This window comes from Drosophila santomea, chromosome 2L (genome assembly GCF_016746245.2).
Source record: "Drosophila santomea strain STO CAGO 1482 chromosome 2L, Prin_Dsan_1.1, whole genome shotgun sequence".
Lineage (NCBI taxonomy): Eukaryota > Metazoa > Arthropoda > Insecta > Diptera > Drosophilidae > Drosophila > Drosophila santomea.
In genome coordinates, this window is record NC_053016.2 from 21,310,808 (window position 1) to 21,382,896 (window position 72,089).

Below are 72,089 nucleotides of genomic sequence, written 5' to 3' on the forward strand. Positions count from 1 at the left end.
TGATAGTATTTTTTTATTTTTCTGAGGTTTTTTTTGTCTTCTTTAATTAAAACAATATCATTTTTAAAAGTGCGTTTATAATAGTTGTAGATAGTCGTGCCATATTTCAAATACTCGTAGTATGTTACAAAGACTTGAAATTAAATATTAAAAACAAGAGAGAATGTTATAGTCAAGTTGCATGACTAACTGATACCCTTTACTCAGCTAGTAGAAGTGCGAAAGATAAATTTACACACTAACAGTTTTAAGCAGCTTGTAAGCTTTAGAGTGGGCGTGGCAAGAAGATTTTTGGCAAACCGAAAATAATTTACAAAAATGTTATAAAATATCAAAATACTTTTCAAAAATTTGGGCGTTGGCGTTTTGAGCAATTTGTGGGTGTCAGTGTGGACATGTCAAACATTTCTCAAAAGTGTGGGCGTCGCAGTTTTGGGCGGTTTGTGAGCGTGACAACATGAATGGAGAGAAAATCCGTTATTCCGAAACTATGATTTCGTGTTTTCAATTAATTTTCCTTTGGCACCTACAGCATTTACAGTGGGGATCAACGATCAACGTTTTCATTTTTGAGCTCACATAAATATTAAACGAATAATGTAAATGACAAAACTTTTTTTATTGAACCCCTTGTTTATTTCTTACAATTAGCCGTAAATAGCAAAATATAAAAAGAAGAAATGAAAAAGTAATAACTCAAAAACAAAAACCAGCGGCATGTACTCAGTTTTGCACCATTTTAGAAAAAATACAAAATACATTTATTATTCATATTTTTTCCAAGACCCTTATTTTCTATGACATTTTTCTTACATTTTGGCATACTTTCAACTAGTTTTTCGAAAATTTCATTTTGGAATATTATTCCATTCCTGTTCAACACGCCCCCAAAGATTGTCCAAGTTGGATGGGGCTGACTGATACTGTCTGAGCTGTCTCTTTACGGTTGACCATAGGTTTTCAATCGGGTTGAGGTCGGGACTTTGCCCTGGCCACTCCATCATCTTAAAATTTTGGTTTTCGAGCCATTCTTTAACAATTTTCGCAGTGTGCTTCGGATCCCCATCTTGCTGAAAAGTGATTTCCTGCTCTGGGTAGGCACACTTGTCAAGAAAATTGGGAAGATGGGTTTGTAAAATGCTCAAATAGTTTTCCTTTCGCATAATCCCGTCAATTTTGTGCAACGGTGCGAATACGTGAAACACCCCCATGCCATTATATTGCCGCATCCATGTTTCACAGTTTGCTTCACATGATGCCTTTGAAGCGTGTCACCAGGTCTCCGCCAACAGTATTGCTTTCCATCCGATTGAAACTTAGAGTCGTCCGACCAAATGACGCGTTTCCAGTCTTCTATTGTCCAGTTCTTGTGTTCCTTTCCAAATTTTAGCCGAGCCCTAACATTTTTCTCGGATAAAGCTGTTTTGTTTTTTTTCACTGCTGCGACGTTCCCAATCCTATCAAGCGCTCTTCTAGCTGTCCATCAACTCAAGCCTTTATTTATTTCTGTACTTGCACAAAATTGACGGGATTATGCGAAAGGAACACTATTTGAGCATTTTACAAACCCATCTTCCCAATTTTCTTGACAAGTGTGCCTACCCAGAGCAGGAAATCACTTTTCAGCAAGATGGGGATCCGAAGCACACTGCGAAAATTGTTAAAGAATGGCTCGGAAATCAAAATTTTAAGACGATGGAGTGGCCAGCGCAATGTCCGGACCTCAATCCGATTGAAAACCTATGGTCAATCGTAAAGAGACGGCTCAGACAGTATCCGTCAGCCCCATCCAACTTGGACAATCTTTGGGGGCGTGTTGAACAGGAATGGAAAAATATTCAAAAATGAAAATTTCGAAAAACTAGTTGAAAGTATGCCAAAATGTATGAAAAATGTCATAGGAAATAGGGGTCTTGGAAAAAATATTAATAATGAATTTATTTTGTATTTTTTCTAAAATGGTGCAAAACTGAGTACATGCCGCTGATTATACCCGTTACTCGTAGAGTAAAAGGGTATACTAGATTCGTTGAAAAGTATGTAACAGGCAGAAGGAAGCGTTTGCGACCATATAAAGTATATATATTCTTGATCAGGATCAATAGCCGAGTCGATCTGGCCATGTCCGTCTGTCCGTCCGTATGAACGTCGAGATCTCAGGAACTACAAAAGCTAGAAAGTTGAGGTTAAGCATACAGACTCCAGGGACATAGACGCAGCGCAAGTTTGTCGATTCATGTTGCCACGCCCACTCTAACGCCCACAAACCGCCCAAAACTGCCACGCCCACACTTTTGAAAAATGTTTTGATATTTTGTCATTTTTTATACCCGTTACTCGTAGAGTAAAAGGGTATACTAGATTCGTTGAAAAGTATGTAACAGGTAGAAGGAAGCGTTTCCGACCATATAAAGTATATATATTCTTGATCAGGATCAATAGCCGAGTCGATTTGACCATGTCCGTCTGTCCGTCCGTCTGTCCGTCTGTCCGTCTGTCTGTCCGTATGAACGTCGAGATCTCAGGAACTACAAAATCTAGAAAGTTGAGATTAGGCATACAGACTCCAGGGACATAGACGCAGCGCAAGTTTGTCGAATCATGCTGCCACGCCCACTCTAACGCCCACAAACCGCACAAAACTGCCACGCCCACACTTTTGAAAAATGTTATAATATTTTTTAATTTTTGTATTGGTCTTCTAAATTTCTATCGATTTGCCAAAAAACTTTTTGCCACGCCCACTCTAACGCCCACAAACCGTCCAAAGCTGCCACGCCCACACTTTTGAAAAATGTTTTGATATTTTTTTATTTTTGTATTAGTCTTGTAAATTTTTATCAATTTGCCAAAAAACTTTTTGCCACGCCCACTCTAACGCCCTCAAACCGCCCAAAGCTGCTACGCCCACACTTTTGAAAAATGTTTTAATATTTTGTCATTTTTATATTGGTATTGTAAATTTCTATCGATTTGCCAAAAAACTTTCTGCCACGCCCACTATAACGCCTACAACCCGCCAAAAACTGCGTTTAAGACTCTCCTTCTCTCTTCCACTAGCTGAGTAACGGGTATCACATAGTCGGGGAACTCGACTATAGCGTTCTCTCTTGTTTTTGTATTAGACTTGTAAATTTCTATCGATTTGACAAAAAACTTTTTCCACGCCCACTCTAACGCCCAAAAACCGCCAAAAACTGTCAGTGTTGAAGACTCTCCTTTGCATTTTCACTAGCTGAGCAACTGGCATCAGATATTCGGGGAACTCGACTGTAGCGTTCTCTCTTGTTATACCCGTTACTCGTAGAGTAAAAGGGTATACTAGATTCGTTGAAAAGTATGTAACAGGCAGAAGGAAGCGTTTCCGAAAATATAAAGTATATATATTCTTGATAACGGGTATCGGGTAACGGGTATCAGATAGTCGAGAAACTCGACTACATCGAAAAGGTTTGATCTATACTTCGGCTATATATGCGGAAAACCCACAAACTTTGGAAAAGTATTTATGTTTTTTTTCTATTTTATTACTTGCCTTGCAAATTCCTATCGATATGATCACATGCACTATACTATAAAGTTCTTTCTTGTTTTTGTTATACCCGTTACTCGTAGAGTAAAAGGGTATACTAGATTCGTTGAAAAGTATGTAACAGGCAGAAGGAAGCGTTTCCGACCATATAAAGTATATATATTCTTGATCAGGATCAATAGCCGAGTCGATCTGGCGATGTCCGTCTGTCCGTCTGTCTGTCCATCCGTCTGTCCGTCCGTCTGTCCGTCCGTATGAACGTCGAGATCTCAGGAACTACAAAAGCTAGAAAGTTGAGATTAAGCGTACAGACTCCAGGGACATAGAAGCAGCGCAAGTTTGTCGATTCATGTTGCCACGCCCACTCTAACGCCCACAAACCGCCCAAAACTGCCACGCCCACACTTTTGAAAAATGTTTTGAAATTTTTTCATTTTTGTATTGGTCTTCTAATTTTCTATCGATTTACCAAAAAACTTTTTGCCACGCCCACTCTAACGCCCTCAAACCGCCCAAAGCTGCTACGCCCACACTTTTGAAAAATGTTTTGATATTTTGTCATTATACCCGTTACTCGTAGAGTAAAAGGGTATACTAGATTCGTTGAAAAGTATGTAACAGGCAGAAGGAAGCGTTTCCGACCATATAAAGTATATATATTTTTGATCAGGATCAATAGCCGAGTCGATCTGGCCATGTCCGTCTGTCCGTCCGTCTGTCCGTCCGTCTGTCCGACTGTCCGTCTGTCCGTCCGTATGAACGTCGAGATCTCAGGAACTACAAAAGCTAGAAAGTTAAGATTAAGCATACAGACTCCAGAGACATAGAAGCAGCGCAAGTTTGTCGATCCATGTTGCCACGCCCACTCTAACGCCCACAAACCGCCCAAAACTGCCACGCCCACACTTTTGAAAAATAATTTCATATTTGTTCATTTTTGTATTGGTCTTGTAAATTTCTATCCAAAAATTCCTTGCCAAAAAACTTTTTGCCACGTCCACTCTAACGCCCACAAACCGCCCAAAGTGCGCACGGGTATCAGATAGTCGGGGAACTCGACTATAGCGTTCTCTCTTGTTTTTATTGTCTTTATTAATAGGTATATGTTTCGAGAATATAATTCCGAAGTTTAAAAATGATGTTTTCAAAATTCTGGAAGTTTTGCCACTTTAAAGCGGCGCGCTCGAACGGTGCGAGAGCAAACCGCTAACTTTGAACGTCGTTTTCTCAGAACCATGTTTTTCAAATTTGCGTGGGTGAAAAACAAAAAAAAAACTACTTAATCCATTTTGTTCATCCTTGCTTTATTTTGAAGATTATAAAAAACTGCATTGTCTAAGCTAAAATAATGAAAAAAAAACCTTTTTTTTTTAAATAAAAGAATCGAACATTTTTGCTTCAAAACCGGAAAATGCTCAATTTTTAAAGTTAACGGTCGTCAATACCGAATATTTTAGTTCAACCGACAGAAAAAACATTCTGGAGTAAAAAAATGTTTGATTTTATTATTTCAGATAAGAATTGCGGTCAGGTTTGGCCACCTAGATTTCCACGTCAGGGACGAGGTGTTTCCCCCGGGCCCGGACTTCTGAGGGGGCCCGGATTTTTGACGGAAACATAACTTATATCATATAGGGCCGGGCCCGGTTAAGGGGGAAGGGGGAGGGGGGGGGATGACGGGGTGTTTCCCCCCGGGCCCGTATTCCCTGTCGCCGGGTCTGATGAGCACACATGAGAAATTATTAATACCACCTTAACTAAAGAAATTCGCAGTCTCTTCCTATTAAAGAATGTTAGTTTATACGCCGAGTTCAATGGAATCATAATTCAATCCCATGAAAGAATTTTACACCCAAATATACAGAAAATGACAAAACTATTTCCAAATAGCCCACTACTAATGCAACATATGCACTTTGGGTAAAACAGAACATAGAAACATCACACCGAATCCTGAACATTTCCGACACAAATTTGTGGTAGATATTTATTCATCTAAGGGAAAACAAATTAAAAAATTGAAAGTCATAACATTGGCTAGAATTAGGTCAACCCTAACTCGGAATTGATCAAGCTACTAAAATCTATGATTGGTCCAGATCGACACGACTATTGATCCTGATCAAGAATATACATATATACTTTATATGGTCGGAAACGCTTCCTTCTGCTTTCTCCTTTTCAACGAATCTAGTGTAGCCTTTTACTCTACTTGTAACGGGTATAAAAAGGAAAAAAACCGTATACAAAATTCATCCTGGGCAACACCTCCTTATGAACGTCGAGATCTCAGGGACTACAACAGGTAGAATGTTCAGATTAAGCATACAGACTCCAAAGATAAACAAGGACATATCAACTTTACGACAGGAGCTGTTACGCCTACCCTACCATGACCAGCAACAACCAGTTAACATAAATGGTGATCCCTACAAGTATGTTACACTTTACAACATAATAATTTTATTATTTATTACAGAAATTTTTTATGATTTGCACAACATTATAAATTTAATTTAATAATAAAAATAACTTAACAACTGACAAAAATGTGTTCTGAACAGGTTCATAGAGTTTATAAAAACTTTTTTTAAACAATAATAATTTTCCTACTTGAAGGGCATTACAATTTTAAGGGACTTGAGTTCGGGTAAAGCAGCGTATGGATTTTATATTTTGTTTTTTTTCGGTTTTCCATTCATCTGTACTTTTCCCAAAAAAAAATTGGGGCCTTAAACTATTATAGGTAAGGCATTAATTATATTGCTTTGGGTATTTCTTTCAAATCAAAAAAAAAAATTTTCCAAATATTTACGAAAAGTAACCAGATTGTCTCTAAAATGTCCAAATATGTGTATGGTACAACCTTTTTGTCTTAACTCTAACGGGACATTCTAAAAATATAGTGTAAGGAGAGAACAACTGTTCATTTTTGCAGCCCAGCGGAGTTTTGATTGCTTTTCGTCACAACAAAAGTGAATTTCAAAGTGGTCAAACGTGCGAATGATAGGTCCAATTTTAATTATTTAAAATGAATTTTAAAGTTTCAGGTATTTACTTTAATAAATTCTAATTGTAAAATTCATTGAATTAATTTATCATTTTTGGTGAATTTTTGATGGATTATACCTTTTTTGTGTATTATGTGAACGTCATTTTCCTAGTTTAGGTAAACTTTTAGATATATTGCCCCCCGATCCCCCCTTAATGAGTGCTATCACTGGATTTGTCAATGTTTTAAGAAAATAAAAATAAAAAGTCTAGCTGCAAATATTTGCAAACATACGAGTAAACAATAATAAACTGAAGCTGTCTTGCAGTCTTCAAGTTCAAGTTTTCGCCGTATTTTGCTGCTTGTCCTATGCTTTTGTGATGTTTCTTTTGTAATCATCATTTGTGTTTGTCAATTATGTTTGTGTGAACAATTTTGCTTATTATTTTTTTCCCCATATTTTTCTTACCGTTTTCTACAGACGATTCTTGTAATTGCAATTTTTTGCGTATGCACATCCTAGAGCTTTGGTGCGCAGAACAGGGTGCGAATGCGGAAAGAACACGTAGTGTGATACGTTTGGTATCAGAAACCATAAAAAACAAGGGCTATGTAGTTGAGTTAACGATTCTTGAAAACTGTTTGAATTACATTTGCAAAAAATTATTGCTTATTGGGCTAAATACAAACGCAATAAAGGTTTAATTGTTAAATTTCAATACAAATGGCTGAACACTTGTGAAACCATGTTAATTGAGCCTCTTCAAGCAAAGGTTTCAAGTGCGGAACGTGGACGTCCCAAAATTGACTTTGCTGAGTCCTCAAAAAGGACGAAACGTCGTCGGATAGCGCTGCTGGAAAAACACGATGAGTCTGCAGCTTCTGTGTTACGCTTATCCGACACTCCACCGATCCTTAAGTCTTCCGAACCAGATATTGAAAAGGTTTTATCGCTTTTAATGGAGACTGGTATAACCAAACACCAATACTTGGTAATTCGAGAGTTTGTGAATAATGAAGCTTCGTGCAATATATTGCCTAGCTATGAGAAAATTCTCAAACTCAAGAAGTCAAGATACCCAAATGACATAACAGTAGGTGAAACATATGCAGAAGTGGAGCTGCAGAGTCTTCTAGACAACACAGCTACAAGTATTTTACAGCTTCAAAATACTGTTATTGAAAATTGTCTGGATGGTGTGGAGGATAATTTAACATTAATTGGAAAATGGGGCTTTGATGGCAGTACTGGTCACAGTGAATACAAGCAAAAGTTTTCCAACTGTAATGACGATGATAGGTGTATTTTTGCAACGTCGTACGTCCCACTTCAGCTTATAGCTGAAAGTAGCGCCAAAATAATATGGAAAAATCCGAGACCATCTTCTACTCGCTATTGTAGGCCAATCAGGATTCAATTGAAAAAGGAAACTGCCTCACTATCCGTTGAAGAAGAACTATACTTCAAAAAGAAAATTGAGAAGCTAGTGCCAACTGAATTTCAAGTTCTCAATAAAAAATTATTCATCAACCATACCCTGCAACTTATTATTGTAGATGGTAAAGTGTGCAACGCGTTAAGCAATACGCCCTCAATGAAATGTTTTATATGCGGTGCAAAACCAACGGAAATGAATCAATTAGAAAAATGTCTAGCAAAAAACGTTGATGAAAAGTATTTTTAATTCGGCTTATCGCCACTTCATTCGTACATACGCTTTTTTGAGTACATAATGCACCTTTCATACAAGTTGGAAATAAAAATGGCAGGCGAGATCAGCAGAACATAAGCTCAATGTACTGCAAAGAAAAGAACGAATCCAAGCGGAATTTCGTGACAAAATGGGAATCATTGTTGATAAACCAAGAGACGGAGGCAAAGGATCTTCCAACGATGGAAATACAGCTAGAAAATTTTTTGGAAACCCCAGCTTGGCATCTAAGATTACAGGCATTGATGAAGAAGTCATAACCCGATGCGCAACAATATTGCAAGCTTTAGCATCAGGATATTCTATTAATATTCAAAATTCGAAAGCTATGCTTTGAATACTGCTGAACGGCTAGTAACAAAATATTCATGGTATTATCTTCCAGCAACAGTACATAAAATTTTAATTCACGGTGCGAAGGTGATAGATCATGCGTTGCTGTCGATTGGAGAGCTTTCAGAAGAAGCTGCGGAGTCCAACAATAAGGAAATAAAGAAGTACCGGCTTCAGCATACTCGAAAAATGTCTCGCATATTAACAAATACCGATTTGATGAACAACCTTCTTTTGCGTTCTGACCCCTTTATAACAGGTCAAAGAAAACTACCAAAAAAATATAAATCTCAATTCTTTTCGTCGACATTTGATTTGTTAGATGGTATTTGTAAAGTTTTTGAATTCAAATTAAAATTCGTTTCAATTTTACTTTTATTATTAACTGAAAGAACTGGAGATTTTTAATTTGTTTATATTTACGGGACCTGCAACTCTACTGGAAGTGTTTTTGCACACCATCGGCATATTAGCAATACTATGGGAGCTATAAGATAACGTCGTCCGATTTGGCTAATTTTTTTAATACATGTTCAAATATTTTTTTTAGATTTTTGGGAAAATTTTCATAACGATATCTCAACGGGAACTATTTATGGCCGCGGTCCCCTACAAGTGCAACCACTGTGAGCTGGTTTCTGTTAACTTACTCTGTTGCACCCCGCGATAAAGTGCTTTATGAGTTCTGCCTGAGAAAGAGAACAGCTTGATCTGCCTTAACGATTAAAGAGAGCTCATTTTTGCTTCTCTTTCGAGCCGCTCTCTACACTACTGTTGCAGTAAATTTATTTCTCTATTTTGAATTTTTGTACTCACACCAAGCATCGCCGGGCTCTCGCTTTAAAGCGTGAAGAGGAAAGAAGAATCGGTTGAAATGGAATGAAAGGGAAAGGGGATTTCCCTATATTTCTCTATTCGGTGGCGCTTCTTCAGGATTTTCTGATCTTTGCTTCTTGCACGGGGTTTTTACCCCGAGTTTTCAGTCTCCTATTATCCCGGGGCTGGCCTTCTGGTCTTCTGATCCTTAAATATATTTCCTGTAATTTTACGGCCTTAAACAAACATTTTTGGGCCACAGCACAAGCAACATACTTACCCTCTAGGGGTTGTCATTAAGGTAAGGATAAATTAAATTAAAATATATAAACAAGAGACAACGCTATAGTCGAGATCCTTGACTATCTAATACCCGTTACTGAGCTAGGGGAAGTGCATTAAAACATTTTTATACCAGTTACTCGTACAGTAAAAGGGTATACTGCGTTTCCGACCATATAAAGTATATATTGTTGCGTACACCCTTTTTGTACAATCATAAGACTTTGCAGATTCACATACTATAACACCAACCACAATCTGATGTAGGGGTACCCCTTCAACCATCCCGTTGAGTCAGACGGAACAATAAAGAAAATTCAGTTTGACGATAAACGAGTGTCCGATGACCAGTTCAGCGGGCGCAACCGGTGACAGGGAAATTCTACTCCAGTAACAGTATTGACTCCCAAAATAGGGGAAATGTCCAAATATAATTTCTAGGTTGGAGCACTTGGCCTAGAAGACCGATGACCGGAGTAGCCCAGAAAAAGCTCTAAGCCGGTATAAAAAGACCTCAGCCCACCGAAAAAGATTTCAATTCTCAGAAGGTCTATTTTTGGGAATTTAATTCTCCGGAGGTTTATATAATCGGGAGTTCAATTCGTGGGATGTGTATTCTCGGGTATCATACACAAGTGAAGACGGTTTTAAGAGACAAGGACTTCGGCCCAATATAAAAAGTCGAAAGGAGCGAAGATCCAATCCTGCAGAAATTCCTGGATACCAGGACATAGACTGGAAGGATCAAGGGCCGGCAAAAGGAATACTCCTGAAAGAAACACTACAATCCTATCGTCTGCGCCAAAAGATATAAATGAAGTCTCGAAATCGGCGGTAAGGAGTCCAAGGCATCCGACAATACCGCCAACCATGGAAATCATTGTGTTACCGCCGTAATTTAAATTCAACCGCCAACTAGGCGGAAAAGGCGTAACCCTGAAAACCTTTGGTAAAAGTGTTACCCATGATCTGCGGTTATTGGATAAAGCAACACTTGAGGATACACTGGCGAAGGAGAAAAAACAAAGTTTTTTAAAGCTGCTCGCTTTGCTAAAATAAATTAAATAAAAATAAAGTGACTGCTACAAAAGGTTCTTTATTATTGCTCTCCCTAGGCCCAAATCTATTAGTGCCTCAACACATTGACCACAAAGACTAGATCCTGGGCGTACAACCTACAATTGATTTCATCGCAGTGTTGTTAGTATTGCTGGCAATAATGAAATAAGTAAAGATCTACAAGCGATCAGTGCAAAGGCGTCGGGACCATCACCATACCCTAGAAATTATCGGACCGAGAATTCCACAGCCCCAATAATGCATAGCGCGGGAAACGGACTCCGCTTATCAGATATGAGCAGTGTAGCGAACATAACAAACCGTCACTTAAAACTCACTTGACTTCAGCCGAACATAAAATAAAAGCCGGCAAAAAAATAAAAAAAGAATAAGTAAAGCGGCGCTTTTTTTTTTTTAGCACGCCCATCCTAACGCACACAAGCCGCACAAAGCTGCAGCGCCCACACTTTTAAAAATATATCGATATTTTTTATTTTTTAGTTTTGTAATTTTCTATCGATTTGTCAAAAAAAAATGTTGTGTGACAAATCACTCAATACTGCCACGCCCACACTTTTGAAAAATGTTTTGATACTTTTTTTTTTAGACCTGTAAATTTCTCTCGCTTTGCCAAAGTAAAGTAAAGCGAGAATAGTAAAGCGGTGCATTTCTTTTTTAGCCACGCCCACTCTAACGCACACACATCGCCAAAGACTCAGTGTACAAATTTCTCCTACGCACTTCCACTAGCTGAGTAACAGATATCAGATAATCGGGGAACTCGACTATAGCGTTATCTCTTGTTTTTTCGCCTAATTTTGAGGTTCATAATAGTAATTAAAATAAAATTTCAGATCCTTTTAAACCTTAAAATGTAGTTAGAAAACTTATTCAAAACATTATTGGGCAAGTGTTGCTATTTATATGCTGTATATATATGGGATTTATAAATATCCATTGGAACGATTTATATCTAACTACAGTGTACTCGTAGAGTAACAGGAAAAAGCGTTTCCGAACATATAAAGTATGTATGTACATATATGTATATATTTTGATCAGGATCAAAATCGATCTGGCCATGTGCGTTCGTCTGTTTATTGACCCATGCTGCCACGATTTCAAAAAAATTTGCCATGCCCACTCTAGCGCCCACAACCCGCCCAAAACTGCCACGCCCACACTTTTTAAAAATGTTTTTTTTATTAGTCTTGTAAATTTCTATCGATTTGCCAAAAAACTTTTTGCCACGTCTACCCTCGCCCGGGGAACTGGATTATTGCGTTCTCTCTTGTTTTTAAGAGTATAAGGCGTTTATTGAATATACATTTCAAGAGTGTTTGATAAAACTGCTTCACTATGGCTATGGATTCACTTGATAGAGACCGAACGGCTGATAAGAAAATAGGCACAAATTTAGCCTCACCTGTGTGTTGAATTTATAGTTCTCCGATATTGAAGCTCGAAAAGCTCTAGTGAAAAAATGTATTTTTTTTATAGCGCCGAAAACGTTATCTTGAACCCTATTTTTAAAGATTAACTTTTACTCTTTGAGTTGCGACTATAATCTCGTATGTCTCGTATATGCTATCTACTTGTTTTACGGTTACACTAACGTACACTTCTATTATAGATTAATTAAAAAAAACACTTTAAAAGATTTGATCTAATGAATTCATAATAACAAAAGTATAATAGTATTTATATGTATTGTATATTAGTAGGGTCGAGTCGTCCCATTATGCGGTCGGGAGTTCCTAGGGAATACCTCAGAAATTCATAGGAAAATGTATTCGTATTCCGATCAATAAAATAATCATTCTCTACCAGAATCAATAAAAGAGTCGATCGCTTAAAGGCTGAAGACCAAAAGACATGAAGACCACCACAAAAACCACCACGCGCACTATAACTTGAAGTTTAGAAGTTTTAATATATTACAATTTTAGAGCGTATGATGTAACGGCAGCTAAGTGGCACTCGAGGCTAATCAGGAAAGCAGTCCCTTTCCTACTTATGGATGTACATATCTTAATCTTACTCCCTTTAACTTACTGTTACTCTGATATTTCTGATAGTAGAGGAACTCGAACTTTTCCCTTTTATTCTTATTAACGAACAACAGCCGCAATGGGGATCCTTTGAGAACCACTCAAGCGTCGCCACTCAAGAGAGAAATGCCCCAGTAATTCCATCCAATTCCTCGCTCTCACACTCGCACTGCCCACAAGCCAACTGAGAAGGCGACGCCGTCACCGCTGTTAGTTGAACTTCACGCGTCGCCGGGAGTGCCGGGAAGCGAACAGTCGCTGACGATCAGAAATCTAAAACATTAACAGCGAGTAGGGCAGTGTAGAGTAAACGGCAATGTAAATTCCCCATCAATAACAAGAGAACGCCAGCTGATAGCAACTGAGTATTTCGTACGTCTAATATTCTGTTTACATAGTCCATGAAAAGCGCATAAGGCTGGAAACTGAAAATTTACAAAATGCGACTCAATACGAGGAGCTCATTATGTTTTAAAAAGTTTAAAATAAAATTGCTACTTAACGCCATTAACCTCAGCAGAGCCCACGGCCAGTTGTTCTGTAATACATGAGTGAGAATGGGCCCTTCGTTTTGATCTCTCTTTTCAACCGAGCGTACAACCATACACAATCATGTATCCATAGCTTTTGTTAATGATAATTTTGTTTGAAATATAATCAATGATTCATTAATTTTGTTTAACACATAAACATCGCTCTTTCATCGCTTTACATTTTTAAGAGAGAGATCGCGCGTGAGAGAGTCGGGAGGGAATCGGCTGTGCGCCCGAAGCAATTGGCTCTGCTGGCGTAGCGATGGTTTTGTGATGTTTATTAGTAGCGATGAAATGTGGAACTGCAGAATTATGTGCAGCATCAGCTGCAGAGTAGAAACATATGTACATATGTGAGAAAGAGAGCCGCGTTCAAAACCATTAGGCATTGCCAATGGTAATTGCTGATAAGGTCAGTGCACGTTCTCTGCCGGTATTTGTTTTCTTTACTTTGCTTTTGACGTTGCGGTTAAGTGGTTAGTGGAATATCTACTTCTAATTGAAAGGTTTCTCCTTTGCTAAATTACATAGCTACTTACTTAAAAGTAAAAAAAAGAGCCGCGGTCGAAACCATTACGCATTGACAAAGTCAAAACTGCTGATAATGTCAGTACACGTTTTCCGCCGGCATTTGTTTTCTTTACTTTGTGGTGAGGCTTTGTGAAAATGTTAAACTCCCTGGTTAGTGAAAGATCTAATTCTAATTAAAAGTTTTTTCCAAAATGCTACATTACATACCTACTACCCAGAGAACAATATGCTTAGCCTTTAAATATATATAAATCTTCCGACTTATATATCTATATGTTGCTATCTAGGAACAGGTAATTTTGTATAAATAATAAAATATCAAAATTTTGTATGTACTACATATATATACTCTAATGGGGTTGAATACGCACTTGTTACATTCTATAAATATAGAAATCTGCCAAAAAGGGTGCCCCACCTAACCAAGAAAATGGTAAGCAAACAATGAAACAAACTCAAGTCTGATAAGGACAAAACAAAACAAAAGAGAGTGCTGTGGTCGAGTTCAGCGACTATAAGATACCAGTAACTCAGAAAATGGAAGTGCGAACGAGAAATTTCAATAATTTCTGGGAATATCGGTAGAAAACAAAAATAAAACAAAAATTAAAAATATTGGCGGAAGTTTTTTGGCAAATCTATAGAAATTTACAAGATATGTGATACCCGTTACTCAGCTAGTGGAAGTGCGAAGGAGAGTCTTTAACACTGACAGTTTTTGGCGGTTTGTGGGCGTGGCAAAAAGTTTTTTGGCAAATTGATAGAAATTTTCAAGAGACAGAAAAATTTCAAAAGGTTTTCCAAAAGTGTGGGCAAAGCAGTTTTGTGCGGTTTGTGGGCGTTCGAGTGGGCGTGGCAAAATGATTTTTCAAGACTAATATAGCGTGGCATTTTTTGGCGGCTTGTGGGCGGTAGAGTGGGAGTGATCACATTTGGAAGCGAACCTGCACTTGAACTGAGTCTGTCTCTGGAGTCTGCATGCCGAATCTCAACATTGATCTAATGAATTCATAATAACAAAAGTATAATAGTATTTATATGTATTGTATATTAGTAGGGTCGAGTCGTCCCATTATGCGGTCGGGAGTTCCTAGGGAATACCTCAGAAATTCATAGGAAAATGTATTCGTATTCCGATCAATAAAATAATCATTCTCTACCAGAATCAATAAAAGAGTCGATCGCTTAAAGGCTGAAGACCAAAAGACATGAAGACCACCACAAAAACCACCACGCGCACACTGTGGGCGTTCGAGTGGGCGTGGCAAAATGATTTTTCAAGACTAATATAGCGTGGCATTTTTTGGCGGCTTGTGGGCGGTAGAGTGGGAGTGATCACATTTGGAAGCGAACCTGCACTTGAACTGAGTCTGTCTCTGGAGTCTGCATGCCGAATCTCAACATTGTAGTTCTTATGGTTCCTAAGATCGAAGCGCTTATACGGACAGACAGTCAGACGGACGCACTATGGGGCGAACGACCACTTTTTGTGGAATTAATTAATAACTCGAGAACGAAGCAACATATTTAAGTTCTGTTTTTATACCCGTTACTCGTAGAGTAAAAGGGTATACTAGATTCGTTGAAAAGTATGTAACAGGCAGAAGGAAGCGTTTCCGACCATATAAAGTATATATATTCTTGATCAGGATCAATAGCCGAGTCGATCTGGCCATGTCCGTCTGTCCGTCCGTCTGTCCGTCCGTATGAACGTCGAGATCTCAGGAACTACAAAAGCTAGAAAGTTGAGATTAAGCATACAGACGCCAGAGACATAGAAGCAGCGCAAGTTTGTCGATTCATGTTGCCACGCCCACTCTAACGCCCACAAACCGCCCAAAACTGCCACGCCCACACTTTTGAAAAATGTTTTGAAATTTTTTCATTTTTGTATTAGTCTTGTAATTTTCTATCGATTTACCAAAAAACTTTTTGCCACGCCCACTCTAACGCCCTCAAACCGCCCAAAGCTGCTACGCCCACACTTTTGAAAAATGTTTTGATATTTTTTCATTTTTATATTGGTCTTGTAAATTTCAATCGATTTGCCAAAAAACTTTCTGCCACGCCCACTATAACGCCTACAAACCGCCAAAAACTGTGTTTAAGACTCTCCTTCTCCCTTCCACTAGCTGAGTAACGGGTATCAGATAGTCGGGGAACTCGACTATAGCGTTCTCTCTTGTTTTTATATTGGTCTTGTAAATTTCTATCGTTTTGCCAAAAAACTTTCTGCCACGCCCACTATAACGCCTACAAACCGCCAAAAACTGCGTTTAAGACTCTCCTTCTCTTTTCCACTAGCTGAGTAACGGGTATCACATAGTCGGGGAACTCGACTATAGCGTTCTCTCTTGTTTTTTATTTATATGATCAATTTTCTTTTAGAAAACAATTAATACAGAACGATATATTGACATAAAAATTTAGACTTAATGACAAAACAAGAGAGAGCGCTATAGTCGAGTTCCCCGACTATTTGATACCCGTTACTCAGCTATTCGAAGTGCGAAGGAGAGTCTTCAGCACATACAGTTTTTGGCGGTTTTGTGGGCGTTGGATTGGGCGTGGCAAAAAGTTTTTTGGCAAATCGATAGAAATTTACAAGACTAATACAAAAATGAAAAAATATCAAAACATTTTTCAAAAGTGTGGGCGTGGCAGTTTTGGGCGGTTTGTGGGCGTTAGAGCGGGCGTGGCAACATGAATCGACAAACTTGCGCTGCTTCTATGTCTCTGGAGTCTGTATGCTTAATCTCAACTTTCTAGCTTTTGTAGTTCCTGAGATCTCGACGTTCATACGGACGGACAGACGGACAGACGGATGGACAGACGGACATGGCCAGATCGACTCGGCTATTGATCCTGATCAAAAATATATATACTTTATATGGTCGGAAACACTTCCTTCTGCCTGTTACATACTTTTCAACGAATCTAGTATACCCTTTTACTCTACGAGTAACGGGTATAAAAACGAATTCTGAATCATAGTGCAGTTTAACCTTAACGGTTACCTTAATAATTATCATGAACCCTTACTATTAATAAAGTCAGAAAATCCAGATGTGATCTGTTTGTAAGAATCCCATCCTCCCAACGCCTATATATCAAAAAACCAAAGCCGTATATTGGCTAATTTCGCAACTCTAACAACATTCGCACAGAAAAGCAAGGAATTGGTTTTCTTGTTAAACATGACTTACCACAAAGGTACATGCAGACAAACTCCTAGCTGGCTTACTTTTAATTGATTCGCTGTTAGGTCTACCTTCATGTCAGAGAAGGTACTTTTTGACGAGTTCCGTAACTTAGAATTCTTATGCGTAAATCTGTCACTTTCTAATATTACGTTTATATTACGTGCTCTTACATTCCGTCGTCTTCGGAATTTCCTGAATATATAAACCATTTGTCCGCTATCCAATCCGTTTCAAATAGACTGTAGGGACCAACTTGTGGTTCTAGGTGACTTTAATATACCAGGCACTACGTGGTCCACAGAAGAACAGTCAAATATTCTTATGCCTACTTATAGCACTTTAGCATGACTTTATTGACGGCTTGCTCGACTTATCGTTGTCGCAATTTAATTATATTTGAAATTCTCTTGGTCGATTATTGTTACAAGTCCTGAAAGTGTCTTTCTGACTAGAGTAGCACCTCTTAGTCAACCAGAATATCCATATCATCCAACTTTCGAGGTGACAATCGACACAGGCACAGATAAGTCAACTAAATGAATTCATTGTGTTCGTAAGGCAAACTTTCGGAGGATAAATCATTTTATATCTGTCTTTAATTGGTCCGTTCTTTATTCTTGCCGATGCCATAAATATTTTGTATACTGCAATTAAATAATTTTTTAACTTTTGTGTTCCGACGTACTATCCGTCCATCTCTAACAAACCTCCTGGGTTTAATAAAGAGTTGACACATCTAAGAAATGTTAGGTCCAGATTTATGTAAAATGTAAAAATACCTGTTCTCAGTCTATATTTTCTAAATGATCTAAGTGATCGGTTAAATTATTCCGAATTATATCCTTAATGCCTAGTGTTATAAGAGTTATTTAAACCGTTGTAAGTTCCAGTTCGCACAGGATCCCAAACAGTTTTAAAATTTCGTTAAAACTAAGCGCAAATCTGCTATCCCTAAGCCTTTTGAAAACGTTATCACTCCTTATTCGCAGCACCTTTGTAGGTTATTTATTATTTTCCGCAGATCAACAACTACTAACCTTCTGGAGCTAACCTCCTTCGTAGTACAGGGCTTCAAAAATTATCTTCAAACAGATGTCATCTATACGGATTTTAGTAAAGCATTCTGTTATGCATTCACTTTAACTGCAGTATAAGGACATTTCTCGCCATTTAGATTTACAATCCGATCTAGATAGTTTTGAAACCTGATGCCGTGATAACGTATTAAACTAAAATGGCTCCAAGTGTAAAGTTATGACCTTTTGTCGTGCCAACTTAATACACGCGACTTACACTCTAAGTGAGTGGATAGAATAACACATGGACCCTAAACGTAAATTTTCAGACCATATTTCGTCTATTCTTAATAAGGCCAGGGGTGTGCCCCGCTATCCGTAGTCTTATTTACCATCGCTTTCAAAAATTGAACTCCATTATATTAGCACACAAAAAGGTCAACTTATCCGTTTACGCAGACGACGCCATAATATACACAAAAATAAAAGATCCGAAAATAGTAGGGAAAACATTCTTTAAAATATAAACTGATATAAAAAACTTTGGATCACTTTCGGGCGCAACACTATCATTAGAAAAAAGTTTCAATTTTGCACATATGTACCATGCCACAATTAGGCCTAGATAATAAAACTATCAATTACGTTGAAATTTGAATGATCCTAGGAGTGACCTTCGACCAAAAATTTAACTTTAAAAAACATTGTATGGTCTAAGTCAAAACCTAAACATAAGTCTTAATGTAATTAAATTTCTCTCATCAAAATTCTTATATATACACACAAAACATCACTCGGGCTCTGATGATATCCAAGATCGACTACGCATTGCCCATATACGGATAGTCCGCAAACGCCAACATAAAGACTCTCCAATCGCCATATCACACATCTATTCGCAGATGCCTAATGCGTTTCCAACTTCACCAATCTAATGTATCTTAACAGAGGCAGGGCTTGCATCTATTCCTGACAGGCTGCTGGAAAAAACTTACCTACTTTTACCTAAACTAAAACACACCAAACAGGATCCTTCGCAAACTTTACATCAACGCTCTTAAATCCAAAAGAACCTACAGAATAAATTCAAAAATCCGTCAAGTCGCAGCCTTTGCAAAAGAAATAAATTCCATCGGTACTCCACCGATCACACGAGCAATTGCTTCACAGTTCTTTTTTTAACGCAACGTTGCACAGTCATAACAAAACTGATACTAGTAAAGAAACTGTCCAAAAGCTATTCCTTACGCAAAGTCATGCCTACCATGATAGAAAGTTGCTTTTCACAGACGGGACCTTAAGGGTAGTTGACACAAGCATCCTGCCCACACAATCAACGGTATTCACAGCCGAGGCCCATGCCATCTTGAATGCTTGCAAAATAGCGGAATCGAGCAAGGAACGTCATGTGATATTCACAGACAGCCTGCCAACAATCATGGCCATCCAAAATCTCAACTCCAAAAACCGGATAATTTCCCAAATCCGGGGCTTACTCACCAAAAAACACCGACACATAACCATATTCTGGGTACCTAGCCACGTGGGTATAGTGGGGAATGAATATGCAGATGGAGCGGCCCTATATGGTTTTATGGCACCTATTTTAGTTAGCATTAGAAAGACTCAAGCCTAAAACGTGAAATTCGTAATCACATAAAACAATTAAAATGTATCAGCTGGACACCCTTCACCCATTGGTATAAGCAATTCAACAACGATCCTTGTGGCATAACGATACCTCCCAAAATAATCAAACCCAAATGGCTAATATACATTCGTCTACGAATAGGGCACACCTCGCTTACACATGAACATCTATTAACAAGATCCAACCCGCCTTTATGCTCCTGCGGCCGTATTCTCTCAGTTCAACACATAATTGGGAAATGCCAACAACTTGATAGCATCAGAACCCGAATTTTTGTTACATCACCCATATCAGCTCTTTCTATCCCTACAACCGAAAATATTAATAAAATTAAAAATTTGAAAAATTAAGTAATCTAGCATATAAAATCTAAACTATAAGAAATAGAGTCGAAGGTCCTGTAACTAGCACTCAAATACACCTACAACTACCATTAGACTTCATATTGTATAAACAATGTCTATCCTTATAAAATAAAAAAAAAAATAGTGAATATTAACATAGTTACATAAGTTATAAAATAATAATAATAAAAGGACAGCACGCAATAGTCTAGTTCCCCGACAATATGATACCCGTTAGTCAGCTAGTGAAAGTTCAAAGAGATATTTCAACACTGACCGTTTCGCAGTTTGTGGGCGTTCAAGTTGGCGTGGCAAATAAATTTTTGACAAATCGAGGAAAATTTACAAGACCAACGAAAATGTGAAAGAATATCAAAACATTTTTCAAAAGTGTGGGCTTGGCAGCTTTGGGCGGTTTGTGCGCGTTAGAGTGGGCGTTGCAAAAAGTTTTTTGGCAAGTCGACAGAAATTTAAAAGACTTATAAAAAATTGTAAAAATCTAGTATAATCTAGTATACCCTTTTACTTTACAAGTAACGTATAAATAATATATAAAATATAAATAATATTAACATAACATACATATGTACATATGTACAGAAGCTACAGAAAAGTATAGTTATATTAATGATATCGACTTCCTTTATTAATGTTAAAAACACAAATATTATTAAGCACTATTATTAGCACTTAACTTAACGTAATGGGCAGAAAGGAAATAGAAATTGACCCCGATTTAAGGAAAACTATTGCCAAACTTCCTCATTAAGGAAAATCATTGCAGGAAATTGGCAAAGTCGTAAGCAGAAATCACTCTTCCGTACAAAGACTGATTGATAACTTTAATTCCACAGGGTCGGTTATATCAAAACCACGTTCTGGAAGGCCCAATAGAGCATCCAAGAGTATGTTAAAGGAAGTAATTTTGAAGGAATGGCAAAATATCACCCCGGACGACACGGAAAAATTGGTCCAATCAATGCCAAAACGCTTGGACGAAACAATTAAAAGAAAATGGGTATCCAACGTCATTATCATTTTTAATATTTTGTTAGTGTAAGCGCCGATTTTAAAGAATTTTTTGTTTGTACGCATACTTTTTCTTGTGCCATATGCTATAAATTTGTGCCTTTTTATTTTTTATAAAATAAGTAAAATACTTAGAGCTAAAAAAAACCTACGGAAAAATATGTATGTTTGTTATCGATATATTGCAGATGATTGCCTTTCCTCTACCAGGATAAATCAACAAGGCTACTGATACTGAAATTTATATACTTATTTTATTTTAACAAAATAAAAATAAGGGATTTATTAAGCCTGGACTATGTTATATTCTTTGGAAACACTTCCTCTACTTCCTCTAATTAGATTACACTCAAAAGAAATATTTCTAATAATTAATTTGGAAAAATACCCAGAAACACACCTGAGCAATAGTAGTAAGTAGTAAAAATAGTAACTTACCTACTTGTGAAACCCCTTTTACTTGAAAAGGAGTTTTGAAAGAACGTGTTCCGGAATAATTCCACTTCCGACTGATCCACTTTACGCGAGCGGCGCGAGACCAATTATTGCCGCCACCAAAAAAGTGGCTGCATACGCATCTTGTTATTTTAATGTCTTTGGTCGTGCCCAAGTCGGGGCAAACATCGGATTCCCTTCCCCTGGCCCAAGTTCCTTTTTCAGAACAAGGCACTAGTATGCCTACGTAACAAATATATAGTTTGAAATACTTTTTGTTCCATATACAAATTTTAGTTCTTTGGCACTATTCTCATTGCGACCCACTCCTCGTTCCTCATTGACCCTACATAGAGTGCCATCCACAATGATATTCACGTTTGAACGGATTTTGTTATATGTATTTATTCCTTTTAAATAATTTTTATTTAAGAACCAGCAGTGTGTTTTGCGGATACATAGAACAAAAATTAAGTTATCTGTTTGATAATATTTGGCCACTTACTTTCGTTGCAATCTCACTCTATATTTTAATCTTTTCTAAGCCATAACTAATAATGACTTATCCTATAAACTTATTTCTGACGTCTGAATGAAAAGAACTTACTTTAAGATACATAAGACACATACAAGTATTACAAAAGCCTGAGTTTATCTTATATTTTACATAAAACCCGAGTCGGATTGCTGACAGTCTTTAATTTAGGTATCCAACTAACTAAATCGAGTCGAGCTTCCTGATTTGTTTGGAGAATTCAGTCGAGGGTGTCCATAAATATACGCCTCCGACGAAGCATCCGATTGCTGACTTCGTCGATCCGAAGAAAAGTTTCTCACGTTAAAGGAATCTAACAAAATAAAAGAAATTGAGAAAGAGGTAAATTTTACAGTACTACAGCTGGCCCAGTTAAACTCACCTCCAAGTGTATCGCCTTGATGCAACAATCTGGGAGAAGCAGTTAGCGATGTCACCGACTTTTTTTTTGGGAATGCTGTAATTAGAAGAATATAGTTTAGTGTTAGGTCTAATTTTTTGGCCGGAAAAATTAAAATTTTAAAACAAATCACCAAATTGTAATTAAATGAATATTATTTATTAATTAATAAGTTAAATTAATTGATATCAAGAGCTTCATCTACACAATTCTTTAAAATTCAGTCCTGACATCAAGGAACTGAACTAAACTAATATGTGAATTTACGCACTTAGTCCGCCATAACACAGTCCCTGTAAAAAAAAGCAGGCAGCACGACTCCCTTCAGGCAAAAAAAATTGGGAACAGAACAAAGATCGTATGTTCTTAGATTTGGGAATTTGTAGGTCCACAGCATTAAATACAAGTCTTCCTGATGCAGACACAGAACTTTTCTCGATACTGTGTTTTAGTAAAAAGTAAAAAAAAACAAGAGAGAAGGCTATAGTCGAGTTCCCCGACTATGTGATACCCGTTACTCAGCTAGTCAAAGAGCGTCGGCTCTGCTGGAGTTTGGGCGGACATAGCAGTCCGCAAGCAATGCAACTGCAATGAATTTGGTTGAAATATTTCCACTTATTTCTCGCTTCGACTAATCAAATATTTATCACGTTTTGTGCAGGCGTAGACGTCGATTTTTATTATGTTTTTGGGTAACTGAATTGTGGAAGTGCATCATTGCAGTTCATTGTTATTTTCTAACACAAGCAAGGGCATTATATTTTTAGATTTTTCTAATCTTAAATTTCCCTCCCCAAAATAAAATAGATGTATAGTCAAAACCAATGTATGTTCATTGAGCGTCTAAGAGATTATATTTGTCGTTGCCTGGATCGACTCGGATAATGATCCTGATGAAGAGTATCAGTAAATACATACATACTTCACATTGTTGGAAACGCTTCCTACATAATATTTAATAAATCTAGTATACCCCTTTAATTTATAAGTAGAGGATATAATAATTTCGTTGATAACTATTTGGTTATCATGAACAATTTTAGTAATACTTACCATCGAAGTTAACTTGCGTGCCGCCCTGAGTTTGAAAGCAAGACATGTATACTGCAATAGACGTAACAAAAACATTATAAGATTTGTGTAATTAAAATGGTTCTGATAATTCTAAACCAATTTTTCTGCTTACAAAAACCAAATGAGAATGTTTAACAAAACGCTTTGTCGAGCATGACAGGAAAAAAGACATGTGGCAGATTAAAAATGATCGGAGATTGCAAAAGCAGTGGTAAAAACAGTTTCAGTAGCTTTTTTCAGTTTTCGCAATATGTACAAAAAACAAACGAAGGGGAACCTTGTGTTGCAACTTACCCCATATGGAAACGATTATAATAACCGTGGTAGTCAGCACAAAGCCCAAATTCTCCAGCATCCGATACACCAGAGGACCGCCATATGGGCGGTCTGTGCATTTGTGGACCAGCATGGTATTGCCGACAATAGGCACCTGTAATACCAAAAAATATAATCAATCAATTAGTTATTTGAGAAGTTAATATTAATTCAACATTGCTCAAAGAAGGCTTAACCTTCTTGCAATAAAGTTAACTCTTACAGTCCGCTGCAGGCTTACGTTCTAGCAAAAGTCTTATTTTTACGTTTCTGTGCTTTTTGTTTAGATCATCTAAAACACAGCAAGCTAAAAACGTTGGATTTATAAGAATCCGCGCACTCTTGTGGATTGAAACTGGTGTAACTTTCCGATAGTTTACGACATAACAAGTCATACATCCTAATTTTTATTATTTAAGAAATCTAAATAAATCTTATATAAAACAATTTTCATAAATTAATTTACTTTTTTCGGTTTGTGGGCGTGGCATTGGCTTGTAACAAACCTAATAACGCCCACTCTAACGCCAACCAGCCGCCAAAAACTGTCAGTGCTGAAATTTCTCCTTCGCACTTCCACTAGCTGAGTAAAGGGCATCAGATAGTCGACTATAGCGTTCTCTCTTGTTATATATCAAAAAAGGCGGATTGTGGGCGTTAGAGTGGGCGTCACAACATGAATCGACAAACTTACGCTGCGTCTATGTTTTTGGAGTCTGTATGCTAAATCTCAACTTTCTAGCTTATGTAGTTCCCGAGACCACAGCGTTCATACGGACGGACAGACAGACGGACGGACAGACGGACAAGGTCATATCGACTCGGCTATTGATCCTGATCAAGAATATATATACTTTATATGGTCGGAAACGCTTCCTTCTGTCTGTTACATACTTTTCAACGAATCTAGTATACCCTTTTACTCTACGAGTAACGGGTATAAAAAGTAGTTGAACAAGTATAACGAAAAGTGTGTTTAATTATTTTAAAAAGTATAATTATTTTGTATTCAAAAATATAAGTCATTTGGTATCAGTACTAATAAAAACAAAACCAATACAAAAATGAAAAAATATCAAAACATTTTTTAAAAGTGTGTGCGTGCCAGTTTTGGGAGGTTTGTGGGTGCTATAGTGGGCGTGGCAACATATGAAAACTTGCGCTGAGTCTGGATCTCTGTAATATGAATGCTTAATCTGAACTCTCTAAACAAGAGAGAACGTTATAGTCGAGTTCCCCCTCTCGAGTCGTTCCCTCTATCTGGACTACAGGGTCCTATTATACGATTCCGTATTAAAACCAATTTGCACGTATGGCTACCATATATGGGAAAGTGCCAGCAGTAGTAACATTGTCTTTATGAAAAAGGCTCAATCATAGATACTGAGAACAATCACTGGAGCATCCTGGAATATCCAAAACGAGACCTGAACATCAGATCCGTCAGAGAAGAGATAATTCAACAAAATTAAAAGTGCATGAAAAAATGAGCTGATCATAAGGTCAATTTTTTTTCAAAATACCGTTCAAAAGACCTAACTATTAAATATAATTAAGATTTGTAAACTCATAATTTTGTTAGTCTCATAATGTCAAATTGTCATAATAAATAAAGTAAAATTATTTTAAAAAAATTGCCTATACGACTAATGAAAACAAAGACTCACCTCGATACTCTGTTTTGTCTCCGGTGACATTACTAAAATGTAGAAGTGTTCATCCAGCGGAAAGTCCTCAAACAGTTGTAAACGGTATTTGCTTAGACCATGTCCATGCTCGATGAAATCAACAGCAAAATATTTTGAATCCGATGGCTTCACCTTGTGGAATATCGCAAACAAAAATAATAACAAAAACGATATTTTATATTTTATTCTCTCTGTGAGAGACATGTTTCTGAGAGAGAATGTTATGAGTAAACATTTCTGTTGGCTTCAAAAGATTAAAGCTGGTTGTGAACGCATGTGGCAAACAAAAAGGATTGGTTGTGATCAAATGTTTTGGTTTGAATGTGTTCGTACAGCACTTTTGTCTGCGATAGGATTGATTGTCTTTTGTAAAACCCTTTTTAATAGTGTGGGCGGGACAGTTTTTCGCTCTTTACGGGCGTGGCAATCTTTTGAAACCATTTTGCACAAATAAGGTGTAAATTCACATGCACAATATCATATATCACTTATAGTCTTAGAGACCTCGAAGTTCATACGGACAGCCAGGTGGACGGACATTACGTATATGTTACATACTTTTAAGCGACTCTTATATACAGGGTGCGTTATGAAAGTAATGCGCATGGTTTCATTGTCACGTAACTACCTGTCGTAGCACGCTCGGACCTGTCTGAAAATTTGGGGCGGAGTCTCTCCTTTCCAACGCGCTCGGTCTCAGTTCGCTCTGAGCAGTAGAAGTGGTAGGACGTGTCGTAGAGCGAAGTCATTTTTTCTGTTGTGTCACGGTGCGATGGAGCGTTCGCTGGAACAGCGGTACGCCATAAAGTTTTGTGTGCGACTTGGCAAAAATGCATCGGAAACTTATCAAATGCTTCGAGAGGCCTTTAAGGAGGAGTGCATTTCGAGATCTCAGTGTGGAAGGTGGCACAAGGCCTTCAAGGAGGGTCGAGAGGAGGTCACCGACGATCCACGTTCCGGACGTCCAACAACAGCACGAATTGATGAAAACGTTCGCCGTGTGCGAGAAACTTTGAGTTCAGACCGTCGGTTAAGCATCCGGGCAATCGCTGACATCCTAAACTTGTCAACATTTTTGCCAAGTCGCACACAAAACTTTATGGCGTACCGCTGTTCCAGCGAACGCTCCATCGCACCGTGACACAACAGAAAAAATGACTTCGCTCTACGACACGTCCTACCACTTCTACTGCTCAGAGCGAACTGAGACCGAGCGCGTTGGAAAGGAGAGACTCCGCCCCAAATTTTCAGACAGGTCCGAGCGTGCTACGACAGGTAGTTACGTGACAATGAAACCATGCGCATTACTTTCATAACGCACCCTGTATACCCCTTACCAAAGACATTAGAATATGCAGATGCAGAACGCCATACGGGTTATTTGCACACGATTTTATTGTTGTGACTCTCTTGAAATTTTATTTGAAAGCTAGAGGAACAGAGCTCTCTAGAGGCTCTTGCTCTGTTATACTTTTAACTATTCCTTACGGGTAATGGTTTTAAATATGACCACCAGAAACTTACCTGAACCTTGAGCAACGCCTTGTCTAGTCCACTAATGTGAATCTCGTGTGGCTTTAAATCGGTGACATGCACAGATTCAGGAAAAACTTTGATACCGGGTATTAATTTCAATGACATTTTATCGGACACTCCCTTGGTCACCACTGCCTGTTCAAAGAAGAAAGAGTGTGTTTAAATTAATTAATGAATCCACCTGTAAACGGGGTAATTACAGGTGGAAAAGAAATTAAAGCGAATGAGACTGACCTCCAGCTCCAGGTAGACATCGTTTGTCTTGACAATAGCCAACAACTCAATAAAACTGGTGAGCAACTCTAGTCGACAAGAGTACTGCCCGCTGCCAGCATCGAACAATGCATCAACTTTGTACATTTCTAGTAATTGGCGACCTAGTGAGTCCTTGGCCGCCAGTCGACAGGTAAAGACATTCACTGGCAAGCTTCCCAATTCACTGGCACACTTTGAAACATTTTGTGCAATCTAACAAAGAGGACCATGTATCAGGACAAGACAAGATTATTTTCGAAAGGCCTTACAAGATTACTATACTTTTCGGTCTGCAAGTGGTTGCGAATAACTAGCTGTCCCCGATACTCCGGTCCGCTGAATGTGTCCAATGATTTCACAAACAAAATCTGTAGGAAAAGTTGGTTAAAATGGTTGTTAAAAAGGTAAGTATAAAGGCAATACCGTATCAGATTCACGAACTTCCAAGTCATACTTTATAAATCCTCCGCGTTTTATCTCGTCGCCATTGGTGATCTCAATCTTTTCTCCCGGCTTTAGCCGATGACTTAACACCTGGGCAATACCTGTAATAAATGGTATACGCGATGTTACGTTATAGATCACGCTATTTCAAACAACTATAAAACAAAATATCACTTATATGTTTACATGCGGCAAATATAAATTTAATGCCTTTGTATAATATAATTGAAACAAAAGAGAACGCAATAGTCGAGTTTCACGACAATTAGATGCCCGTTAATCAGTAAATTAGTAAATGTGCGAACGAGAAATTTTAACATTTATCTTGGACAAAGTTGTTCTTAATATGTCGATAAAAGTTGGCATATTTTTGGCAAATCGATATAAATTTACAAGACAAACAAAAAAATGAAAACATATTTAAACATTTTTTAAGTGTGTGCGTGGCAATTTTGGGCGGTTTGTGTGCGTAAAAAATGGGCCAACAAACGTGCGCTTTCTCTATGTCTCTGGAATCCGCATACTTAATCTTTCTGACTAGTATAGTTTTGGAGATCTCGACGTTTATACGGACGGACATGGCAAGATAGATTTCCCTATTGACCCTGTGCATGAACACGTTCTGAAACAAATTTACAGCAGGCATCAATAGAATCTGTATTTCTAATCCCAACTTTTCTAGCTTATATAGTTCCCGAAATATTCGTTATAAGGTCGAAAACACTTCCTTTCACTTCTTAACGAATATAGTCTACTCATAAACTAACCGAGTAATATGTTTAACAAGAAAGAATATTCAGGCATGCTCTGGTAATCGTAAGTTTTTGATTTCGCTTTGGGCCAAATCGTACGATTTCGTTTTTAGGTGCTCTGGTTTTCGCAAAATTTTCGCTATCGTTTTGCTATCAGAATGTTTCTTTTACCATCGCTTCTTGCTGCTCAAAGGCATTTATTTTTTGTTTGTCAAAATCAAACAACGCGTTCGCAATTACTTTTTTACTGCTTTTTGACCATTTGAGTAATTACAAAGAACACGTGTGGTCGTTCTTTTAATTAATTTGTGAATTCTTTTATATTTTATAAGTATTTTTATCTGCCTGTTTCGTTTCACCAACAGTATGGCAACCTTTGCGATAGCTTTTGGCGACGTACTTATCGACCCCTTACCAAATCGTAGATTGTTGTTGCCGACGGCAACATTTCGTTTGTCAAATCTGAGGTGGGGTCAGATATATATTTTTTATAAAATAACCAAGAGAGAACGCTATAGTCGCTATATTCTTGATCAGGATCAATAGCCGAGTCGATCTGGCCATGTCCGTCTGTCTGACCGTCCGTATGAACGCTGAGATCTCAGGAACTACAAAAGCTAGAAAGTTGAGACTAACCAGACAGACTCCAGGGACATAGACGCAGCGCAAGTTTGTCGATTCATGTTGCCACGCCCACTCTAACGCCCACAAACCGCCTAAAACTGCCACGCCCACACTTTTGAAAAAAAATTTGATATTTTTTTCAGTTTTGTATTGGTCTTGTAAATTTGTATTGATTTTCCAAAAAACTTTTTGCCACGCCCATTCAAACGCCCACAAACCGCCAAAAACTGTCAGTGTTGAAGACTCTCCTTCGCACTTTCACTTTCTGAGTAACGGGTATCAGATAGTCGGGGAAGTCGACTATAGCGTTCTATTTTGTTTTTTTTTGTAGTTGACGGCTTTGCACACTGTCCTGAAGATATATTTGCAGGTGTAGAAAAGATTTTGATATAAACAAACGAGGTTAGACACCCTCTTTTTAAAAAATTGTAAACCTTTAAACTCGACTACAGGAATAAGAATATATATCTTATGAAGTCGAAAACGTCACTATAGCTGCGTCCCAAACTTGTGATTATAATGCAAGGGTATACTAATGCCAGGAACTTTAAAAACCTATTTGCGAAATAATATACAATTCTAATCAAGACTTTTATTGATCTGAACAAAGCTTAAAGCTTTTAAAATTAAAAAGTTAAAAGCGTTTAAATTAAAAAAAAAAATGAATAAATCTCAGTTAGTGTATATTAAATGTAAATAAATAATAATGTAAATAGTGTAAATAAACACAACAAAGTTGGGATTTAAGTAAAGAGTAAGCAGTGAATTATTTACCTGTCTGTTTATTAATAAAAACAATCTGCTGATTCGAGCTTCTCCAAGTCGATGATAACGTTAAAGGTGAATCGAAACAAATGATGTCGCCTACAGAGAAAGTTGTCTGCCGGAAGGATAGAGTTTTGTAAAAGCGAAAGATTGTACAGACCACGGTTGTTCCAAAGAGGGTTTCTTATAATTACCTTGGTAGGAAATAAATTGTCCGGCTCGACAACAGATAGCTTTATGAAGTCCATGGAGTGCTTGACACCCGTTGAGTCCCTTAGACTAATAGCAATGAAATTGTTGGTCTCCCGCATCAAGTTCAACTATATGAAAGTGTGTAACAGAAAAATAGGCATTTAATTTGAATTTGAAGAACAGAAAAGTATTCGCGTAAAAAAAATGTCTTTCCACTTTATGGCTGGGATGGGATTTCTTTAGCTACTTGGAGAAAGGCAAATTTAGAATTTGACAAGACAATAATGGAGCGTTACCCTCATATGATTTAATGAAACTTACCGCAAACGTCAGATTATTATCTATCTGAACATCAACATCATCTTTGTTCCCGAGTTCATATCGTAGTCCGTTGGCATCCTCGGTGTTGTGTGAAAACTCGTTGCCTAAATTGTCGTGAAGCGACACTTTAAACACAAAGTTCATTCCACGCGGAATCTTGTGTTCAAGCCTTCTAAATTTAAGAATTGGCATCAGCGTTACTAAAATGTATTGCACATTTTTAACTTCAATTCCTATGGATAGTGATTGGTCCGTTGTCGTCGCCTAGATCATAAATACAAAATTCGAGTCTACCCGTGTACGTTCAATATGCAAGTTCTCACAATTATTAGATCACGGCCAAGCAAGTCCTTTGTGTGTACAAGGCCATCTGGTGTTACATTAACAATGCCATTACTTCCATCGTCCAGTTTATAGACCACATCATCCATATTACATTTAAGCTGAAGAGTGCTTCGCGGAGAAGCCAAAATGGAATCCATTTTAATGGCATTTGGTGTTAACAATTCCAGAGTCTTAAAAACTGCAATTCATTTTGAATTCTTATTGTACAGACATACATAAGTGGCCGTGTGAGCTTGTACGTACCTAGTAGCTCCACTGTAGCTGGTGGCAGCAATGTCCCGTCTGCCAAAATAACCGATGCTGTTATTGTAACCTTTCCGGGATTAAGGGCTTTTACTCTAACCGATATCAAATCCTCACTCTGGTACTCTATTCCTGCAATGTTAAAGCATGTTGAGTTATTAATTGGGCAAGAGCTCGTTTTGCAGATTGCAAGAAAGCTGGCGTCATGCACTTTTATTTGTTATGCAAGTTTGTACAAGTGTTTGTACCACATTGCAGAAAGTCCGTACGACGGTCTGCTAGTCCTTATGAATGTAGGGATCTCCTAAATCGATCTGACCATGTCCGTATGTCTGTCCACCTGAGTATCTTAATCTCTCTTGTTGTATCTAGTTGTGTCAAATTTAACAGTGATTTCAAGGCTTGTATATTCCGTATCTGTGCATGCTTTGACACTCAATCAGGCAGGCTCATCGAAGAACATTTTAAATTTTTTATCCGTGCACTTGGTGGCCATAGAGCTTTAGTCTCTTATCTCTACAGCGGTATCCGAACACGTTTATGTTAACTAAGCAATAGGTAAATTACACTCACCTGCAGCCGTAAATACGTTAAAAATCTCTAACACCTGCGGTTGGCTTACTTTCCAGGAAATTTTAGTGTTTTGCATGGTAGCCAGTACTATGGGCGACAAATCAGAAAGACCCCACAAGGTGGCTGGCATTATGGCTCCGATATGAATGCGGACCAAAGGCGTTCGAATCTGAACTCCCCTGAGGGCCACTACGTGTACCTCCACCGAGTCCTGGGAGACCACCTCGTCCTTTCCGGTGACAGGGTTTTTTAAAAGACACTTGCCAACGATTTTGGTAGTCCCAAGCTTATGGGCCGTAACAACAGTAGAGCTTATAGCTGCAAATAAAAATCAAAAATGATTAACTAATGTTAAGTTGATACACAAAAAAAACTGACTTGCTACTTGCTCCTTCTCCACTGAGAATATCATGTTGGTATTTGGGACCGGTCCTCCTTGGTAGTAGACATGTATACTGCTCCCCACTACTAGTGTTGAGTCCCGCGGAAAGAGACGAATTGGAGCGAAAACTTGAATGTTTACAGGGTCGCTTTTCACCTTATGAATGCCTTTGCCAGACTCAAATAATATTTTGGTTTCGCCGACTTGGTTGCCCATAATGGTGTAGCGGATCTCTCCGGGTCCTAGATTATCCTGCTCGCCTAAGCGCACGCTCAATACACTTTGATCTAAGACGACCTCGGATAAATCGTACGCACTAAGTTTGCTCCGGTCCACGAGCAAGAGGTTTTCGTTGGTATCAAAAAGCCTGACGATAGCTTCGATTTTAGTAGTTCGTTCTAGCCGGTCCATGCTAGCTACTGCAATAGACCCGATTCCAACAACAGAGATGGATAAATGGCTGGGTTCGTTTATTAAACAACGGTCGGTTAACTCAAGACGAACATGGCCAAAGCGCAGTGGCGTCAGCACTAGGATACGTGTCTTTTCATTGTATTCAACCTCAACAATGCCCACTTCGGAGAGTTCCAGCTGCAAGTAACCGCTGCCCTGCGCGATTGGAATACGCTCGCTATAGCCCGAAGCTAGGAAAATGCTCACGTAATCTTTTGGCAACAACGTGCTGTTTACCGTGTGGAACCTAATTTCATTTTCAATCAAAGGAGTGTATACTAACCCCGTCTGAGGCTGCAAATAAGTATCAAAACGAATTATTTAAGGATAATTAACGTTGAAGAGGATAACTCACATTTTTGATTCCAAATGGAGGACGCTCCGCGTAAATACCCTGTTGGGCAAGTAGTTTGTCGTTATACCGGGATACCGTTCCCTTGATGCGGAACTTAGTCGTCACTTCACTCAACGTCAAGACAAGAAGATCGCGACTCGGCAGGGTAACTCCATGATTAAATTCCAATTCAGAAATCTGACGGTGCGGGATAATGTTCTTCTGGTATCGCTCTTCACCAGCGGCAAACTCCCAGTCAAGACCCAGCGAGCTGATATTCATAAGCCTACGATTATTCGAATCTTGTACATCGATTTCAATTTCAATCTTGTTCTCTGGGTCTTTCAGGAATAATAACGAAGTGCGCTTCTCCAGGGGACAGGAGTCACGCAGGTTATGGCGAGCATACAGCTTTAAGAAGCGAGGGCTGACGCAATGCACCTTTGTGGTCACCTCTGATCGATATACCACAAAGCTAGAGGTGGAAAGATTATTATGCACCCGGTAAGTGAACTGCGTTTCGCCCAGCTCACGACACAAGACAGTGAACGCGGTTATCAAATTTTGTGTGTCGAACTCTAGCTCAGACACTTGTAATATTTTTTCGTCAAATGTAGTAGATTTTGTGATTTCGGCTGCCACAGTAAAACTACGCTGCGGTCCATTAGTATAAATTATATTACGGGATGACCCGACGGGAAGAACCACTTCGTTTTCTAGGGGATTAAACACGACTAAGGGCTCAAAAACGTACAGATCAATAATGTCGTAAAGCACTTTGTCCAGATACATATAGGAGACTCGCAGCGAGGTGGTGCCCACAGCGGTGGCCCGCAACCGCAGCACATGACACGCCTCATGAGCAGCTTCCTCCCCTTCATTACTCTCCAATTGCAGAATGGGATGGCTGAAGTCTAGTTGGAAGTGAAGACTGCCGCAACTTGTGTAGGGAACCTCTGTATTGTTAATTCGAGCGTATACGCTCACATGCACATGTACGAAGTCTTTCAGGGCAGTCTCAAAGTTGCTGCGCGTGATCTGAAGGCGCTCAGGGGGAAGAAAGTATATATGTGCAAGACGGGAAATTTTTTGGTTCTTGAATAGAGCCACTTTAACGGTAGTGTGGGCGGTCAGTTTACTACCATCTTTTAGAACCTCCTGGTTTACGTTAGCCGATTTCACGTCGCGAATTTCAGTTGTGGCTAGGCCCTGGGGGTCAATCTGAAGCACTTGTGGATTTCCTGAGAACCAAACGTAGTTGTTATCTCCGCCAGCTGCATGAAACTGCAGCTTTAAAGGTTTTACACTGTTCGGATCGTAGGGCAACACCACCTTGGTTGGCACTAACTGAAGCTCCTCGAAGATCTGAAGTTCAGCTTGTACCGACAGCTGCAATAAAAAGGAAATTAATACATTTACTAGGTGTTCGTGGGAGTTCAGGGGGTTTCCAAAAAATTTACTAAATGTCAAAGAGGAGTATTTCGCTCTGCTCATATACTTAAGCCACCTTGAGCTAGAATCGTCAAACTTGTGCTTTTTCCAGGAAAGTTGTGGTAGTTATTTTCAAAACTAAAGAACTGATTACTAAAACAATTTGACCGCAATGACTACAAATAAAAATACAAATACGGCCGAAAGAAAGCTAATATGGAAATAATACGAAAAAAAAACAAGTATTCTACTTATTTGTAAGACTTTACATTTTTCGCGTAGCAAAGTCAGAAATGGCATTGCATTTTATAAGAATCATGGAACCTGGGAAAATATTCAAAGAGAAAAGCTCAGAAAAACCACTTTAAAGGACGATAGCCGGACAGCATTAATAGACCAATGAGTAAACTATTTTTTTCCCTTAGTAAATAAGATCTTTTTTGATAAATAACAAGAGAGAACGCTATAGTCGAGTTCCCCGACTATCTGATACCCGTTACTCAGCTAGTGGAAGTGCGAAGGAGAGTCTTCCACACTGACAGTTTTTGGCGGTTTGTGGGCGTAAGAGTGGGCGTGGCAAAAAGTTTTTTGGCAAATAGATAGAAATTTACAAGACATACAAAAATGAAATAATATCAAAACAATTTTTAAAAGGTTGGGCGTGGCATCTTTGGGCGGCTTGTGGGCGTTAGAGTGGGCGTGGCAACATGAATCGACAAACTTGCGCTGCGTCTATGTCTCTGGAGTCTGTGGGCTTAATCTCAACTTTCCAGCTGTAGTTGGTCCTGAGATCTCAGCGTTCATACAAACGGACAGACGGATGGACAGACGGAAATTGCCAGATCGACTCGGCTATTGATCCTGATCAATAGTATATATACTTTATATGGTCGGAAACGCTTCCTTCTGCTTGTTACATACTTTTTAACGAATCTAGTACACCCTTTTACTCTACAAGTAACGGGTATAACAAGTATTTCCTAGTATCCTAGTAGCATGAAAGAACTCAGTAGACAAAAATAACTGGCATTAAAATCATTATCAAGGTTCGACATTATTACTAAGTGCTTAAGTCACTCGCTTATCTATGTTTATCTGTTACCCGTTTTTAGAAATGTATATACTATGTTTACGGTAGAACTTGGTGGGGCTCTAAATAAAACCTTATTATTTGTATGGAATGAGTCTTATATATAGTTAGGTTATTAGCTTATATATACATAGGTACATATATATATTAAAACTTCCTAATCCTTAACAAACAGTTTAGTTATAAACTTACGTCTTTATATGAGCCATACACCTGTGTGATGCCCTCTTTTTTTGCCAGACCGAAAAGGCGGCTTCCGTTGCGAGTACGGTCAACAATGGCGAACAAGGACTCATCTACCTCTGAGTTGATCGAATATTTGGTGCCCATTGTTATCTTCTGACCGTCGGCAGCAAAAAGATCCAACGCAATAACGTGATGCTCGCCTTGCACTGTTACCCAATTGAGATGGGGCAAAAGGCTGATGGACAACCTATTTGGATATGCAACAGTCAATAAAGCGCTGGGACCCTTTTGAACCTTATCAGAGTCCGCCATGTTGCGATCTCGAAGAAAAACCTGGGTGCGACCGAGAGCCGCTCCGGTGGCAGTGTTGCCCCGAAGGTTTGCAATGCTGGAGTCCTCCATCTCCAGATAATACTGATTGTTGTCTATTACGTGTAGTCGGTCCATTTTCAGCTGGAGAATGCGGAATGAGACAGAGTCTCCGGCCATAATGATTACCTCCGAGGGCTCTATTATAATGTTGGCGAGAACGCTGATGTACACCACGACTGGCCGCACATGCTTGTACTCGGCTTGAGGCATGCCGATGGTCACCTTGGCGGTGCCAGTGTTAATGCCCTCAAGGAGGATCATGTGCCCCTTTTTGCCGTCAGCTTCAAATTTTTCCAGGGTGGACGGCACCGTGTGGTAGGGACTGTCCGTAAACGCGAGGTAGCGCATTGCGGTGGGTTTATTGCTATCAGGTTCCGAAATCTCCCAGTCAAACTCAATTCCCTCCAAGGTAAAAAACTCGTTACCTTGCTCATCAAAGGCGTGCAGTTCGAAAATGGCAGGCGCCTCCTCCAGATAAAGTTGCCGGGTGGCGGTGCGCACATTTAGACTGGCAATGGCATCCACAATCACGTCGGATCGCAGAGTGTCGCCCGTGTGCACTTCCTCGGCAAAGACGATTGCAGTGTTTCTCCGACGATCGTGAGTGCGGACTGTCACCACCGCCTGATATGCACACTCGCTGAACCCCTTGTAAATTGGCATGACAGATATCAAATCCTGGCGCGAAGACGACCTGCAGAGTTTAGCATATTAGTAGTAGTTCAATTAGTTTAAAAGGCGGCAGGTCGGTATGAAGTCGATTTACCATTTGTAGCAGTTTGGCTCGTCGACTTCCAGGGTAAAGTTAATAGCCTTCTCTTCAAATATAGGCAGTAACACACGCGGGTGATTCAACCTAGCTGCCTCAGTAACGTGTTTTCTTGCCAAAATCAGCAAAACAATACAAAGTATAGATTCCATCGAGCCGGCAAAGGGACCACGCGCGGTAAGAAATGCTAATAACTGATAGGGATGAACAATAATGACTATATCGGAAGTGTGAACTATCGATAACTTGAATAGTACTGAAAAACATAATTAGTGTTATAATTTGGGAATAATTGAAGACTAAGTGTTTATATATTTTATACAAAAAAGTGTATATGCCTGGAATTTTTTTTTTTTTTGGAATTCTCTGCAAACGATACTATTTTATACTATTTTATTGAAGTAGCATATAAAATATAATAACGCGACCCATGACATGGCTACCTCCAAACTTTTATTACATAATGTAATAAGACAATAATCATGGAAAGAATTCTAACAGAATACAATTTTTAGTGTTCAGAAAAAGAATTCGGGCTATACGACGCATATATATTTTATAAGTAATTAAAAGAAGAGAAAACGCTATGTGGAGGTCCCCGACTATCAGATACCCGTTACTAAGCATGTGGAAGTGCAAAATTTTTCTGGCATTTCGACTTGTGGGCAAAATTCTTGGTATAACAATAGAATTTGGCAAGACAAATAATTAGGAGAGTAAAAATCAAAAGATTTTTCAAAAGTGTGGGCGAGGCAAATTTTGGCATGCTTAATCTCCCAGATCTACTTGGCTATTGGTCCTGATCAAGAGTCTATATACGTTATATACGCTATATACGCTTTCTTCTATATATTTTATTCGCTATATTTTGGTTGAATGACCGTGGGAAGGGGTTTATTGGCCCTGGTACAGTGAAAAATCTTGTTTTTTTTCAGGTTATTATATTCCTTTCAATTTTTAATAGAACTGTAAGCACATTTTGAATGGGAGCTTTACATCTCTTAGACCTATGTAACATTTACTTTTCTGTAATTTTAAAACTTAACGTAGGGTAAACGTATTTTTTGGAATGGTTACAATTCAGTTAATACTGCAGACAACTCTTGAAAAATAGTATTAACACCACTCTTCTTAATAGGGCTGCACACGCAGCGATGTGTGTTTGTTTGCCTGTCAATAAAATAGAAGCAAACCGTCTGGCAACCATATAACTTCGCCGACAGCTGACTTCACATGTAACCATTTCGTTATAAACAAGCAATTTAAGTAACACGACATTGGGGAAGAGCCATGCTAGAATTTAGTCGAAGCTTGCTGCGCTGGCGAACCCGGAGCTGTAGCCGCAGAGTCTCTACGTGGACGCCGCTGGCTATGGCGTTTAATGCGCCTCCGGCGAGGCGGATTAACTTTACCCACGACGATGTTGTAAGTGTCAAAGCCTGTAAAATTTAGGACCTCTGACTGATGCATGACCCTTTTTCCCATAGGGCCTTTTTGGCATGCCCGAGCTGCGAAGTTTTGAGGGTTTCTATCTTCTGCGAGACAATGTGGAAAGCCGGACGCAGGAGCTTATTTCAGAGGCCATCTCCGATCAACGACGTCGAAAGATGGTCGACATTTTTGACGAGCTTTCTGACTCATTGTGCAAGGTGGCGGACCTCGCAGAGTTTGTACGAATTGCGCATCCTCAGAGCAGGTACACACAAGCAGCAGAGCAGGCGTGCATAAGCATTTGCGGAATGGTCGAGAGCCTTAACACGCATAAGCCCATCTATAAGGCCTTAAGCCAAGTGGTGGATCATGGGGACAAGCTGCCCACCAGCGAAGTGGACAGGCATGTGGCACGTTTGTTCCTTTTCGACTTCGAGCAGTGTGGGATCCACTTGCCCGAGGAGGAACGTATGCGTGTTGTACGGCTAAACGATTATATTCTTCAGCTAGGCCAGAAGTTCATGAGTGGAGCCGTCCAACCTAGTGTTCTTCCGAGTAGCCAAGTCCCTGAATCCTTTCGTAACTAGTAAGTTCATATATAATCCTTTCTAGGCTATACTAAAATATATATTATACTATACTATACTAATATTTATTTAGCTTCCCTTCCTCCGGAGGAAATGTAGTGATCACTGGACTGTGCACAAACGCAGAGAACGTCGGGATGCGGGAGGCTGCCTACCGGTTGTACCTGCAACCGTCGAAGAGCCAGGAGGATCTTCTCCGAGACCTGCTTCTTTGTCGGCATGAACTGGCGCGTAGCTGTGGCTTCGATACATATGGCCACCGGGCCCTGAAAGGTAGCACGATGGAGAAACCCGAGGTGGTCCGAGAGTTTATCAACGAGTTGTCAGAAAAGCTGCGACCGCGCGCTAATTCCGATTTTGCCCGGATGTCACAAATGAAACGCAGCGAAGGCGGAAAGGCGGATGCAAGAACAGAAGTTTGGGATACACCGTATTATACCAACCAGCTGAGGCGGCAATTATTTGAGGAGCATGCCAACGAGTTCCTGCCATATTTCTCCCTTGGCGGTTGCATGGAAGGTCTGGACAACTTGCTGCATGCGCTTTACGGCATCCGTTTGCAAAACATAGATTTGATGCCAGGCGAGGCCTGGCACAACGACATCTACAAGCTTGCCGTAGTCCACGAGAGGGAAGGACTGCTGGGCTACATTTACTGCGACTTCTATGAGAGAATGGGCAAGCCAAATCAGGACTGCCACTTTACCATTCAGGGCGGCAAGCGTATGCCGGATGGCTCCTACCAGCTTCCCGTGGTAGTTGTAATGCTGGGTCTAGCGCAACCGCGTTGGAAGGGACCAACGCTGCTGTCACCAGCGCGATTGGACAACCTATTTCACGAAATGGGCCATGCAATGCACTCGATGCTAGCTCGCACCGAGCACCAGCATGTGACAGGAACGCGCTGTTCCACGGACTTCGCTGAGGTTCCCAGTGTGCTCATGGAGTACTTTGCGGGCGATCCCCGTGTGCTGCGAACCTTTGCCCGTCACTTTCAGACCCACGAACCAATTTCCGAGGATATGCTAAGACGCCTGTGCGCTTCCAAGAACCTGTTCGCAGCAAGCGAGACCCAACTTCAGGTGTTCTACTCAGCGCTGGACCAGGAATATCACGGAGCATCGGCTAGTCATGGCAGAAGTAGCACAGAAACCCTGCGCTCAGTACAGGATCATTACTACGGCCTTCCTTACGTAGAGAACACTGCGTGGCAGCTACGATTTTCCCACCTTGTGGGCTACGGAGCCAAGTATTATGCCTACCTTGTTTCGAAAACAATCGCTTCGTGGATCTGGCAGACGTACTTTGAAGCCAACCCATTCAACCGGCAGGCTGGTGAGAAATATCGCGCCGAAATTCTTGCTCATGGAGGAGCAGTTCCCAGCCGTAAGCTGGTGGCCAACTTTCTGCAGCGCGAGATGACACCCAGCGTTTTGGCCGAAAGTCTTATCAAAGAGATTGACGCCGACGAGTCAAAAATCAAAGACCTTATGATCAGCAGAAGTTAATACAAAAAATCATAAAGCTGAATCTACCTCTTTTTGTATTATACTTAGTTAACTTTAATGCCGTTTTGGAATTTTTAATATTGGCAGTATTTTCAGGCTTGCCCCAGCGCCGGCATCAGCTCAACACCCACGAACTCCTTGGCCAAACGCACTCCCAAGAAGAACAGTCCGTAGCTCTTGACCAGCATCCTGCATAGGAAATAACAAAGGTACCGATTACATAAATTCGTATTGATTGCAATTACGAGAAATGTGTGCACGCTCACCATTGAAACTCGTTGTTGTAGATGCTTCGCACGATGTTCAGGGGATTTGAAGACTTCACCATTTTGATTAAATTTCTTCGGATTTTGTAATTTTCAGCTCGATTTCGTTATACTGTATTTAGCACGAGGAAATGCTGACAGCTGTGAACGAATGATTCAGCCCTGATGTTATGCTTTCCATTCGGTATTTTTTGTTAATTTTTTTATTCAACAGAGTGGTAGCACTTGTAAATAGCGCAAAACATTTGAAATGACTGAAAATCCTAAAATCGAAATTTTGGAGTTACATTTTTTCATGTCGCGGTCTTGTTTTACAAAGCGGTAAACTGAAAACAAGAAATTTTTGTTTTAATATTAAATCATTCTGTTTTTATTTACCTGACTTACTGTCCCATGCGACAATTAGTACGCGATATTTTTTCACGTATTAAAATTTTTGTTTTGGGTTGTTTTCTTGATACATTTTTCAACGAATTACTTATTTTCAAGAAAAATTGCAAGCAATAAAAATTAATTACATTAGAATAAATCAAAAGGAATTATACTTTGTCTATATGATTTAATATAACTCAACTAATTTATTGAAACTATCTAATTTTTGAGACTTTTTGTACCTTTGGCATAGACAAGGAACACTTCAAATCTCCTTCTATTTTTCGCCCAAGGTATGTACATACATTTTATTGTAACGCATTCGTTGAAAACCTTTCAGTTTTCGCTAATAAAATAATTCTAACGCTTTGATAAAAAACAAGGCAAAATGCTGTATGATGAGTTCGTTCGATGACGTGTGAAGACATGTTTTTATCGAGCTGCGTATAACATTGGTCGATATGAGTGAAGTGAGTAGTTATAAATATAAAATAAATAAATAAATGCACCATCGCTTGAATACATACATATATTGAGTGTTTTCTACTGCGCTGTCACCAATCTGAAACATAAACAAGAACATCGTGCCGACCGCACAGACTGGAATGGATCGCTAAATAACAATAAAAAGAAAACAGCCATCAAAATAACAAAAAATCAACAATCAGAATACAAAAATAAGAGATCGCTATAGTCGAGTTCCCCGACTATCTAATACCCGTGGTTCAGCTAGTGGAAGTGCGAAGGAGACATTTTAACACTGACAGTTTTTGGCGGTTTGTGGGCTTCAGAGTAGGCGTGGCAAAAAGTTTTTTGGCAAATCGATAGAAATTTACAAGACTTAAACAAAAATGAAAAAATATCAAAACGTTTTTCAAAATTGTGGGCGTGGCAGTTTTGGGTGGTTTGTGGGCGTAGCAACATGAGTCAACAAACTTGTGCTGCGTCTATGTTTTTGGAGTTTGCATGTTTAATCTCAACTTTCAAGCTTTTGTAGTTCCTGAGATCTCGACGTTCATACGAACGGACAGACAGACGAACAGACGTACATGGCCACATCGACTCGGCTATTGAACCTGATCAAGAATATATGTACAGTAGAATCCGGTTATAACGACTCCGGTTATATCGTCAGTCCGGTTATTGCGACAGAAACTCGATGGGTTGGTTGGTCCCCATACAAAGTTATATGAAAGGACCTCCGGTTAGTACGTCTCCGCTGTAAGCGACAAACCGCTTATACCGATGAGATTTTTTCATAATTCAACCGGATATTGCGATGTCCCATATAAAAAATACATCAAAATAATGCCAAAGAATTTAACCATCAGACGACTCTGGTAGAATTGTATGTAAATATCAGTGACCGACGTCACAAAAATGTTTACAGCTAGTGTGTGCAGACCTTATGCCTATATTCCATGAGATGTCCCATTATTTTTCTAGTTTTTTCTGCTTTTTTTTATGAAAAACCATGTTATTTAATTACATTTATTACATTTTTTGTTTGATTAAAAAATTAATTTGTTTTACGTTAAAACATATTATGGACATGGCAATCATAAAATAACCAAAAAAAACATTTTTTTTCCACCTTTCTTTAGTGCGTCTTCCGGGTATAACGACGGATTCTACTGTATACACTTTATATGGTCGGAAACGCTTCCTTCTGCCTGTTACATACTTTTCTACGAATCTAGTAAACCCTTTTACTCTACGAGTAACGGGTTAGCTATGAAGACAATGTTTGCGCTGCGAGTTGTTAAATTTATTCCGCCAATTCAGAATTCGAACGACTTCTGAATCAGCTGTCTTCGAAAGCAAAAATAAACGATAACTCGCAAAAATGTTCTAAAATTTTTTTTATGCTATCTTGTTACTTAGAAATCAAAAAATGAAAGCAGCATTAAATTATCAAAATTAAAAAATTATCAAAACAAATTACAGTAATACCAAAATTTCCGGCGTTTTACCCATAGTGCAGTGGAAAGAGGATTTTCGGACTGGCGCATTAAAATAAACGAGACCAAAAGCAGACATGTAACATTAAAATAAACCTACCTATCCTGTACATCCTGTACATTTATCACATTCAGAAGTAGTAACATATCTCGACGTTAACCAAGCTGTTCGCCTCACCTGTCGGCGTCTTATAGAATCTAGAAGGACTCGTATGAAGAATAAAGCAGCCAATCTTCACTGGCTTATTTATTGCATTACAAAGTACTGCTCTACAATACCATGCTGATACCCATCTAAACTATGGAGAAACGCACAAAAGTTTGACAAAAAAAAGCTATAGTCAAGTTTCCCGACTATCTGATACCCGTTACTCAGCTATAGAAAGTGTGAAGGATGAATTTCCACACTAAAATTTTTTTCGCTGTTTGTGGGAGGTATAGTAGACGTGGCAAAATTATTTTTGTTAAATCGATAGAAATTTAATATTTGTTTTTCCTATTTTTATTAATATGTCAAAAAAATTTTGAAATTTCTCCGTCGCACTTTCACTAGCTGAGTAACGGGTATCAGATAGTCGGGGAACGCGACTATAGCGTTCTTTATTTCCCCGTTTCTATCAATATGACAGAAATACGTTAAAATGTCTTGTTCGCATTTCCAAAGGCTGAGTAACGGAAATGTGATAGTCTGGGAACTTTGGGGAATTTGAGCAAAAGAAATTTTGTATTAAATTTTTGCTATAAGAAAAAAGGTTTATTTTCTCAAACAAAATTCGTGCTCAGCCAACTTGTTGGCTGCATACTGAATCTCAACTTTCTAGCTTTTATAGATCCGGAGATCTCGACGGATTTTTATAACGACAGACGGGCATGACCAGATCGAGTCGGCTATTGATCCTGATTAAGAATATATATACGTTATACGAATCTAGTATACCACTTTTACTATACAAGTAACGGTTATAAAAATAAACAAGAGAGAACGCTATAGTCAAGTTCCCCGACTATTTGATACCCGTTACTCAGCTACTGGAAGTGCGAAGGAGAGTCTTTAGTACTGAAAGTTTTTGGTGGTTTGTGGGCGTTAGAGTGGGCGTGGCAAAAAGACCAATACAAAAATGAAAAAATATCAAAACATTTTTCAAAAGTGTGGGCGTGGCAGTTTTGGGCGGTTTGTGGGCGTGGCAACATGAATCGACAAACTTGCGCTGCTTCTATGTCTGTGGAGTCTGTATGCTTAATCTCAACTTTCTAGCTTTTGCAGTTCCTGAGATCTCGACGTTCATACGGACGGACAGACGGACATGGCCAAATCGACTCGGCTATTGATCCTGATCAAGAATATATATACTTTATATGGTCGGAAACGCTTCCTTCTGCCTGTTACATACTTTTCAACGAATCTAGTATACCCTTTTACTCTACGAGTAACGGGTATGAAAATGCCCAGAAGATGTACCGTGTCAATATCGGGAATTTTTTTCTAGGAATATTTTGTTGGAAGAACAGTAAAAATTCTTAAAAAACCATAGATATGATCGTTTTAATTTTGTAGCATTTAGTAACAGTATAGTAGAACTCAGTGCGTAGTCAGACACTGATAGTGCGAAAGATATTAAAACCACTGTGGGCTGTAGAAAGCAGGACGCCCGGCAATTGAGGGTGCCAGTGCAGCTCTTTTATCTCCTTTTGCCCCTGGTGTATAAAAAGCAGTTGTGGTGGCAACTTGCTTAGGACGTCTTCGTCTAGCGTCGTGTCTACCGCCTGGTCGTTATCCTTCTCTACAGCCAAGTCCCACAAAGCAATTTGATCGTCGTCGCCACCAGACGCCAGTATGGTAGCCTCGCCGGGACTCCATTCAACAGTAGTGATGTGGTCCGTGTGGTGCTTAAAAGTGGCAATAGGCTTCTTGTTTTGAAACTGACGTAGGTCCCAAATGTGGAGATAGCCGTCGTCACCGCCACTGGCGATAAATGGCTCTGTTCGATTCCAGGAAATCACGTTTACGTCGCTCTGGTGAGCATCCTGGCATGTCAGCATACATGCTTTCTGAGGCGCCGCGCGGCAGTCCCAAATGCGGATGGACTTGTCCACCGAACAGGACGCCAGCACGCTACGTTCGTTTGGACTCCATTGCAGATCTTCAACTGACTGCGAGTGGCCCGCAAGTGGACGTTGATCCACTTTCCATGTGCCGCCTTCCACCGGAGTCCACACGTGTATGTCTCGCCGGCAGTCGCCTGTTGCTAGCACACCATCTGAACTGGGACTCCAGTCGATGGCGAAGCCCTCCTGCTGGTGGCCACCGAAAGTAAACACCGGACTCGCCTCGCTTTGTTCATACTGCTTGGCTATCTGAGCGTCCTCCACGGCCTGCAAGGGCCGGGTTAGGTCCCAGATGTTGACGCGACCAAGCTCGCTCCAGGTCGCGGCGTAAACCGAGTTGCCCAAGCGGCGGGCACGTACGCGATTAACGCACCCTTGGTGCTTAATCAACGCACATGTCATCTGCGGCTTCTTAAGCTCCTCCCTGTCAGCCACGTCGTCTTGGTAGTCTTCCAACTCATCGTCTTCGTCGCCGTCATCGTCCTGCGTCTTGTGCAGGTTGCTCATTTTCATCACAATAAGGTTGTTGACATGGGCGCGGGAAGCTTGAGTGCCGGCCACAATGTAAGCCGTCATCGGAAACGACTGCCGTCCCATGCCCAGCTCGTCAGGTATAACATCGAAGCTCAGGCAGGGAGCTCCCGTAGAAGCTTGGTGCAGCATCACGTATGAGCTCTCATCGCAAACCAATTCCTCATCGTCGGCCAATTTGTTTCCGGGCAAGTAAACCTGTTTGGGGATTTTCGGCTCAGCGTTATCCCCTTCTGCGTCACTTTCACTGTCTGAACTTATGTCGCTCTCCGCGTCCTCGGGTTCCACCACTTCCATACTAACGTTTTCATTTTCATCGTCCATAGCTGACAACTGTGCTTTGGATTCACAAAACTATCTTGCTTAATCTAGCACGTGTGGCTTTAAAGTAAAGAGTGACTGAAGGTTAGGGATGTGAAAAATATAATAATATATCGATATATTTTTTTTAACAAAAATAAATATTTGTATCGTGATATATTTTACACGATATATCGCTTTTTCTATAAAGTATATTTATATATCTCTTTTTGGCCACACTAATAACTAGACGTTAAAAAACGGAAATTAAATAAGCATAGCCAAAAGTTTTTATTTTGAATCGACAACAGAGTCCCCTGCAATATATGCAACAAACCCACCAAAACGAGCGGCAATTCGTCAAATCTTTTGTCGGACTTCAAAAAAAAACATCAAGATGCGTATTTTAATAATGTAATAGTAAGTGCGAATATTCAAAATAAATGTAGTATTTCTGTATTTCCCTCAACATTTTTAGATTAAAAGCGCCGATGTATACTGCTGTAAGAATGAAACAGGTAAGCTTTTGAAAACTTAGGAACGCGTACCATTCAGACGATTTTGTGAAAGACATAGTTAACAACATTTTAACGCACTTTAAACACAGCCCAGCAGCTGTGGACATGCTACGTAAGTTGCAGGAAGATGATGGCATATCAGATGGTCGGATTAAGACACTGGTGCAAAGTGATGAGAAATGATGAAATTCTTGTCTAGATATGATAACATGATTTCTAAGTCTATCAAATAAAATGCCAATCGCCCTAATAAATCTATCATCTTCTGTAAAAGGCTTGCCAATAAAAGGTATATTTGCCAACACTCTTGTCATTTGCTAGAGCTTTTTAACCCTTTTAACCCTTAAATGCACAAAATTGAGTAACTAAACAGATTTTTTGAATGGCGACAAAAACTTACTGTAAAAAGTTGTGATTTTTAATTTTATAAACAATTGATGTTGGTTTTTTAAAAAAAATTTATAAACGTGTATTTAGTTTAATTAATATTATTTTAGATGAGGGAAAACAATAAAAGCAATTGCAAGCGATGGAGGGAAAATTTGAAGAAGGATAAAGATAAATTAAATAATCACAGAACTAACAAGAGAGAACGCTATAGTCGAGTTCCCCGACTATCTGATACCCGTTACTCAGCTAGTGGAAGGGAGAAGGAGAGTCTTAAACACAATTTTTGGCGGTTTGTAGGCGTTATAGTGGGCGTGGCAGAAAGTTTTTTACAAAGTAAATTTACAAGACTAATACAAAAATGAAAAAATATCAAAACATTTTTCAAAAGTGTGGGCGTGGCAGCTTTGGGCGGTTTGTGGGCGTTAGAGTGGGCGTGGCAAAAAATTGATAGAAATTTACAAGACTAATACAAAAAAGAAAAAATATCAAAACATTTTTCAAAAGTGTGGGCGTGGCAGTTTTGGGCGGTTTGTGGGCGTTAGAGTGGGCGTGGCAACATGAATCGACAAACTTGCACTGCTTCTATGTCTCTGGAGTCTGTGTGCTTAATCTCAACTTCCTAGCTTTTGTAGTTCCTGAGATCTCAGCGTTCAGACGGACGGACAGACGGACGGACAGACGGACATGGCCAAATCGACTCGGCTATTGATCCTGATCAAGAATATATATACTTTATATGGTCGGAAGCGCTTCCTTCTACCTGTTACATACTTTTCAACGAATCTAGTATACCCTTTTACTCTACGAGTAACGGGTATAATTACAAGACTAATACAAAAATGAAAAAATTTCAAAACATTTTTCAAAAGTGTGGGCGTGGCAGTTTTGGGCGGTTTGTGGGCGTTAGAGTGGGCGTGGCAACATGAATCGACAAACTTGCACTGCTTCTATGTCTCTGGAGTCTGTGTGCTTAATCTCAACTTCCTAGCTTTTGTAGTTCCTGAGATCTCAGCGTTCAGACGGACGGACAGACGGACGGACAGACGGACGGACAGACGGACATGGCCAGATCGACTCGGCTATTGATCCTGATCAAAAATATACATATATACTTTATATAGTCGGAAACGCTTCCTTCTGCCTGTTACATACTTTTCAACGAATCTAGTATACCCTTTTACTCTACGAGTAACGGGTATAAAAATAATATAAGAATGCAGGAGATGAGAAATAAGGCAAAAATTATAGAAGAAAATAACCCAAAAGTTATGGAAGAGAGAAGGAACATTGAGCGGATGCAAAAACAGAACCAAAGAAAACAAGAGAGAACGCTATAGTCGAGTTCCCCGACTATCTGATACCCGTTACTCAGCTAGTGGAAGGGAGAAGGAGAGTCTTAAACACAGTTTTTGGCGGTTTGTAGGCGTTATAGTGGGCGTGGCAGAACGTTTTTTGGCAAATCGATAGAAATTTACAAGACCAATATAAAAATGAAAAAATATCAAAACATTTTTTAAAAGTGTGGGCGTATCAGCTTTGGGCGGTTTGAGGGCGTTAGAGTGGGCGTGGCAAAAAGTTTTTTGGTAAATCGATAAAAAATTACAAGACTAATACAAAAATGAAAAAATTTCAAAACATTTTTCAAAAGTGTGGGCGTGGCAGTTTTGGGCGGTTTGTGGGCGTTAGAGTGGGCGTGGCAAAAAGTTTTTTAGTACATAGATAGAAAATTACAAGACTAATACAAAAATGAAAAAATTTCAAAACATTTTTCAAAAGTGTGGGCGTGGCAGTTTTGAGCGGTTTGTGGGCGTTAGAGTGGGCGTGGCAACATGAATCGACAAACTTGCGCTGCGTCTATGTCCCTGGAGTCTGTATACTTAATCTCAACTTTCTAGCTTTTGTAGTTCCTGAGATCTCGACGTTCATACGGACAGACGGACAGACAGACGGACGGACAGACGGACATGGCCAGATCGACTCGGCTATTGGTCCTGATCAAGAATATATATACTTTATATGGTCGGAAACGCTTCCTTCTGCCTGTTACATACTTTTCAACGAATCTAGTATACCCTTTTACTCTACGAGTAACGGGTATAAAAATTAGCAGAATTAAAAGAGGCGAAACAATTAGAATCCGAGCCTTATAGTTGCAAGCAATCGTTGGCAAAAGCTATTATGTGGAGAAGAAGCTTTCAAAAGACTTAAACAGAAAGATAAAAGTTATTGAGTCAGAAAATGTTGTTTCGACCGTTAAACAGTTTTATGTTAACAATTCAATAAGTGTGCAATCTTCGGGAAAGAAGGACACAATTTTGGTTGAAGGGTTAAAGTTCATGGCTAAAAGGTTTTTATTAATGACATAAGCCGAAACATGCTCTTCATCTCAGCAGATGAAATAGAGAAGCAATGCCTTTTGCATAAGTTAAATAAAAAATAGGAAAATATAAAAAGTTGTCGGGGCATTTCAAAAGAAAGAAAAGAAACAATTTATTTAATTGTTTTGCACATATTAGTTTAAGTATATATAATGTAAGTTAGTCATTTTGAACACAACAACAAATGTCCACATATTTACACATTACATTGTTGACTTAATATAAAAACATAAACTTGTTTTGATTTTATTTCATAACTATGAATTACAAAAAAAATCAAAAAAATGATTATATATTAAAAAAAAAAATATAAGATCTATTTGCTTGAAGACAAAAACATTATTAAGATAAATAATGGCATAAAATATTCCAATAGGTTTCGCTGAATTTTGACTTTGAACGGTAGGCCGACAAAACTACTCCAATTTTTTGTCCCGTGCGACAGCGGTAGTTTTTTGCAATTATCTTGAAAATAAAAAGTTGGCCGAACTAAACTTTTTCACCAATAATAGAGCTATGGAAGAGTAATAATTTAAACCTACTCGCCAAATTTAAAATGCTTTAATTGTGTATTTTTTCCTTTAAAAGCGTACAAATGTCCCGTGCGACATCATGGAATTGCCCATATGCCGATTAAATGAATCTGTAATTTGTATGGGTAAAATGACAGAAGTTACAAACAAAAATTGATAACTTCTTATAGGGCGGCTATATGTATATCGCAGAGCTATGGCTTTTATTTCAAAGCCTAGTGCTTATATGTTTATTGCTGTTTTGTCAGCGTGTTTTCCAGGAGATAAGCTAGGGCTTCTGGTGAAGGAGGTGTTGGTTTCTGCCACTAAATTTGCATCCTCGATTTGCTTGGAAATTCTGGTGTTTTTAAAGTTTCTGTAAGAACAAAGTCAAACGCCTCTCTTGCAATATTTTTTAGCAGAAACAGTTGCTGCATGAATCAAATCGTGCATGAATCGTGCTCACCTTCACTTGCCAGATGGGATGTCAGTTTCCTTTTTAATCCTAAGTTTCAGCGTCCAATTTGCTGTGGTGTCTTGGAGTTTTCAAAGTTTGACGCCATCCACTTAGTATATTAGAGATAAATCGACCTAGTAATACCCGTAAGTCGTAGAGGAAAACGGTATACTGAATTCGTTTAAAAGTACGTAACGGTCAGAAGGAAGCGTTTCCGTCCATATAAAGTATATATATTCTTGATCAGGATCAATAGCCGAGCCGATCTGGCCATGTCCGTCTTTCCATCCGTATGAACGCTGAGATCTCAGGAACTACAAAAGCTAGAGAGATAAAGCTTACAGACTTTAGAGACATAGACGCAGCGCAAGTTTGTCGATTCATGTTGCCATGCCTACTCTAACGCCCACAAACCGCCCAAAACTGCCACGCCCACACTTTTGAAAAATGTTTTGATATTTTTTCATTTTTGTATTAGTCTTGTAAATTTCTATCGATTTGCCAAATACTTTTGCCACGCCCACTTTAACGCCCTCAAACCGCAAAAACTGTCAGTGTTCGAGAACCTCCTTCGCACTTCCACTACATAGCTGAGTAACGGGTATCAGATAGTCCGGGAACTCGACTACAGCGTTCTCTATTGTTGTCTCTTACACTCGGGCAGTTTTCTCTTAATGAATAATTCAAAATTAACTAATTTTTTGTCAATCTCTTCTTTCTTTTTCAATTTCAGATGGTTTTTGTTAATGTTTTAATTGCGGAATAAACGTAATCTAAAATAGTATAACTTATTTCCCGATTGTTACGCCTCCATATGTCAATGAAGTCCCTAATATCCTATCCCTATATCCCTATACCGTAACACGAACTTACCTATATAATATCAAATTGTTTGAAAACGAGCAAAAAATAGCCAAATTACTTCGCCGTCGAAAACAATAGTTAAAGGTACAAAGTGACGTTTTTAACTTTTGTCAGAAAATTAGTTATACTCCACGAAACACAGGGTACACGTTAGAATTTCCTGTTTAAATACACATAAATTGGATTTTTATAAACACAAAAACAGTACAACTACACATGTATTAACTACATACGTTAAGAACTACATACTTTGACCTTTATTTTCCATAATTTACTATAATTAATTGATGTGTATTAAAATCGTATCACGTGCAAAAGTAAGCAAATAATTTTTCGCGAATTGCCTTCTCGCAATCAGCTGTTCCACACTGCACTTTTAAAAGTTCATAAAAGGCTTTAGTGAGGGTTTCGGTCAATATTGTTTTTGTTTTTTATTTATATGATCAATTTACTTTCAACAAACTATTGCTAAAGGACATACAAATTTAGACTTTATGCCAAAAAAAAAAATGAATTCTGGACCATTGTGCAATGAAGAAATTTAAAGGATCGTAAACTTTGAACGGGATGCTTCAACTGATGAAGAACGTAAAAATGAGATGGAAGATGTTAGAAAACAATTTGGATGGGATAATAGATAAAGAAGAAAGATTAGAGATTGCAATCTTTAAAAAAATATAACCAAGGATGAACGTGAGAATGAATCTTGTAATGTAGCAGATTTGTGCTTTGAAAAAGTTGACCTCAAGACACTTAAGTCGAGATCAAGGTCATTTTAATCTTCAGAGAGTTCTTGGGAAGAAGACAAAGCTTGGAGAAACGAAAAATTAATGACGACGATAGAATATTATTGCACCTTTTTTAATAACGGAGTAATTGACTTCATTAATGTAAACTGAATTGTATGGGCTGCAAGAACACGAGTTGAGCTATGTATAATGTACTAGACGGGATATCAAATGTTACATTGGTATTGTGTTGTGTTAGGTGTTCTAAAATTACCACATCTCAAAATGGCATGGTCAAAAGTCTTAAAGCTTAAAGCTATAACAGATTCAATGCCACGCAAAAGGTTTGCAAAAATCAAGAGATACTTACATTTTAAGGACAATTCTTAACAACCAAAAAAAATAGATTGTAACTATGATAAGCTGTACAAGATACGCTTTTTACTACAGATTCTCAAAGAAAATTTTAATAAACTACCCCAGGCCGAACATCAAAGCTTTAATGAACAAATTATTGCGTTCAAAGGTATATCTTCTGTAATGTCATAAGAAATGTACACTTAAGCATAATATATTTATACAGGACGATTGACATATGTATAAACAATAAAACACAGTTGACCCTACAAATGGGGCCAAAAAAAGTTAACGCGTGCTGGGTTAGTATACGGCTTTTCGCTATATGTACATATGTAGGAGAAGGCACCTGTGCTGATTATGGATAGGGAATATCTTCGGATGTAGTGTTATTTTTAATATTTGGGGTTCCGAAGCAAAAGAATTTTAAACTTTTTTTGATAATGGGTTTACATTAGTAAGCCTTCTGATTTCGTTAAAGAAAATGGCCATTTTTGCAACTGCTTCTGTAAGTAAGACGTGCGACGTCCTTTCAGATGGTGAATTAAAAAAGCGTGGAAGAGGATCGTATGTTGTAAAATGTGAGATCAACAAAAATATTGTAAGTGTGAAAGCCCTGAACCCGATATGCAAACTTCGGAATCCAAAAGAACAAAAAACTTAGAACAATAGTATGAGAGAAGTTGATTTGGGCGCATTCCTCATGGATATTTACAAAGTTAATCACCGTAGAAAGAAGAGGTAGATAAAATCTTTTTTCGGTGCCACGGAACATCGGTTAAAAATGTATAGAAAATATTTTTATTTGACACAGCCAACGAGCAAACGGATGCCACTTATTAATAATTTCAAATAGAAGTTGCAAACAAATATAAAAGGCCATTGCTTAAAAATGTTTAATTATTGGCGAAGTGCTTTAAATAGATTAAAGGGCAGACATATAAAAAAGAGTAATTGCCAGTCCATCATCTTTACAAAAGTGGAATAGCATTAAAGAATTACAGCCGGGGAAAAACTACTGATTGAACTACTGATTGAAATGTATGAATCTGATATAGGATACGCTATAGTCGAGTTCCCCGACTATCTGATACCCGTTACTCAGCTAGTGGAAGGGAGAAGGAGAGTCTTAAACACAGTTTTTGGCGGTTTGTAAGCGTTATAGTGGGCGTGGCAGAAAGTTTTTTGGCAAATCGATAGAAATTTACAAGACTAATACAAAAATGAAAAAACATTTTTCAAAAGTGTGGGCGTGGCAGTTTTTGGCGGTTTGTGGGCGTTAGAGTGGGCGTGGCATTATGAATCGACAAACTTGCGCTGCGTCTATGTCTCTGGAGTCTGTATGCTTAATCTCAACTTTCTAGCTTTTGTAGTTCCTGAGATCTCAGCGTTCATACGGACGGACAGACGGAAATGGTCAGATCGACTCGGCTATTGATCCTGATCAAGAATATATATACTTCATATGGTCGGAAACGCTTCCTTCTGCCTGTTACATACTTTTCAACGAATCTCTTATACCCTTCTACTCTACGAGTATAAAAATGTGTGATAATTCCTACATATTTAAATAATTGACGACTGAAAATATCATATATATATACATATGTATATGTATAAATACATATACAAAATATAATGAAAAGAAAATTAGTTTAGTTGGGGAACATAAAAACGTTTTATTGTTTAATTATTAATTATATATATACATACATAGATATGTAAACGGAATGTTATGCGAGCGGCAATTTTAACAAACGAATATTTAAAAACATCTTTAAAGTTTTAAATAATATATATAATATATTCATATATTTAAATTGACCAAAACTCTAAATATGTAAATTTGTTTTATAGATTTAACATTCAACATTGATTTCGATCGGAAAATCGTCTTCTAACAAAAGCGCACACACTTACACACTATCTCGTTATTGTTTTTACATAAACAACCAAGTAAATTATATTTTTAGATTTTTACGCTATCAACTTGACGTGAACGGCTGGCCATTACGCATCCTGTTATCCTAATGTGAAATGAAATTTCTATTGTTTCATAAAATTCGGAATATAAAAGATGAATCAACATCACCAAATCAAGTCAACTAAGAGTATTTCAAGAGCGTTTTAAATCATTGCTAAACAACACAACACTTGTCCAATCATCTATGTTAGATCCACGATTCAAAAAGGTATACCTTTCCATCACAGTTAGTGAAGCGTTCAGGGACATTGCTTTCTCTTTCAAAGCAGCACTAAAGAATTACGTAAAGTTATTAAATGTTGTAAACGTTATAAACATCAACCTTTAAGTGTTTACGTAATTAATAAAATAAAATATTAATACAAAGAATCTAAATTTGTTAATGGCAGTTCATTGGATGAAGACCATACGGACTTTAACGAAGGACTTCTTGAGGCTCATAAGCGATCAATGACAACGGGGCGTATGAAGGAAGAAGAACTTCAGTATAATTCGGAACTTAAACGTTTTTTGAGCCTACCATTCGCGTCTTGGGAAAGTGATTCTTTACTGTTGTGGATCTCCCGCATGACAGACACGTGACAGAGAGAGCTTTTTTAAGATCGCTAAAAGAAATAATGTAGTAAAATATGAGAACAAATAAAACAATGAACAATCTCAATATTAAATGTTAGAGATAATATTATATATATTTTCATAATTATTTTTAAAAATTATATACCATCGATACGATATTTTTTATATAATTTCATATATACCGTTTTTTTTGACATTACTTGCTCATCCGTCCTAGAGTTACAGAAAAAGCTCTTGAATTATGCCTACTGAAAGACACCACGTAAAAATTGCGCGCCAATCACTCTACCTCAATGGTGGTGCGGAGATGTGAATTTTATTTTAATTTAATTCGAGCGGCGATTTTAACAAAAAAAAAATTAAGAATTATATTTTGCATGTTATTTTAATTATCACTATTTAATTAATAACAATTACTTTTCTATAGTTTGTCTCTACGAAGATGCCTTGTTTTAAGATGGCGCCTACTTTGTTTGAACGAGTTTAAAGGAGGGCAGCAGACCGTATTTAAGAAATGGGCGCTTAACCGCAATTTTTATGCGTTGCCCACGGCAAGGGGTTCTTATCGAATAATCGATATATAATGGTATTTTAAAAATGGCAAAATGTAAAATGGCAAAGTGTAAAATATCAATATCTAGTCAACGACGGATTTCAATAGGCTACATATTATAAAGCTGTTCGCTTAGAAAAATATGAATTTAAAAATGTAAAAGTTTGCCAAGTGCTGTAAAGCGTCAACTATCGAGTTGACATTTGATATATCATATTGGAATATTTCCGCTCTTGTTTATTATTTTAATTAAATATTTATTTTTCGTAATAATAATAACAAATCAAATAATAGACAAATATTAATACTAAAAAAATATAAAATAATAACAATAATCTAGCCCAGTTTCGAACACGATGAATGTAAAAACACGTGTAGTAATAGAAAGCAACAAAAACCGTGTATCAAATTTTAATTATTAACTTTAGTTACGCATATTTAATAATATTACAAAACTTTCAATTAATTTTAATAAATCGGCTTATGACATGGGTTTGCTGTGGTACATGGAGAAGGCGGCATTTTTAAATACCTTTAAACATCTCACACTGTTAGGCGATTTTCTGCAAAACTATGTAAATTTTTTTGATGCAAGTTTTTAGAATTCACCTCCAAATAAAAAAAAGATAAATAAACAAATTAAAATCTTCATGTTCCAAATTCCACCGCTAACTCATCGACGCTAAGTCCATAGTTTGGAAGTTACTATTTCTGTTGATGTAATAATATGCAGAGATAAGATTATGAAATGAAAATATGTAATATATGTAAAAATAGTTTTTAATTGTTCAAGTTCGTATAAGCTTTACAACGGAAACAAATCTTGGCTTCATAATGATAATAGATTACTATCGAATGCTAATCCATTCAATCGGGTCGTTCACACTGGTGTTTTGCATCTGAGTTTTAAACAAGACTTTTGCGATTTTATTTTATATCGATATCTGATAGTGGCTGGGCTATCGCACGTGTTGCGCGAAACAGTTATCGCGATAGCGACTACGACGTTATTTGGTTATATTAGCAAATATTGTAAATTAAATATTAGTAATTAACCACAATACAAATAAAAAGTTTGTCGTTAGTAAATTTTCTGTTTATTTGGAAAAGTGTTTTTTTTTGTCTAATTGTTCTTCGTTATGGTGAGCCATGTTTAGCCACCATGTACATATATTTAAGCACAAACATGTTGACGCTAGCTATCGACTTATCTAACCAAGACCTAAAGGGGGCATTTTAGATTATATTGCATTTACAAATCAAATAAAAAAATTAGCTTCCTTCCGCGTAGGGATGAAAAAATATTTCGAAATAGCAATATATCGATATTAAAAAAATCAAAAACATGATTAAATATCATTTTTTCTGTAAATATATATTTTTAATAATTCCTGTTAGCCCCACGAATAAAATTAAGTGAAAAGTAAAAGACGAAAGGAAAACACAGGGAAAATGAGCGCAGCCAAGTCCAGCAAGTCTACTAAAATGAGCGGTAACACATCAAACCTCTTGTCGCACTTGAAAAATAAGTCTAGTAGTGCAAGTTCGAAATTTATACCATAACAAGAATTATTTTTTAAACGCATAAAATTGTTATGATTGCATTTATTATTTTTGTACTAGAAAAGTATAGTTCGTTAAAAATATTTTGTGTACCTGAATTGGTTCCTATTTAAAAATCCATTCTTAGTTTTTTTTATGTTAAAATAAGCTAAAGACACTGTACATTTAAAAATACATGTTAAAAATTTGTTTCAGTAGAAACTTATATTAATTATACTGTCAGAGAAACTAGGCGTTTGATAATTTATCTAATAAAACATAAGAAATGATTTCAATTAAATTTTTCAAAATCTAAAAAACTTTGTTTTTGATAATATAGACGTTATAAATATAAGAATTTCGAATTTTCTATTCTTACAATTACAATATTATTTTATTTGCTTAAAGATACAATAAAAATAATTCTAATGCTTTAAACAAAAGAAGTTATTAAGAAAGTAAAACAACAAAATTATTATATTAAACAAATATTTTATTTATCTTTTTTTTCGGGTGATATATATGTTATAATTTTGATCATTTTAGAAGCGGTATATCGTCGATACGATATTTTTTACATATCTTCATAGCCTTGCTTTTGATTTTAGACTCACAGCTAAAATTAAGAAAACGTTCATCTTTGCTATAACAATAAAAAATGTTGTCTCATTATTTTTAATTTCCGGTAGCGCTCTGACCAATGAACGTGTCCGCCAATATACTGACATTGCCATATAACTTTTCGAAAAAAAAGTGTTGAATTTATGTTGTAAAGATAACCTATGTTCTGATTTGAGTTATTTATTTAAATAACGAATCACAGTATAGTTTTGAATTAATTAAAGTTGGTCACAATACTGTTTATGTTTAATTAATTAATTTCTTAGCGTTGCCAAATCGCTTAATTGAATTTGGTGCAGGAAATTTGTAATTTACCTTATTATCATTCTAAATATATTTTATTATATTACATTATTATACTTTACTTTATCGTATTAATAACTAATTTGAGAAACCCTACTGCAAAGGACTAAGAGATTTAGGCTGCAAGAAATGTATGAAATAGTGAAAATAGTTTACCTTTTCAAAGTTACATTATTTAGGAAAAGTTTGCGAGAAAAATTACACTTTTTCGGTGGGCTTGCATTATAGGTGGGCATTTTACATAGTCGTTCTTGTCATGGTATCCTGTGGTTCTGGCGTGAACGGGGCACCTCTTTAAAACACAATCCCCTGTTAACAATTTTCTTCAATTTAAAAATATTATGAAAGTCTATATGAAGTACAGTATATATAAGTATACAAGTATATATAAGTACATTTTAGGTTAAGTTCACTAGACGAGTTGATTTGGCCTGGTCCCGATACCCGATACTTAGTTAAATGGAGTTCGATGAAGATAGAGAAGATCGCCCTTGGCGTCGGTTACATTTATTAATTACACACGGTACTCGTAGAGTAAAAGGGTATACTAGATTCGTTGAAAATCATGTATGTAACAGGCAGAAGGAAGCGTTTCCGACCATATAAGTTGATTCAAGTTTGTTTATACATGTTGCCACGCCCACAAACCGCCCAAAACTGCCACGCCCACAATTTTGAAAATTTTTTTGATATTTTTTTTATTTTTGTATTAGTCTTGTAAATTTCTATCGATTTGCCAAAAAACGCCCACAAACCACCAAAAATTGTCAGTGTGGAAGACTCTCCTTCGCACTTCCACTAGCTGAGTAACGGGTATCAGATAGTAGGGGAACTCGACTAGCGTTCTCTTTTGTTTTTACTTTACTTTTTAAGTCCGTAGAAAATGGAAGGTGAAAAAATAAAAGAAGTTTAATTTTACTAATCGTCGCAATCTTATGAAGCAGATTTGAGCTCCGCCTATTTTGATAGAACCTGAAAGCTTAATGTCAATTTTTAAGCTTATATAGTTCAGAGGTAGACTGTGATCATGATCAAGAATATATATGTAAATGGTGTAGGATCAAAACCTTTCTACTATTAGATAATTTTCAACTAATCTAGTGTACCAGTTCTTTATATTTTATACAATGCAATTCCGTATACAGCAAATCAAAAGTGGCATACTACATGGGCGGCACCTTTAGGATCTTAAAAATAGAGATTTATAAATGCAGGCTATAGTGGATTTTCTGGCTTTATTGGCTTCGGCATCGGTCTGAACACCTAAAAAAATAATCGCCATCGCTGCCGCATCTCTAAATCTGCCCAAGACCGAATACCCAAGCCTGTTCCCGCAGCAACGGCGAAAAAATGTTTTTTCTTCTTATAGTTTTAAGCAGAAATATGGCCTACTATAGGCAGACGAGGTCGAGCACTATTGTCATTGTCAATTAGTTTTTTTATCGCAGACAAACCAGTGTATTTTATGTATGTTTGGCTGCCAAAGCAGTTGTACTAAAAGTCTTTTCCGCCGAATGGTTCGAATACTTCAGCGGAAAGAGTCATAGCAGTCAATATTTGTTGCCGCTCATTGAAGAATTTCCTAATTGGGTCGAAATTCCAATTTAACACGCGATTTCACTTCTGTTGGTTCCTTGTGTCGCCGAAAGGCTCGTACTTTGTATCTAAACCCTTCGGTAAGCTTGCACACTTCGCGGATCCCTTTGCCAACTACAAAAAGCTAAAATTGATAAGCCCCTTACTGCAGCAGGTGAAAACACACCTCTGTTTCGTCGTTGATGATTGTTTTTAATAATTTTATTGTTTCTGCAGTGTGAAATGTGGTTTCCCCTAAAACATTCTGTGGCAATGGTAATGGTAATTGCCGTATCTACATATTTGTTGTTTTATTTTCGCTCGAGAACTCTGCAAATATAAATGTGGTTGGCGGAAGCGATCCCTTTGTGTAATGAGCAAACACAACTAAGCAGTCCTATGAAAAGGCCTTGAAATCATGTAGTTTTAAGAGTTGACAGGTGTAGGACGGATTTATCAGATGGAATAAATGCGGCCCATGAATTTTGTATTTTTTTTTTTGAGAATTTTTCCAAAACCGATTGCATCCTTTGACCAGACGATACGGTCAGCGAAGGTAATAATTGCAGGACTCCAGTCGCAAATGCCATTTCGGGTTTGTCCGTCCCTCGCAGAGGGCGTGGACCATGAGTGATGCTGCTGTGGCAGTTGCGGTTTTTGTTCGTAAACCAGAATATGAACGGATTGAACTGGCGGCTGCCTCCGTTGATCGCAGGGCGTTGAAAACGCTGGATAAGCCGCAGCAACACAAGCAATACAAAGTGCCCCAAAAGTGCAGGCCTCTAGAAAGTTTAACCGAATGTGCGGCTCAACATGTCGACGGCTCACTGAGGGACAGCGCAGACAGCACACAATGGTACAATTCAGGCCCCAGAGTCTACCCCAGCTCTAGATCCGCGGAATTGTAGACGTTTTGGTTGTATTAAGAATTTATCTACCTGAGCAACAACCATCGTCATTCGTCCATTGACGTTGCTGATGCTGAGGTTCCCTGTGTTTTTATGTTGCTGTTTTCGCCGCATCCCTAAGAAGCTGCAACATAATGGCCACCGAACGAAGAAACAGCTACCACTACAGAGCCCCCACTTTTCCACATGCGCCGATGTTTTGCACTTTTCAGGGGAATTGAAGACCGAGCTGAGGTCGAATGATTATGCCTGTGCCACGTCCCAAGGTTCCTTCTGACTTATCAATGCATTTGATATCTTTTCTGTAAGCACTGCGGACGAGGCGACTTTTGCGGCGTTCAATTGGTAAGCTGCTTCATGTCTCCGCCGCGACCGGCCTACAGGTATTTTGCTCGGCCTGGTCGATTGGTTTCTTTTGCGTAGGATTCGTTTGCTGCTTCCATGTGGATGGTGCAAGTCAACGCCATTGTTGTCGTTTGTGCTTCTGAAAGAGCAGCTTGGATGCTAACATTTCCAGGGCCGCACAAACAGAGTAGTTGACACCGGCAATGAGAAGCATTTCTGCATTCTTGTGCCGCCTTGGCAACGGCAGGGCATGTTTGTATTTCTGCTCATGCATGGTATTAAATTATAATTACTGATTTCACTCGGATTTTAATACAAGTTTCTAGCTCTTTGGCACAAATGTGTCAAAGTGTTTGATGGAATATGTACATAAAACTAACTGAATGAAGGGTATAAAAAGGAAAAACGGTATAGTTAATTTTTTCTAAGCAAAACTGCTGAGAAATCGCGAACTTATGCTTGTTCCGTTACTCGGAAAAAAAAAGTCTTTTAGCACAGCATCTGGTACAGATGCACTTGTATACTTCTTAGTCATACATAGAGCGTAATACGAGTAAGGGGTATAAAAGCCATTTCGGTATTGTTTCAATAAAAAAAAAAGTTGGAAAGTGAAAATAGGGGAAAATAATGAAATTGTTTATAACTAAATATTTGTTACCGTTTTAGTTTATATAGTTTGGCTCTAGAAATAGCAATTATTTGTAAAAATTATATGTACTCAAAAAAAGCTCAACAGAATCTGTGCATATATATTATTCAGGATGCAGAATTGTATCCTATCGTGTTAACGAAACTAATGTAATTTCAGACGATTTGTGTTTTTTGGTGAACTTTGGGGAAATAGGAATGCATAAGCGTTTGGCCGCCACATACATTTCGGTGCGTGGAGCCGACAGAATGGTGTATACAATAGAGCTGCCGCTGGTGAACATAGTAGTCACCGAGCCTCCATTTCAACCGAGCAGGTACGTGGCAGGGGATTACATTGGCTACACGTCCGTGTCGCGGTCAAGAATTTTATTCATTTATGCAATTTTTTACGTGCTGGCAGCATCTCAGATTTTTCTGCGTTTGGCAGCATCTCCCTTTGCTTTTCCCTCAAATGTCATGAATTGTATGTTCTCGCAGGTAGATACACTCAAAGCCAAAAAATGTATCCAGGACTCGGTCCTGAGTCCGCCATTTCTTTCCCAGTGCGCCTGTGCGCACAAACGCAAGAGGGGGTTCCTGGGGAGGTAAAGATGAAGGGGTGATTGAGAACGAAGGCTTCACCAGGGAGGCACAGGAGTTAGCCATATATTGTCTGTCGTTACTGCCGCCGGCCCAACCAAAGTCATCTGCAGTGGCATCAGCGGCAACCATTGTTTGCCGCATTGTTTGCCCCACCACGCAATCCACGGCGAGTGGTACGTATACGAAACATATACCAGTTCAATCTTTGGTCCACTGCGAGCCCCACTCTCCTTTATAAGGAATGAAACGATTGCGCAGCCCATATTCGATTTGCGATTGCGTTCGGGCTGAGTGTACATTGTTGCAGTTGCACTGGAAGTACAGTGGCAGTTGAGGCTTTGCAATTGTTGTGCTGATTTTCATTAACAATTCCTTTGTGTTTGTAGGTTGTATTTGTCGATTGTCAGACTGTCGGACGGGTTTTCAACCATTTACAAATGATTTATTCATAACCTGAAATATTTATCGTTATCAAGTTTGCAGTTTTTTTTTTCTCCCAGCAAAAGAGTCACTGTCGAATGGAATATGCCATAAACATGGGATGTACTTTAACCACAGCCATTTTAAATTTACCATGTTTTATTAAACGCTGTATCGATCCCCAAGTTCGTTGAACCATAAAATGTTTGGGAGCTTCTGGCTGGGCGGGCTCTCCAATTCACTTCCGAAAGTACATCCCCTTAGAGGAGAACGAAAAAGAGAGGTATACGTTGATTACTGCTCTTGAAAATTTCAAGTGTTAATTACCAGCATTTGAAACATAAACTCTCGCACACAACAGTGATAGGGACCCCGACATGTAGGTATATAGCACATCCATTGGCTACGGACTTACCAGACAGGACCAGCGGGCCCAATCACTCAAGGTCACAGGCATGCGCATTTCTTTGTTAGACGTTTTAAGAGTTAATTAAAGAAGCACCAATTAATGAAATAGCACCAGTCGTCGTGCTATGATAACAACGTATGAAATGAAGAAGTGCGGTGCATCTGAAACTGGACCAAAATCTGTAGCCCCGGGAGACGCCAAAGCTAGCCAAGCCGGGCAGCCTCTTAAGTGGGGGAGTTCAGCAAATCTCCGGAAAATTTTACTTCCGACGCAGTTGTGGGGCCAGCCCTAGCGGCGCAAGCGTCACACTTGATCCGAATGTGGTGCAACTCCTTCTCGAGGCCACGTTCAAGATACTGGTCAGTGAGAAGGGTTATTGGCCTAGTCAGGGCCAATTTGTAATTAAGTACCATACTTTGAAACTGCGGCAGCCCCGGCAGAGGTATGCGTGCACCCGACTCGCTGTAATTTGTCGCAATTTAATTTCGTTTAGTTATCATGCCGCGCTGACAACTGTGTAAAACGCAATGAATTTGTTTGCCGATACGATTTTTAGCCTGGTCATCTGGTTTGCTGCTCACTCATTTGGGTGATATATGTACGACTCCCCATTGCACCCCTTCCCCTAATAAGTCTGGGATACCGCGAGGTCGGTGTCAATGCTCACTGGGCTCCTGTTCTGGTCATCTGTCCTTTCACGGCTAACTTGGGCAATGCAACCAACTACCTACCCACTTACTCTGACTGTATGCGCAGAATTTCATTTACATTACTAATTACTTTTCACATGCTCTCGCCGCTTTAATCGCGTGCAATGCGCGATTCTGCACACCAACTGATTAAAAATAAAAAATAACTATAGTTGAGTACTTCGACTCACAAATACCCACTCTGTTAATAAATTTAAAAATTTGTTTATACATGTGAGCGGACATAAGCTTTAATAATTATACCCGTTATTCTTAGAGTTCAAGGGTATACTAGATTCGTTGAAAAGTATGTAACAGGCAGAAGAAAGCGTTTCCGACCATGTAATGTATATGTATTCTTGATCAGGACCAATAGTCGAGTCGATCTGGCCATGTCCGTTTGTATGAATCTCGAGTTATCAGGAACTAATACAACCTAATACATTTTTCAAAAGTGTGGGCGTGCTAGTTTTTGGGGGATTTTTTGGCGTGGGTGGCGTGAAAACATAGGACAACAAACTTGCGCTGCGTCTATGTATCTGGAAACTGTGTGCCTAAAGTGGCAAAAAGTTTTTTGACAAATCAAAGTTTTTTGGCGCTTTGTGGGCGTTAGAAGGGGCGTGGCAACATCATCTACAACATCTGTATGTGGAATCTGCATGCCCAATCTTAACTTTTTAGCCTTTATAGTACCTGAGATCTCGACATTCATACGGTCGGGGAGACTTACGGACGGAAACGCTTCTTCGACCTATTCCGTACTCTTCAAGGAATCTAGTATGTATATTCTTTTACTCTGCTTGTATACCTCTTAAGTTTTGACGATGTTTTTAAAGCCTTTGTAGCGCTTAAGATTACTAAACTTCTTGCATATAACACATATTCGAGAAATCGCTTTCTGGAGTTGTTTCTTGTTGTTTGTTATCAAACACAACTTAGCGAGATGGCGAACATTTTAAGATTTATTACAAACTAATTAGTTTTTATTATATTTTGAAACATACCTGTAATAAAATAAGTTCTTGGGGATGTATTACGTTATGAATTAAACTGTTGTTCTACTAATAAAGAACTATCCTGCATTTACTTCTTTGGAGTGTTATTTTATAAAATTGTTTGTATGAGCATAATAAATGAATATATTAATAGCATAGTTTTGCCTCTAAACTAGAGATTGTTTCCAGAAGTGGGTAACAGAATATGTTTTAAATATTTCAATAGCACCTTCAAATAATTTAGGACACTAAGATAAAGTTTCTTTCAGACCATTTTAAGGTTTCATCAAATGCGTATTTTTAGCAATAGCGGGGGATTTTATCCCCAATTTAATTTTTGTATACGTTTTTTTAGTAGTTGTCGACAGTGATTCGTGACTAAGTATATTCCTCTCCTCAGGTGTGTTGTGTATGCAGCTTTAACACTAGAGCTATTATATTCAAAAGCTTCTTAAAGTAAGCATCGGCTAACAAGATACAAATATGCATTAAAATACACTTACTATTTGTCTTAAACACCATATAAGTCTCTATCTAAGCCAGAAATGCGAAACGGATTCGAAGAAATTTGCATAATCCCAACTCAATACTGCGTTTACATGTTTAGTGTTGCTTCTTATTATTATGTAGTTTATAAAGCTATATTTTAATTTACTTCAACATTCCAAGTGACTCGATTCTCATGGCTTCCCCATTTCATATTCGTTATTGTTGAGCAGCATTTTCAGGAGCCTCTCCACCTTGGAAAAAGCTCTCAAGCAAATGTAAATACTTCAGATCGTACGGCAATGAAGTGGAGGTAGCAAACAATAAATAATATTTTTAGTAAGCGAAACGAAGACAAGAACAATGGCTGCACACAAAGGACTAAAGGCAGAGGTTACTGCCACCCGCAATAATGTCGCGGGGGGCGGTGGCGTATATGTACATATGTATTAATGCCGAGTTGCTTGCTGGAAACTAATTTGATCGATGGACAGGGTACCGTTGCTGCTTGCCATTATTTGCGGTTTGTACGCAAAGCGCGGATTTCTTTTTGTTCTACTTTGGATTGCGGCTTACCTTTTTTTTTTGTGGCACCCTGTTCGCACTGTGACCTACGGCAATGGGGCGAAACTTCTGCCGTTCGGACGGTTGCTTCACACGTCTCACGGCCTTCAGTTGGCCATCCTCCTCCCGCTCCGCAGCCACGTCACCCAGTGCAAGAGCCAAATCGCAGGCCCAGTGTCATCCCTTGCCGCCGAAAAAGTCGTAGGCTTGCCCTCATATTTCGATAATTTTTTCACACACAAAATCTTACGCTTATTCTTTTCTACACGCCGCAAGGACCAATCGCATAATGGGGCGTGGTGACGACGACTACCACGAGAGTTCTGCGTACTCAGCCCGTGGCTGTAGATGTTCTGCAGTCTCGCTCTCTATTTCATGTTGCTGTTTATGTTTCGCTATTGCGCAGCGACACGACGCAACCAGCAGACTGGCGGAGATGGGGTGTCTGATTTTTTCTCAAGCCAAACTTTGTTTCCCTGGGGTTGCCTGGTGGGGGGACAGGATTCGTCTTTGGTTGGGAAGCCATTTTCTAGGCTTGGTCGCGAGCTACAACTCTAAGCTCCTGATTCAATCACAGTAAGCAACATTGCTTCGATTTTCAAGTGGCGTGAACTTAATGCAGCGTGCAAAGTCAATCAATAAATCAATCAATTTTAACTATGCAAGGACAGGAAAACATATAGTTTTCTGTTTTCAAATTTTGAGCTGTTCTTCAAACGACCTCATAAAACAATCCCTTGTGCTTTTGCTATTAATTAAAAAGAAAGTATGATGAAGGACACTATTTAATTTACAAAGACCTTTTCTTCTAATCAAAAACAATTAACACCCCAATTTTGCCGCAGGTTGATGTAATTGTTATCTTACCTTTAAGAATATGTATATATTTTGATAGACTACGTTGGTAATCTTTTTTGAAGAAAGGGTATATATGATAGGAATATCTACGTCTATAATTATCAAATACGTAATTGATCAAAATGTTGACAAACGCTTAGATCATAGAAAATATTTCTCAGTGGACTCTAGTCCACATATGTAATAACAAGCCGCACTAGAAAAGTACCCCAAAAAGTGCAAATCTATTGTGGTAGTTCTACTATAGCGAATGATGGCAAAGGAGACCTATGATGGGGAAGACTAGTTTACGGTCGAGTAAATAAACACACTATATCAACTTTACTCATTGGGCACGCTGCAATGGATAGTGATTCCGACACCTCCGACACGCCTTTCCCAGAAATCTTAAAGAATTTTAACATGTTTCAATCTTGGCTTACTTTTGAGAACAGTTAATTTGGTAAGCTGATAATTCTACTTATTTTGGGAAAACAAGTGAGAACGCTACAGATCGTGCTAGGGAGAAATGTTCGTGACAGTTTTGGGCGGTTTGTGGACGCGTAGGAGTGGCAACATCAGTTGCCTAGGTTTTATAGTTCATGAGATCTCGACGGTTATACGGACGAACGCACAGATGGACAGACGGACATGCCCAGATCGACTCGTCTATTGGTCCTGATCAAGAATATCTATGTATATGTATATCTTCTACCAGTTACACACTGTTCAACGAATCGGGTATAAAAACTGGTGTATACCCAATAGGTATATATTGTAAATAAAAACAAGAGAAACCGATATAGTCGAGTTCCCCGACTATCTCATAAAGTTTTTGGCCGTTTTGGTCGATTTGTAGGCGTTAGGGTGGGCGTGGCTAAAAGTTTTTTGGCAGATAATTAGAAAATTACATGATAAATGAAAAAGTATCAAATCCTTTTTCAAAAGTGTGAGCGTGGCAGTTTTGGGCGGTTTGCAGGCGTTGGAGTGGGCGTGGCAACATGGGCCAACAAACTTGCGCTGCGTCTATGTCTCTGGAGACTATGTTTAATTTCAACTTTCTAGCTTTTGTAGTTTTTGAAATTTCGACGGACAGACGGACGGACATGGTCAGATCAACTCGGCTATTGATTCCGATCAAGAATTATTCCTTTTATTCCTGTTACATATGAAACAAATATTTAGAATATGTTTTTGCAAGACAATAGTTAAATATAATCAATCGTAAGCCATGAGCTTTCGAAGTTGGAACCAGAACGTTCTCAGCATCTATGAAACTTCTTGTCAATTATTCAAATTTTGAAAAAATATTGACTTTTCTGCCATTCTTATACATTACTATTGACATCGAAATAGTAATTTTTCCAACTACGAAATTATTTGGAAATTCCAACAAATATCAACTATTTCTCCTTAACAGTTTGCACACGGGGGCCACCTAGCTGTGATGATGTACCGTGGTACTCCCCAAAATCGTAATTAAATAAAATCTATAGAAACGTAGTGATTCGGTCGGTTTCTAGTGTTGATATTGTTCCGATTTAATAAATTTGTATTACCTATTGACGATTTGTTTAAGCTTTATTGTTGGGTTGACAATGTTTTAAAACAAAATATTGCTTCAAGGGCATTACTAGAACTAGTATGCTTTAACTCAGCTGTCTCGACCCGTATTGATACGATTAGCAAAAAAAACAAAAGTGGCCCTGTTGTTGGTCAGGAGGATAATACCCTCGATGTCCGCAGAGGTCGTTCTTCGTCATCAACTTTTGAATGGATTGGTCCTGCACCTGATGTCATGTAGCTTTAGCAACATGACTGTAAGTACGCAGACGCCTTTTAGTTGATTTATTTTAATTTAATCATCTGCAAAACAGCACTGATAAGCGCAACGCAAAGGCCCTCCAATTAAAGCGTGTATATCGGCAGCAAATGCTACGGGCTATGTACAGACGTATGTTGCACTGGGCCACAAGGACCAAGTCGAATCGGAGTTGGAGGTGTAAGGCCTAAATACGGAGGATAGCCTGAGGCAGCAATGGCCACATAATTGAAGGTTCAAGTAGCGTGGCTCAATTTGCGGGAGCGTTTCGCTTTATTACACACTTTTGACACGAAACAGGCAGCCACCAGAGCTCTGCTTGGCACTCAGACTCTCACAGTCACCCATATAGTGTAGTGCCGCACACCGTACGCCAACCATCAAGACATATCCCAAAGTACTCGTCCTCGCAGCTCGGCTTCGTTTGCTCGTTCTGCTCTAATGACTGCCTAATACTGAAATTCGCTAGCTGGCAACCACGACTTGGGAGTGCTCCTGGAAAGGAAAACGCGGAGGTGGGTAAAGCCGAAGGAGGGCGGATTGGTGGGAGGGACCTTCTTTGACTTGACGGACGCACGTTTATTATGGCGGATTTTCGTAATAAACTTGTGTAATAGAATAAAAGCCAGACGGCACGGTAAGCAAACTCCCCGTCGAGCTTAAGTCCGATCACGGTTGATAGCCCTGTCTGCGGGTGGTTCGGTAGGTGGAGGGGTGTTTTTACAGAGCAGAGGGCTGCGGTGGGCCAATGCAACGTATGCTGCACACGCTGGCTTGGGCACACGTGCGGCTTGTTCTCATTGAAAAAATCTTTGCTTTGAGCACGTGCACGGGATTTTACATAATCAAGAGCCGAGAACTGCAAAAACCCGAGTACACAATCCCTGTCTAAGCTCGTGTAGAAAATATTCTCGTCAATCGGGCTATCATGTTTTTGAGTCACTAGCCGCCGACTCTACCACCCACCCGCCAAGCACAGTGATAAGCACCCCAAGAACTTCCGCAAACATACGCCACCTGAACTCAAACTCCATAGAGCTTTTGTTTGCTGAAAAGATAGATTTTGACTTCTACAAATTTTCGCACAAGGCGAGCCGAGCCACCATCCTGAACACGCCACCCTCAGGGCCCAGCATGTGACCGTATAATAACCTTGACGTAGTTGGGGTGGGGATGGGTTGGGGGGAGGTTTGGTTACCAGCATCGCCGCAGGTATTTCCACGGATTAAAGCACGCAGGCCGTGTCATTTGACACCACTCGAAATCCACATGCCCCAGCAGTCGTGAGGATCCACCCCAGTTACCAATCTCAGGCACAAACCACTCAAGCTGCAAACATATTTATTTTAATGACGCAAATTTTAGTGGCAATAAGGTTGAGCCACAATTAGAAACAATATAAGTTCACCCTTCGTAGAAATATGTTTCGGTAATATTGTTTCTTAGTTATACAAAAAAAGAGAGAACGCTTCAGTCGAGTTCCCCGACTGATAGCCGTTTCCACACTGACAGTTTTTGGCGGTTCGTGGGCGTTTGGTAAATCGATCCTGATTTGCAAAAATGTGAAAAAGTTGCCAAATATTTTTCAAAAGTGTGGGCGTGGCAATCTTTTGCGGTTTGTTGGCGTTAGAGTGGGCGTGTCAAAAAGTTTTTTGGCAAATCGAAAGAAATATACAAGACCAACACAAAAATGAAAAAATATCAAAACATTTTTCAAAAGTGTGGGCGTGGCGATTTGTGGACGTTAGAGTGGGCGTGGCAAGTTAAATCGACAAACTTGCGCTGCTTCTATGTCTCTGGAGTCTATATGCTTAATCTCAACTTTCTAGCTTTTGTAGTTCCTGAGATCTCGACGTTCAAACGGACGGACAGACAGACGGACAGACGGACATGGCCAGATCGACTCGGCTATTGATCCTGATCAAGAATATATATACTTTATATGGTCGGAAACGCTTCCTTCTGCCTGTTACATACTTTTCAACGAATCTAGTATACCCTTTTACTCTACGAGTAACGGGTACAACTATCAAAACATTTTTCAAAAGTGTGGCGGGGCAGTTTTGGAAGATTTGTGGGCGTTAGGGTGGGCGTGGCAAAATGTTTTTTGGCAATTCGATAAAAATGTACAAGACTTATAATATATCCTTATAAGGATATATGTACATATATACTGTAACGCTTCCTCTTGCATGTTACTTAAGTACTCTTAAACGAATCTAGTGTACCCTTTTACTATACGAGTAAAAGGTATAAGATTTGTTCGAACCGATATGATTATGGGTTGCATCATTTAAACATTTATATCGCAGTACGACAAACGAGGCCGACAGAAATAATGAAAGAAAATGGCATAACTATAATAACCAACCAAATCTAGACAAACATATTTGGCAGTTAGCAGCTTATCTTAGGTCGTCGTTCGATGGGCGAAATTACACCTAATTGGTGTTAAAACAATAAAACCAAGTTATTATGATGAGTACATCCTAGGTGGAGCTGACATGATGGAATTCATAATAAGGCCTTTTAAATATTATGATAGAAGGAAATCCATATCTTAACTTTCGCATGTCCGCGGACTCAGTGTCAAATCAAAGATGTCCTGGCATAGGTATTGATCAGAACAAGCATAAACGCAAAGGACCATTAAATAAATTTGTGAACTTGAACCGTGGGCTGTTTAGTTTCCTATGTTACCGAATATGGTTTTATTTTTTATAATTTCGTCCCTTGGGTTCTAATTTGTGACAATCATTCTATGTTGGGAGAAAAGATTATGATGCGACTGTTAGCATTTCGCAGATTGGCTATTTGTTCTAATGGCAACAGGAACGAGTACGCGACACCAAAATCACAAGAAACTGCCATTATCTGTCCCCAAGGCTTGGTAATATTTCTTGTCACTCTGTCATACAAATTATTATTACTGCACGCGTCGGGGTGATATAAAAGAATTGTACTTCAAGCAGTAACTTTTACATGTCACATGTGGATATACTAACTTTACTGTTTTTCGCAAGTTTCTCCCGTTGTATGTATAAGGGTCAATAGTTGCATTGTTTACAGCTTTTCATTGCACTAATGAAGTGGTCACTTCTTGATTTACTTAATTATGGGATCGGGGATGTGTTTTGCTTCTAGGACCATTGGGAATCCAGCTTCAAATAAAGTTATCACGGCGATTATATTCCTGAAAACGCTCAAAAACCTCCGCCCGTGCCATATGAACTGTTGTTTGGGGTGGGAGTTCAATTTGGAGGGTTTGTGTATAAAAGACCAAACAACCCTAATTGAAATTATGCGGTGTGGTTCTGCAGCGACTGCTCGTTTAGGCTGTGGTATTCCGAAGGGAGTACTAAAGGATTTCATCGGGCGGGTTGCGAACCTTTTGCGGCGGAACTGATTAGCAGACAATATGTCAAAGCTTTCCACTGGGAGGGTGAACACTGTAGCTTCACCCTTCAAGCGGCTTTGGGACTACTCCAGGGACAGCTATTCAAGGTTCGGCTGATAAGGGAAAAAGTCATGACAAATAAACGGATACATGTGTCGGCAATAGTTTTGCTTATTGCCGCGATAATAATCGACGTGAACAACAATGGTCTTTGTCCTGGTCATGCTCCTGCTCCTGCTCCTGCTGCCAGGGTGCTCACATAAAGAACAATCGCGAGCGCGCGCCCAACGAGAATTACAGGATCGTTTATGGTGAACGGGGCAACCGCCTGGTAGTAGTCTCCTGGTAGCACCCGCTACCAAAACAACCCTAAGGCGATTATCTCAAGTGCTCGCCCTTCGTGGACTATGTTTGCCTCCGTGCACCCTGCTGTAGATGCTTATCGATTACACGGTGAGCGATGAAATCATTACTCCGAATTAAATAAACGTCATACTTGCTTTTCGTCAACTTGTATTTGATGTCTCAATGAGCGAGCGTGCCATTGGCAAGGAAACACATTTGCATCGCAGATTTAGACCATGGCACTCTGATAGTGTGTAAACACGTCGCAATTAGTTGACCTAAACGAATACCCCAGAGTACCGTCTTCCGGTCAGGGTCCCGAAATGACATCAAGCTCCGATTAGTCACTTTCTAGTTGTTTGGGAGCCAAGCAGCTGCCTGCCATCCGCAACTCTCGCTCTTTTTGTTTGTCCCCATATCTGTATTTGTCGCACAACTTTGTTGTGATTACGGCGATAAAGCGGCTCAAGTAAATCACAATAATACCAGGGTCTGGCCGACTCGGTCCGAAAGAAAGTGTGAATAGAGCCGGGCTCAATAATCAACAACAATGGATTCGCCGGACCAGCAATGACAAATGTCTCTAAGCTTATGAGTGGGCATGTGCATAAAAGTCATAAG

At 38.8% G+C, this 72,089-nt stretch overlaps 4 protein-coding genes, 2 long non-coding RNA genes and 1 other non-coding gene across 9 annotated transcripts; 2 read left to right on the forward strand and 5 right to left on the reverse strand.

Annotated features, from left to right (window-relative positions):
* Positions 1-22,154: 22,154 nt before the first annotated feature.
* Positions 22,155-36,798, reverse strand: LOC120458914 (nuclear pore membrane glycoprotein 210). Its single transcript, XM_039646763.2, has 19 exons — positions 36,596-36,798; positions 35,464-36,523; positions 32,772-34,139; positions 31,960-32,710; positions 31,582-31,899; positions 31,009-31,140; positions 30,744-30,943; positions 30,421-30,684; positions 30,102-30,227; positions 29,917-30,022; positions 27,746-27,867; positions 27,592-27,690; positions 27,302-27,535; positions 27,056-27,202; positions 25,511-25,663; positions 23,823-23,958; positions 23,508-23,558; positions 22,437-22,511; positions 22,155-22,367 (listed from the first exon to the last, which is right to left on the reverse strand). The coding sequence occupies exons 1-19, from the start codon at positions 36,748-36,750 to the stop codon at positions 22,234-22,236; spliced, it is 5,631 nt and encodes a 1,876-aa protein (XP_039502697.1). The 5' UTR covers positions 36,751-36,798; the 3' UTR covers positions 22,155-22,233.
* On the reverse strand, positions 31,409-31,548 carry LOC120444181. Its single transcript, XR_005615647.1, has one exon.
* Positions 36,799-37,704: 906 nt separating the features above from the next.
* On the forward strand, positions 37,705-40,146 carry LOC120458915 (mitochondrial intermediate peptidase). The gene is made up of 3 exons (XM_039646764.2): positions 37,705-38,023; positions 38,086-38,615; positions 38,690-40,146. The coding sequence occupies exons 1-3, from the start codon at positions 37,889-37,891 to the stop codon at positions 40,122-40,124; spliced, it is 2,100 nt and encodes a 699-aa protein (XP_039502698.1). The 5' UTR covers positions 37,705-37,888; the 3' UTR covers positions 40,125-40,146.
* Positions 40,147-40,152: 6 nt separating this feature from the next.
* On the reverse strand, positions 40,153-40,560 carry LOC120458917. The gene is made up of 2 exons (XM_039646767.2): positions 40,391-40,560; positions 40,153-40,313 (listed from the first exon to the last, which is right to left on the reverse strand). The coding sequence occupies exons 1-2, from the start codon at positions 40,450-40,452 to the stop codon at positions 40,217-40,219; spliced, it is 159 nt and encodes a 52-aa protein (XP_039502701.1). The 5' UTR covers positions 40,453-40,560; the 3' UTR covers positions 40,153-40,216.
* A 3,678-nt stretch (positions 40,561-44,238) lies between these two features.
* LOC120458916 (glutamate-rich WD repeat-containing protein 1) lies at positions 44,239-45,762 on the reverse strand. Its single transcript, XM_039646765.2, has one exon. It carries the CDS (start codon positions 45,682-45,684, stop codon positions 44,314-44,316), a length of 1,371 nt encoding a protein of 456 aa, XP_039502699.1. The 5' UTR covers positions 45,685-45,762; the 3' UTR covers positions 44,239-44,313.
* Positions 45,763-45,931: 169 nt separating this feature from the next.
* Positions 45,932-46,414, forward strand: LOC120458919. The gene is made up of 3 exons (XR_005617235.1): positions 45,932-46,080; positions 46,139-46,178; positions 46,268-46,414. It is a non-coding gene; the product is annotated as an uncharacterized LOC120458919 (long non-coding RNA).
* Positions 46,415-61,435: 15,021 nt separating this feature from the next.
* Positions 61,436-64,657, reverse strand: LOC120458918. Of its 3 annotated transcripts, none has more exons than XR_005617234.1 (4): positions 64,521-64,657; positions 62,340-62,795; positions 62,078-62,183; positions 61,436-62,015 (listed from the first exon to the last, which is right to left on the reverse strand). It is a non-coding gene; the product is annotated as an uncharacterized LOC120458918 (long non-coding RNA). The 3 variants fall into 3 exon arrangements; XR_005617233.1 differs by having other exon boundaries at positions 61,436-61,957; positions 62,252-62,795; XR_005617232.1 differs by having other exon boundaries at positions 62,252-62,795.
* Positions 64,658-72,089: the final 7,432 nt, after the last annotated feature.

Coding starts and splice junctions, on each gene's coding strand:
- LOC120458914 (XM_039646763.2), bottom strand. CDS start 36,750: ATGGAATCTATACTTTGTATTGTTTTGCTGATTTTGGCAAGAAAACAC. Junction 36,524..36,595: donor GAGCCAAACTGCTACAAATG/GTAAATCGACTT, acceptor TAAACTCTGCAG/GTCGTCTTCGCGCCAGGATT. Junction 32,711..32,771: donor CTCCATTTGGAATCAAAAAT/GTGAGTTATCCT, acceptor ACTTATTTGCAG/CCTCAGACGGGGTTAGTATA.
- LOC120458917 (XM_039646767.2), bottom strand. CDS start 40,452: ATGGTGAAGTCTTCAAATCCCCTGAACATCGTGCGAAGCATCTACAAC. Junction 40,314..40,390: donor TACAACAACGAGTTTCAATG/GTGAGCGTGCAC, acceptor TTTCCTATGCAG/GATGCTGGTCAAGAGCTACG.
- LOC120458915 (XM_039646764.2), top strand. CDS start 37,889: ATGCTAGAATTTAGTCGAAGCTTGCTGCGCTGGCGAACCCGGAGCTGT. Junction 38,024..38,085: donor ACTTTACCCACGACGATGTT/GTAAGTGTCAAA, acceptor TTTTTCCCATAG/GGCCTTTTTGGCATGCCCGA. Junction 38,616..38,689: donor CCTGAATCCTTTCGTAACTA/GTAAGTTCATAT, acceptor ATATTTATTTAG/CTTCCCTTCCTCCGGAGGAA.
- LOC120458916 (XM_039646765.2), bottom strand. CDS start 45,684: ATGGACGATGAAAATGAAAACGTTAGTATGGAAGTGGTGGAACCCGAG.